Source organism: Prionailurus bengalensis, chromosome D3, assembly GCF_016509475.1.
Source record: "Prionailurus bengalensis isolate Pbe53 chromosome D3, Fcat_Pben_1.1_paternal_pri, whole genome shotgun sequence".
NCBI classification, from domain to species: Eukaryota; Metazoa; Chordata; class Mammalia; order Carnivora; family Felidae; genus Prionailurus; species Prionailurus bengalensis.
The window spans coordinates 51,587,726-51,659,814 of record NC_057356.1 but is presented as its reverse complement, the minus strand read 5'-3'; the positions used below and the strand labels follow the sequence as shown (position 1 = coordinate 51,659,814).

General features: G+C 34.0%; 1 long non-coding RNA gene across 1 annotated transcript; it reads right to left on the bottom strand.

Annotated features, from left to right (window-relative positions):
* Window positions 1-38,767: 38,767 nt before the first annotated feature.
* Window positions 38,768-41,764, bottom strand: LOC122470860. The gene is made up of 2 exons (XR_006294019.1): window positions 41,693-41,764; window positions 38,768-38,907 (listed from the first exon to the last, which is right to left on the bottom strand). It is a non-coding gene; the product is annotated as an uncharacterized LOC122470860 (long non-coding RNA).
* Window positions 41,765-72,089: the final 30,325 nt, after the last annotated feature.

Below are 72,089 nucleotides of genomic sequence, written 5' to 3'. Positions count from 1 at the left end.
CCTTTCTTCTTTCTTTCTTTCTTTCTTTCTTTCTTTCTTTCTTTCTCCCTCTCTCTCTCTTTTCTCTCTCTCTCTCTCTTTCTCTCTCTGTCTCTCTCTCTCTCTTCCTAATATGAATGGTGTTTATCTGCTTCCTTCAAAACTGAGCTTTTCCATTTGTGACCAGATTTGACTCTGGAAATCTCAAGGACTGTGTCACTGATGTGGCCTTTTTCTTTCTTTCTTTCTTTCTTTCTTTCTTTCTTTCTTTCTTTCTTTCTTTCTTTCTTTGTTTTTAATTTTTTTTAACATTTATTTATTTTTGAAAGACAGAGCACTGGTGGGGGAGGGGCAAGGAGAGAGAGGGAGACACAGAATCTGAAGCAGGTTCCAGGCTCTGAGCTGTCAGCACAGAGCCAGATGGGGGCTCGAATCAAATTGTGAGATCATGACCTGAGCCAAAGACACTTAACTGACAGCCACTCAGGCACCCCTTGTGATGTCCTTCTCTTTTATCTATTGCTCCCTTTCTGCTACATCATTCCTATTCACATAAAAATGAGCTCTAGATTCTCCTAATTTAAAAAAATAAATAAATAAATGAATCTCATCTCTCTCACCTCTACTCCTATTTCTTATGCAGAACCCAATATTACTTTAGAAATTACCTTTATTCTAGGGGCGCCTGGGTGGCGCAGTCGGTTAAGCGTCTGACTTCAGCCAGGTCACGATCTCGCGGTCCGTGAGTTCGAGCCCCGCGTCAGGCTCTGGGCTGATGGCTCGGAGCCTGTTTCCGATTCTGTGTCTCCCTCTCTCTCTGCCCCTCCCCCGTTCATGCTCTGTCTCCCTCTGTCCGAAAAATAAATAAACGTTGAAAAAAAAATTAAAAAAAAAAAGAAATTACCTTTATTCTTTACCCTACTCCTCATCCTGCCCCTTTAGAACTCTCTTCTCTGCTGTGGTACTCAGAATACTGGCCTCCCAATTACGTCTATATCCTAATTCCTGAAACCTGTGAATATGTTATGTTATGGCAAGTGGAAATTAAAATTACAGATGAAATTAAGGTAGCCAATCACCTGACCTTAAAGAGATTATCCTGTTTTTTCTAAAAAAGCCCAATGTAATCACAGGGTCATTAGAAATGGAAAAGGGTGACAGAGTCAGAGGGAAGTGTGAACTATGGAGGAAGCACCAGTGAGATGTAATATTACTGGCTTTGAAAGTGGAGAAAAGGGACCAGGAGCCAAGGAATGTGAGCAGTTTCTGAAAGGTGAAGAGGGCATTGGAATGAATTTTCTTCTAGAGCCTCCAGAAAGAATACAGCAGTGCTGACCCCTTGATTAGTTTAGTGAGACCTATATCAGACTTTTATACTAGAGAACTGTAAGAAAATGAAATTGGTTTAATTTGATCTACTAAATTTGTGATAATTCATTGAAGACAATAGAAAACAAATATAGCTTCTTACATGGGTTCACCTTCTAGCTGAGGAGTTTCTCTGATACCCCTGTGTTCTGCATAAGTGCTTTTGTTCATAATTTCATGAAAACATCCATTTATTAAATACATATTTAAGAGGCACCTGGGCAGCTCAGTTAAGCAGCTAACTCTTGATTTCTCTCAGGTCATGATCTCACAGGTTTTGAGTTCAAGCCCTGAATAGGGCTCTGTGCTGACAGCTTGGAACCTGCTTCAGATCATCTGTCTCCCTCTCTATCTGCCCCTCCCCAGCTCGTGCTCTCTCTCTCTCTCTGTCTGTCAAAAATAAATAAACATTAAGAATAATAAATAAATAACATATATACCTACATACATATTTAGTAGGAGTTACCTAGTATCATGAGTATGCCTATTTATCAGTACTATCCCTTCTAAGTCTACATACCAAATGTAGTTAGCTAGTTCAGATTTGAATGTGACCATAATTTGAATATGACATTTTTTATTTATTATTAACAGATTTGCTTCCAGAACCTGTTTCAACATCATTATCTATGACTTTTAACTGTCAAGTAATATTTTATACACTCCTAGACAATTTTTCAACATTTAGGTTCTTTTCAACTTTTTATTTTCTAATATACATTTGTTCTGCCAATTAAACTTAAATCTTCTAACTAGAATTAAATAGTCTGTGGAACTGTGCCAGTACCCTAGCATTTTGTTTAGTGCCTCATTAAGGCTTATAGAAAAAGAGAAGAAATGTTGGACAAATAACAGCACCACAACCTTGAGGAAGAACGAATACATAGTTTGACATTTCTATAAAGTTTTGACCATGAGATTGGACTTGAAATAATTTTTAATATGTTAATAAGCACTTTCATCTACCAACAGTAGTGAGGTTAAAGTGTGTGTGTGTGTGTGTGTGTGTTTGCGTGTGTGTGTGTGTGTGAGTGTGTGTGTGTGTGTGTGTGTGTGTGTGTGTGTGTGTGTAAGTTCTGGGAAATAGACTTTTATTTAGAAGTGATTTAAGAAAATGGAAACTATTCATAAGCTGAATATTTTTCTGACATCATATTTTGGAATTTTGAAACACATACAGAAATGAAAAGTCAGGCTGAGGCCAGATACAGCAATGAGGAGCTATAATGAATAGTAATGAGTGGAGTGGACCTTAAACAGAGTTCTCAAATATAGTATTTTTTTAACTTTATCTGTTTCTGACAGCTTTCCTTGAACTTTATAATTATTTTTCCTCATAATCTCTGAACTTGGTTCTTTACTAAGAAATATGTTATCTATCTACATCTATATCATCTCTATCTTACCTATAATAACTATATAAAAATAAATGTTTTTACGTTGAAATTCAGAGGAAACATAACATTTTATGAGAGAAAGGTTTTACTGTTCACAAGCTCTTTTAAACTCTGCAAAAAAACGAAACAAAACATTTAGTTACTTAGAATATTCTTAGTGGGGATGGTGTCATGCAATTGTGATTTACCTTGCTCCTTTATATTCATTTGAAACCTGCCATGTTGCAGTTCTGTCAAGTACAGGGCTCAGCAAAAAGTGACTCAAGGAAGTCCACTGTGTATTTTTGTTTTAAATAAAGTTTTATTGGAAAAAATGGTCACACTCATTTGTTTATATATTATCGCTGGCTGCTTTCATATTACAATTGCAGAGGTAAGCAGTTGTGACAGGCTCCATTACCTACATTTATTATGGGTTCAAATTCAGGAATTATTTATACACCATGCATTTATTTTAGGTGATCTTCATTTTTTAAAGTCTAACACAGTGCCTTGAATTTGATAAGTAGTCAATAAATATTTGTTGAATACATAATAATTCTAAACCTCATCAGTAAAATGTAAGAACTACTAACTGGTTATTAAGATTCATGTGGAAATAAAAATCTGTGCAAACAATGTAGAATGTATAGTAAGGAGTATAGTAAGGCATAGTGGTTTTTAATAAACATTGATTTCCCCTAATATACCATCTCTTTTGAATTTTGATGTAGGGATTGCTCTTATCCAAAAAGCAACAGTAATACTAAGAGCCTGAAATTTTTAGATGCCTTAAGATCCCTACTCAGAAGTAACATACTTTCATTTTATTCTTCTCTCAAATTCTAATTTGTGAATGATTAAGGACCTAAGAACTGAGCAATTTATGAGGAGTGTTGTTCTGTCTTTGAATGCTTAAACTTTCTCCCTTTAATATATCATGGCAAATTCTGTCACTTTGGATATTGTGAGCCAACCATTTAACAAGAGAATCAAAATCTTTGAGCTGCATCTCATCAAATGGAAACTGAGCATGATGTAATTAAAGATAAGCAGCAACAAGACAAAGAAAAACAATTATTTCTTAAAACTAAAATGTCTTTGTAGGGTAGATGGAGCCAACCATTTGTTCTGGATGGTTGTTTTTGATTTGTCTGTCTCTCCTTTCTTCTCTCTCTCTCCTCTCTCGTTCTCTCCTCTCTCTCTTTTTCTCCCCACTTCTCTCTCTCTTTGTGTGTAAAGTGAGAGTATTGGAATGCATATATGCTAACATTTCCCAGGAAGATCAAGAGGGTGCTATATAAGCAGAACATTGTGTACTCCTCTGGGGTAAACTATCTGAGGTAGACAGGAGCAGAAATTGCTGGAAAAATTATTTTAAATAAAGTTTAAGAGTATCTAGATTACCAAGACATAAAAAAGAAAATTAGTCATTCTAAAAGTAAGTACTAAAGTAAGAAATCAGAGGTAAAGTCAAGGTTTGCATGAAACCGATTCTATTTGAGTGATTACTGACAACAGAACTGATGTGTCTGCAGCTGGCTTTACCAAACTTTGAATATACATGTAATGAGCTGGTTTAATGATTGTGATTGGTCTTCTTCTTCCTGCCAAGGTTGTAACAGGGACTAGATTTATCCATCCCTACACACTTAAAATACACACATATCTGCACTCACATACACAATATTTGAAACAATGTTTTTCAAGACACTGGGCATCAGGCAATGAAGGGCAATCAATAATTCCTGAGAAATAAGGTCAGCCTTATGAGTGCTCCAGTTTACTGCCTTGAGAGTGTTTCCAGGCTATCACATTGTAATAGGGAATTCCTCTAGATCCAGGCAGATTCCTGAGTTCATAAAACAGAACTGAAAATCTGGGGCAACAAAGCCAGCTTAAGTTTGTAGGATAGAAAACTAAAAAAGAGAGCTGCATAGAGAACTACAAATCTAACAGGGTCTCCTTGAATATTCATCTGAGTATTTTCAATCCCATGCACATGAGGAAATTACCTAAAGCCGGGTAATACATATCTGTGATGTGTCTGTTCCAAGCCTGTCCTCAGTCTGGAAAGTATCAATATTAACAGGGTGTTGGGTAGAGTACTCAGAAGGGCCTTCCCTCAGTAGTGGGGAATAATAAACCCTGTACTAAATGCTCTTCTGGTCCTACCTAACAGATCTTAATCACAGAGATACAAATGGATCAAATTGTTTCTAAGTAATTTAGCTGCATCCCAGAATAAATCTCATGAATATTTATGAATATAAAAATATCCAGCACACAACAATGTGAAATTCACAATGTCTAGTACTTAGTCAAAAATCAGTAAGGATGATAAGAGGCAGAAGACTATGACCCATAAGAGAAGAAATAGCAACCAGCTAAAGCCAACCAAGAAGTGACATAGATGCTAGAATTAGCAGACAAGGCCTTTAAAAACACTTATCCAAACTGTGTTCCTGTTGTCCCGTTAGTTATACAGAAATATAGAAGCTTTAAAAATGATCCATTCAAATTTGTAGAGTTGAAAATTATAGTATCTAAAATGTAAAACACGCTCTCATGAGTTCGAGCCCTGCGTTGGGCTCTGTGCTGACATCGCAGAGCCTGGAGCATGTTTCAGATTCTGGGTCTCTCTCTCTCTCTCTCTCTCTCTCTCTCTCTCTCTCTGCCCCTCCTTTGCTTGCAATCTGTCTCTATCTCTGTCTCAAAAATAAATAAACGTTAAAAAATTTTAAATGTAAAACATGCTCAACAAGATAATTGCTAATGTTTCAGTATGAAAGAAAGATTAATGAATTTGAAGATAACAAACATGAAACACACACACAAAAAAAAGAACCAATAATTTAAAAGTCATAAATAACTTTGTGACAACTTTAAACAACCTAATGTATGTATAATTTGAGTCCCCAGAGGGAGAGAACAAAAGTATATTTAAGAAATAACGTCTGGAAACCTTTTGAATTTGGTAGAAACCAATGCAAAAAGTTCAATAAATTCCAACCACAAGGAAGATTAAGAAAAACACAAGTCCAAATGAATAATGAAGAAAAAAATCTTAAAAGTAGCAACAGGGAGAAAAATGTTAGGAAACTTCAGGATTCTAGTGTATTTCTTATCAGAAACAATACAACAAAGGAGACAGAAGTTCTGTCTGAAAGTTCTGGCAGAAAAATTCTGATGGATAAGAAGATGTGAATTTAGAATTCTATACCCGGCTAGCATATATTTTAAATATATGGGACAAACCCCCTCTTTTTTTTTCAGATACACAAGCTTTGAAAGAATTCTTCACCAGAAGTCCCAGTCCCACGCTATAAGAAATGTTAAAAGGACTTCTTTAGACAGAATAAAAATGGCATAAGATAGGACTCTACAAAATGTAGATCCCAAAACTTAACTACATTGATAAATATATCATATTTTTCTTGTTCTTTAAATCTCTTGAAAGATATTTGATTATTTAAACAAAAAACACAATGTAGTGCATGTTTAAAAGTAAAATGCATGACAAGAACAACATCACACCAAAATATGGATGAATCTCTTAATAGTTTTGCTGAGTGAAAGAAGCCTGACAAAATTATTTCATAAAGTGTGATTATATTCATATAACACTGTAGAACATGCAAATGAATAGTGACAAAAAAAATCAATGAGGAAAATGAGAGGTAGTGGGACAGGATTACAGTAGGGTATATTGAAGCTTTTGGAGGTAGTGGAAATGTTTATTATTTTTATCATGGTGATGGCTTCATAGGTGTATGCAGTTATTAAAACTTACTGAATTGAAGACTCTAAGTATATGGAATCGATTATATGTCAACTCATCAATAAAGTGATTTAAGAAAAAAGAAAAAGAAAGGTTGAAGGTGGTAGATTATTTCTATGACCCCTTTTCCCTATGGTATATTTTTATATGGAACTCTATCCTCAACAAGGAAAGTCTGTAATCAGCTTAAGTTGCTTGCTATGGAGTGTATGCTAATTATTGGTTGATATAAATTAAATGTTAGCCGTTTGCCTGCAGAACAGTCTAGGGATCTGACCTCTCCTGATCTCATTGAGACAAGTGAATTTTCCAGTGTATAAGTCAATTAAATCGAACCATTAAACATGGTTTACCCCTTATCTCTACTCCTTAGAGCAGCACTGCTACATGACAATCCAAACTGTACATATTATCTTTATAATGCACTGCTTTATTTGTATCCATGATCTCTACCTTGTTGAACATTCTCAACCTAAACAATGTAGTCAAGTTATAGTAAATTGACTCTGTTCCTGGAAACTCTTAAGACTACTGCAACTGAATCAGCCTTTAGTCATGAAATTAGAGAGACATTAATTGGCAAATCATCATTAGTCAATGAGCATCTTTTTCCACCTTGAAGTTAACATACAAATGATGACAAAACCCTTATACTGAAGAACCTAAATTCAAGGTGGAGACAGATTTATAAATGAGTATATGTGGTAAAATTTCACAGGTGTGTTGGCAGTCCTGTATTTAGGGAACAATGGGAGACATAAGGAAAGAGTGGTTACTATTTCTTGATATGTTCTTGATCTCAGAAAAAGCTTAAAGAATGGATGGGATTTGAACTTAGTCTTCAAGAATTACCTTATGTTTGCCAGGTAGAAAATAAAAAAAGTGGTCATTTTAGAAAGATAAATTAGTATATACAAGCAGAATAGCAACTGAATTATTTGCAAAGTGAATGGAGACAGCCAAAGATGAAGCTGTAAAAGTATATAAGAGGCAGATTATAGGAGGGGACATTGTAGAGGAGTTTTAAATCAGACACTTACGATTTTATTCAGCTTTTTGGTCCTAATTAATGGATTACTTGCTCTCACTAAATTGTTCTTGCCTTGTTATAATTATCCACAGTTTATTCAGAAATGTAACAGTTTTTCTATTATTCTTTGTATGGACAAATTAAGCCACTTAGAAAAGGTCTTCACATCTTAAATTCTGCTAAAACATTGTATTATTACACAGCATCAATTTTTTGCAAATTCCCTAAACTTACTTAATTACTAGTGTGGTTTAAGTCACATGAAACCAGTTGTAGTATAATCTGGGAAGACGCCTCTCTGACAGTTCCCACTTTTGTCCTGTTTTGTCACAATATCAGTAAGGTCCTTCACATTTCAGGGGATCAGGGGTTATATGGATTTTAGCATTAACATATGATAATAATACCAAATTATAATTGACAAAAATATTAATATTAATCACTATGCATTGAGTCCTAGTTCTGTGATAAACGTAAGGTGAAGTGCTTCTGTATTCTTTCCTTTAATTCTTATGACTAACCAATGAGGTTGCCGTTTCACCAATGAGCAAACTGAAGCCTCAAATAGTTAAGGTCATGTAGATAGAGACTGGAGTGCAGCTCTGTCAGATTCTAAATAATGTAATAAAACATAAGGTTAATGAAATAACTGGTACCCTACTAAGCCAAAATAACTCATGTATTTTCAGGATGTAATTTAGACCCTGCAAAGAATGTACCATACTCAATTACTATCAACATTAAAATGGGAAAAGCAGTTTTATTGTTAAATATTCTATTACTCCTTTAAAATTCAATCTACACAGACATTTTAAAAACAAAGTATACAAAGAGCATAATTTGAATTCAAATGTTAAGTGCTTCTGATTCTAGGGGAAGCATCGGAAGTTGTTTGGAATTCTTGAATGAATATCTATAAATTGGACATTTACATAAAAGAGGTTTATTTTTGAAGACATATAATTTTGAATCTGCAGAGTGTATATGTGCGTATTTGTATATAATGAGTCAAATTGGAATGCTGTTACCTGTAAGAATAGGATCTGTCATCTTCAAGGCTCAAATGTAACCCGCATACAAACTATTTAATTGAAAAAGAAAATAGTAACAGTGTGTTGCTTCTTTTTTTTATGCTTCACATGGAATAAAATGTCAGAGAGTAACAAAAGGCGTTAGCAATTCAGCTTCTAATGACTTTAATGACAGATGCAAGGCTGAAGCCCCATGCAGCATTATGAAAATTTATCCCACATGCGCTTTAATTATATGTGCTAACTTTACAGACAAACCAGATTGTTCTAGCTGTCACATAGAGGATCAAATACAAATGTGAATGCATATGGCACACTGTGTTGATTTTCCTAACAGCATTCAAACATACCACAAGTTTCCTACTTTCTTTAACATTAACGATGAACCTTAGACCAGGATAATGATGAACAGAATACAAAATTAAATTGTAATCCTTTCTCACTTAAAAAAAAAAGAAATCATAGATTTTTCTCTACATGATATGACAATTAACATATTTTAAAACACATAATTAACATGTTCATTTTCAACCAGAAAGCTACCAAGGAACTGGTGATACATGCAAAACTTTTTGATAAGAAATACTTAGTAGGTGTATTAAAAGTACCAGAACAAAGATTGACACAGTTGGATCTCCAAAGTATTCTTACTCTATGTGAAAATGCAAGTTTGGTCTAAAATATCAAACTAAATGCTTTACCTTGAAATGCATGTCCTTTATTTCTAAAAAAAAAAAAAACACTTTTAATTATCACTTCCATCTAAAATTGTTACATTACTTTAAATTTATTCTTACATTATGCCTGAAGTCCAGGCTGGAAAATTATTATTTTAGTCTTATTTCAGAGATTGACTCCCAGAATTTGAAGCGAATCAATGTAACTGACAGTAATGTTTGCAGAAATTGCAAAATCTGCACGGACCTACTGAAATATACTAATGGCTAAACCATTTATTTGTATCAAAGGGCTTACTGCCTTACCTTTTTCTGTATCCATCTTATTTGTCATATAACATTGCCTTTCCACTTGCTTTCGTGTTCCTCTGCCTTCACCTGGAGCATATTCTTATGATGCTCTGTTAAAAATAATGAAGTAAATGGGAGAGACAAATCCACCCATACAAGGCCAATCTGTAGGTGACCATCAGACATAGTAGTGACTCCAGATAAACCCAGACTAAGTTGTCGAACTTCAGATTTGTGAACTAAATGAATACTTATTGATTTGAGGCACTGGGCTTTGGGATGATTTACTGACCATAATTTTAGCAATAGATCATTGATTCATGTCACTCTTTTGAGTTGAATTTTGAACCTGTGTTTAAAACATTTTACTGAATGGAGTTGTGCTTCATTTAAATTTTTATATTTTTACTTAATATTTTTCCACATTCTTACATTGAAAGAGTGTTCATTAACTTTAAGGGATATGTTGTTTTATCACCAGATAGGTTTTCAATCACAGGATACTCAATTCATTTAACTAGAATGACATCTCAGCAGGCTGACATGGAAAACAGCCCACCAGCATCTTCTTATCTAATTAATAGAAAGACTAAATCTTTTTCTAAGTAAACTCCCATTTCTTGACCAGAACCCGTCTTCTAATCTAATCATTGTTTAATGGGTAAATTTTCAGCCACATTCAATTTAAATGTTTGGAATTTGAGAAATTGCCACTAAAATCTGTAAGAACTACTAAATCTTTCTTAAAGTAACAATTTTCTGGAGTAGCTCTTGGTCTTACTGTGTTTAATGAACATTGGCATTCAAAAAATGCATGATCTTTTTGCCTACAACACACAGAGATTTGCAAACTGGTCCACAGGCCTAATCCTGCCTGCCACCTGTTTTTGTTAGTGTTGTTACTGTTTTTTAATTAAATTTTATTAGAGTATAGCAATGCTGATTCATTTACATGTTGCCTGAGGCTGCATTCATTCTACAATGGCAGAGTTGAATAGCAGAGACAGAGAATGACTCATCAAGACTGAAATATTTATTTTTTGACCCTACATAGAAAAAGTTTGCTGTTTCCTGGCCTGTGATGTCAAGTATTGCTTTAGTCTTAATATCTGTCATGCATTTATCATATTTTGCATTGATTTTACCAAGTCATTTATTATTTCCATGAGTTTTGGTTAAAAAATACGTTAAACATTTACATATTTTTATGTAAATAAGAACAAAATCAGATGAACAAATGACAGATAATGGCATTTTCTGCCTGTCATAAAGTAGACCAAGTCCAAGTAATTCATTTGGTTATTCAAAGTTCCTCATAACTTGGCCTGTCGCTAGAGTACAATTGATTCATCATTAACCTTTACTCTACCATTCTTTAAAATCATGCCCCACAGAGAAAGGTTTTCTGTTAATTTTCCACTACCCTATCCCCTTCAGTTTTCATTTTGAAATGTATTATTTTCTTTAATAAAACTAAGGAACCAACATTTACAAGTGTAGTTTTTCTTGCTAATTGATTAATCTAAAATTTTCAAATCTTCAAGTGCCAATTGCATGTTGACCTATAATATAATTAAATAATCTATCATGTTTATTCCTGATGCCATATATCAAGCAAAAACTGATTTTATAAGCAAAATGTAAATACTTAAGCCAGTTGTAATATTTCCATATATTTTGTATTCCCTAAGAAATAAGCAAATTGCTGGCTTCAGAGTGTTTAATAAATTTTTTTGAATAAAAATGGCCAGAGTTCAAATCTAAGATTTGAGATGATCAATAAATTTACATTCAAACTGAGCACTAACATTAAGACAGTTGAAAACAATAGATACAAGGTCAATTATGACAGCTTGAATATGGAAATTATGGAAATAGAAAAACTCTTTCATTAAACTAGCTATAAAACAATATTACTATAGGAGACTAAAAAAATGAATTCCTTTAAAAAAAAGGAATTCCTGTATTTTAATGAACATATATCAAGTATTCAAAATGAATCAGATTTAATATTAATTTTATGTATATCTCAAAAATGTGGAAATATAACTCTAACATCAATTTCTAACATCATCACATCAAGCTATGGAGAGGGGATATACTTTATTTTTTTTCAGTTATTTATTTGGGAATATGTAGACATTATCAATAAATAGCCTATCTAAAAACAGTTAAAGGATTTTTCTAAAGTCTTTCAACAAATTATAAAAACAAATTAGAGATGTAATTTTGAATACAAGTTTGGATTTATGATTACTAAAAAATTTAACCACCATCCTCTAGCCATTTTATCAAAAACTGTCAGCTATCTGCCATTCGGATATTAAGATTTTCAGTTACTCTTGATTATCAGGGACAACTTTGTGACACAGTCTCATTATGTCATACCAAAATGACCTGAAACTGGGAAGAATTTAAATGGAGATTAAATTTAAAGTACTTAAAACACTTTGGGGTTTTGAGGTTGAAAAATATTGAATTTTTATTGCTAGTCAAGTCACAAGGATTAATAGAACACTCTTCCAAAAAAAAAGAAATTGAAATTCTGAATGTTTTATTTCACACTATCAGAACCTTTTGAATGTAAAAACCTGATATTTAAATACCATGAGGAGAGAACGTGGTTTTCTAATCTTTTCAAAATGAGGCTAAAATTACTCTAAGAACAGTCTCTCTTGGGACATCTGTCTTCTCAAATAACCCTTTATGCTGTTTAAGAGCAGAAGGAGTTTCATATTTTCCAGTTAGATATTAAATAAAAATTGCTAAAGCACTAAAAATTGCTTTATTTGGTTTATATTTTGCTAAAATGTTCCAATTGAAATTTATATCATACTCTCATTTATAAATCCTTTAAAGTCAGAATAACTTTGCCTCATTAATAGAAAGGAAGTATTATATCAGTTTGTATTAGAAAAGCATGTGCATGGCTTAATTACATTCCAGTACAAGAAATAATTAAGAAAAAATAATTTTGAAAAAGAAGAGAATAAAATGCGCAATACTAGACATAAAGAGGTATTCATTTCAATGTATTTGTTAGCATTTATGGCACAAAACCAAAAATTAATTTTTGACATTTCTATCACTTAGGTTAGTGACTAGCAGGTAGTAATTACTGAGGTAAAGTGTATTGAGTAACTGATTTAATTCATCAAGTCTTTGTGTGCTTCCTCAAAATGAAGGCAAAAAAAAAGTCTGAAGGTGGAAAGGAAATTATTACTGATAAATCTGCCTTTTGGGAGAGGCTTAAACATTAAAATTTCAGCATCATAAAAAGGCTGGCAGATGAAATACTGTGAAATTTGATCTTGTTGGGTATTGGAAATCCAGGCGGGGATAAACTTGGGACAAAGTTTTAGCTTAGCAGGACACAAGGCTGAGCAGTGTCTGAAAATACACGGTGGAGCTGCAAGTAGATTGCATGAGAAGAAGGAAAGGAGCAAGATAAAGATGGAGAGTAAAAAAGTAAAAGTGGAAAGACAACACTTGTCCATCTCTGAAAGTGAGCTTCATGAATTGCAGGAGAATTTGTAAATTCAATTACAAAAAGTTTAAAATCTAATGTTGTTTAAGAGAGGGAAATGGATTTCTACCTTCCCAGGTTCAACCTACAAAACAAAAACAAGCAAAAAAAAACCCACTACATTTTATTTTCTCTGATTTTGTTAATAAGACAAATATATCAGTCATTGGTGTTATTCATTGACTGCTTTAAAGTTCCTGCAAAATCAAAGAATAACCAAATAAATAAATTTATTCTATATGTTTGACTTAAAGTGCGTTTTTAGACTGATGTACTGTCCATAGTCTAGGTTGATTTGCAGAATGCCCACCACCTCCCAAGAGGAAATACCTGTGTTTTGTTCACATTAGAGGGATGATTGTAGATTTCATTTACGGAAGATTTCATTTTGGTAACAAAAGAACAAAAATAAAAATGTTATATATGTTGGGGGGAAGTCATATGATTAGGTCAAAATATGTCATATACCTGGAATCCTGTTGGGTTTATTGTTACTATCCTTGTTATGATATTTTCCTACAGACAGATATTTAGCTTTAAGGCACTTTTGTTATAATATGATAAAATAGAGGTTATTAGCATGTACTCTACCACTGCATATCACACGATACGGAATGTAAACCAAGATGAAGAAAAATAGTGGAAACAAACACACTAGAATCTAGGTATATCTTAATTTAAGTTAAATTTGCTCTGTTTTGTAGTTTGTTTTTTTGTTTGTTTGTTTGTTTTTAACGTTTATTTATTTTTGAGACAGAGAGAGACAGAGATGAACAGGGGAGGGGCAGAGAGAGAGGGAGACAGAATCGGAAGCAGGCTCCAGGCTCTTAGCCATCAGCCCAGAGCCCGACGCGGGGCTCGAACTCAAGGGCTGAGAGATCGTGACCTGAGCTTAAATCGGTCGCCCAACCTACTGAGCCACCCAGGAGCCCCTGTTGTTTGTTTATTATAACATTGTTATGGGTTGAATTTCAGATTTTTTTTTTAAGATATGTTGAAGTCCTGGGGCGCCTGGGTGGCGCAGTCGGTTAAGTGTCCGACTTCAGCCAGGTCACGATCTCGCGGTCCGGGAGTTCGAGCCCCACGTCAGGCTCTGGGCTGATGGCTTGGAGCCTGGAGCCAGTTTCCGATTCTGTGTCTCCCTCTCTCTCTGCCCCTCCCCGTTCATGCTCTGTCTCTCTCTGTCCCAAAAATAAATAAATGTTGAAAAAAAAAATTTTAAAAATAAAAAAAAAAGATATGTTGAAGTCCTAACCTGCAGTAAGTTATTTTATTTGGAAAGAGGGTCTTTGAAGATAGAATCAAGTTAAAATGAGTTCGTTAGGGTAGGCCCTAATTCAATATGACTGGTGTCTTTATAAGAGGGAAATTTGAACACAGAGACATACAGGAGTTTCCATTGATGGAAGAGGCAGTGACTGGAATGATGCATCTATAAATCAAGTAATATCAGTTATTGGTGATTTCCACCAGAAGCTAGGTAATGGCAAGGAAGGATTCTACCCTACAGATTCTAAAAGGAACATGGTCTTATTGACAGAGGTTTCAGACATCAAGCTTTCAGACTGTGAGATAATTAAATTTATGTTTTTTTTAAGCCATCCAGATTGTGGTAGTTTGTTAAGATAGATCTCTGAACCTAATGTAGAATTTGGTACCAGAAGGTGAGGTATTGCTCTAAGAAATGCCTGAATATATAGAAGTAGCTTGAAATTGAGTAAGGGTAATGGGTGGAAGAATTTTGAGGCATTTAACAGGAAAAGTCTAGATTGTCTTGAACAAACTGTTGGTAGAAGTGTGGACTATATAGGCAATTCTGGCAAAGGCTCAAAAATAGCAAAGAAGAGCAGTAGAGAAAGGTTTTATTGTCTCAGAGAATATGAAGTGGGTAATGCTATAAATAATGAATATTAAAGATACTTCTAGTGAAGTCTCAAAATATTGAGGAATCTGTTAATGACTAGAGGAAAGGTGATCCTTGTAAAGTGCAGAGAATTTGGCTGAATTGGCTTCTTGTGATAGCTGAAAGGCAGAGTTTATATGCAATGCACTTGGATATTTAGTGGAGGAAATTTCTAAGCCAAGTATGGAAGATGCAATCTTGTTTCTCCTTACTGTTTATAGTAAAATGTGAGAGGAAAAAGATAAATTAAGGAAGAAATTCTTTATTTTTTTAATGTTTATTTATTTTTGAAGGAGACAGACAGAGTGTGAGCCAGGAGGGGGCAGAGAGAGAGGGAGACACAGAATCTGAAGCAGGCTCCAGGCTCTGAGCTGTCAGCACAGAGCCTGACGCAGGCCTGAACCTATGAATCGAGAGATCATGTCTTGAGGTGAAGTCGGATGCTTAACTGACTGAGCCACCCAGGCACCCCAAGGAAGGAATTGTTAAGCAAAAGAAACCACCCTTTGTTGATTTGGAAAATTCTTAGCCTACTTAGATAGCACTGTCTGGAAACAGGGCAGGATTGTAGCTGGACAAACCTTCGCTAACGAGATCAGGTTTGTGGCTTCTGGATCCAATCACCCTCCTCAGCAGAAGCCAGAAATAGTGATGCAGTTATTCAGGAAAAGTATGCAGAGGACTCTTGTCTGAGGGCTTGGACCACCATGAGTTGCAGGGGAGACTGACAAGTTTTTTGAGAATTGTATACCTGCAAAAGCACTCCAGCCTGGACTGAAAAGGACTAAAATGAGACAAAATGAAGGCAACTTACTTGCAAAGTACAGTGATGAATGCACAGGCCTGCACTGCCTGGTGTGCAAGAGGATAGAGCTGCCACCTCAGCAGGCCCGGAGAAGGAAGAAACTGCCCAGGATTATTCTCAGGTCTGGAAATCTAAGAGAAATTTGCTTAATGGGCTGCAAACTTGCTTTAGATGAATGACTCCTTCATTGCTTTCATTTTCTCCCCTATAAAATGAGAGTGTTTATTCTATGTTGTCCTACCATGGTATTTTGGAGGCTTTTTTTTTTTTAAGGTTTCACAGGTACACAGATAGAGTGAAATTTTGCCTCAGGAATAAGCATATCTAGAGTCTCACCCGTACCTGACTTAATATGATTTATTATATGGGTTTGGGGATCTTTTAGTTTTGTGGTAACTATACTTAGGTATGTTTCTTTTTTAACTTAGTTGATAGTGGAATGAGTTAAGACTGAAGATCTCAAGATGGAATGTATTTTGCAAGTGGGAAGTACATGAATTAATTATTGTTCATTTTTCTTGAATTGTCTAAATGTACTTACTACTAATTGATCTTAAATCTTCTTCCAGTACAGAAAATTTCATCCTTAAATGTGTTTAACTACACAAGATCATATATCTAACTCTTTTATAATGGAGGTATTTCTATTATAGTTCTTTGCTCTTATATTCAAGTCTTTACTATTTGCTATCTGGATTTTCTGGAAGGCTGTTCTTTTGGGATTTCACCTTTTCCACATTATGGACTTTTTTTAAATCACTGGATCCCCATTTTAGGGAGTTCACATCTTCCTCACATTTACTGTCTCATTGTAGGACGTATCTTCCAATAGCTTACAGAGAAAGAGTGGATGGCAGGTGAATCAGAGAAACGTTGATAAGAAAAGCCAAACCACTATTAGTGTTTAATATAGAGATTTTCTATAGGCCTCAGACTTTCCACAATTGTAGGAAATGATGGAACACCTTCTGTAAGCTGGTGTTTCTGTATCTAGTATGGAACCTAAGGTCACTGGAAGTCAATTGGGTTGGCAGTTGAGAAGGAAAGTTGAATGTGCAAAGCAAAGATAACCTGGAACCCAGGGGGGCAACTGGAACATGCAAGGCATAATAGAATTTGCTTCTGTTACTTTCTACCTTGATGTTGTGGAGGGCTTGCCAAAGAAATTATTGCCCGTTACCATAGAGATACATATGCACTTGTCCTTCCAAATCTAATGCACAATATTCAGGCTAATATTAACCCGAAGCCCTACAGAAAAGGAAATGCTGAAATATTGAGTTGGATTTTGAGTATAATGGAGTCAAACACATATATTCACATCTACAATATAATCTTTAACCTTCAGGATACTCTGTGTATGGATTTATCATTTTATCAGCTGATGCCAATTTACTGAACTGTGGATAGGGCATACTTATATAGTAAGGAAGTAGTATCAAAGGAGTTAGTGGCAACGTGTAAAGCATTTTGCTTCCTTCTAAAGGTCTGCTGCTCAGATGAGGGCAAATTTGGTTTGATGTCCTTCATGGAAGCCAATTTAAATTTTCTTACATTTTTATCATTTAACTCATTTTGTGAGGGCTCTTTGGCTTTTAAAAAATAATAGTTATTAATTCTGAGTAAATGTTTTGTGGAATATGAATTCAAAGTTAATAGAGTAAGGAATACTTGAAAATTCAGAACTATAACAAACCAGGGCTTATCAGAATCTATTGCTCTATCTAGAGTTTCAGTTTAATGAGCATACTAACATTTCAGCATCCATTACACACTGAAAAAAAGTTTTCAATAATTAAGGATAATTGGCAATAGAAAATGAGCAGATGAAAATGACTCTGCATTAGACTCTGGCAGACTGCTCTTTCAGTGTGTGCTGGAAAAAGAGAAGGGAGGATGAGGATTTTAAGTAGCAATCCAAATTGGTCAACTGTGTCCTTATTATTTTGCACTTTTTTTCGTCACGCTCTGTATTTCAGCTTCCATTTTAAAATTATTTTATAAAGTGTATTCAGATTTCCCACAAAACACTATTCTTGAGGTTAAATACCAAATTATGACTATATTTAATTATTATGCAGTGTCATTTTGTGTCAATTAGCGTTAATTTGTAATGTCATTTAAGAAGCCAAGTCGTTTTGAACAACCTACTTACTCCAGAACACCATTGTTTATTGTATTTTCCAATACAAATCATTAAACCTAACATAATTTCATCAGGGAGTTTTTTTTTTTTCATTAAAAATAATCTTCAAAATGGCATATTTGAGGCTTTATTTTATATTGGTGCCTGTTGGAAGGAGGGATATCTTTCGTGTCATTTAAAAAGTGTTAAGAAGTTATATTGCAGTCTTCTTGGCTTAATTTAAAACCAGACTCGATATTTGTCTATGTTAGGTTTATTTCTGAATGCCCTATAACATTTTCAATAGAAATGCTTGGGCATTCCAATTAAAAATAGTATTTTTAATATAATTTCCCAAGTATTTATGAAAATACTTATAAATTCAAAGCACATGCAGACACTTATGCACATACAGACAGGCATGCAAAACATATGCAGGGGGTTCTGGGTGGCTCATTTGGTTAACAATTCAACTTCAGCTCAGGTCATGATCTCTTAGTTTGTGGGTTGGAGCCTGCCTTGGGGTCTGTGCTGACAGCTCAGAGCCTAGAGCCTGACTTGGATTCTGTTTCTCCCTCTCTCTCTCAACCCCTCCCCTGCTCATGCTCAGTCTCTCTCTCTCTCTCTCTCTCTCTCTCTCTCTCTCTCTCAAAAATGCATAAACATTAATAAAAGAAAATGTCATGTTCAGGTCATGCATATACGTAGGAACACAGGGACACAAATGTACTCACATATGTTCATGTTCTCACATACAAAGAACACACACAATTAAAACGAACATTCACAGCACTACCACTACCGGAGGCTCAGCCTAAAGGAAATAATTACTTGAATTAGGGAGGAATTATATCAATTCCTTTAAAATGGGGACTCTTGATTGCTTTTGTTAATACATGGTAGATGGAAAAGGAGGAAGTGGGATGGTGGGTATTAGGACAATATTATAATGATTCAGAAAGAAGAAGGTAGTAGCCAAACAAAAGAGATGTATTAGAGATGAGATGAAGAAGTTTGATTCTAGGTACTTTGGAAAAATATTGCATCTTCTCCATCCCAGTATGATTTAATGGGAAAGGCACCTCACTTCTGTGATGTTCTTCCCCAGAACCCCAGTCTAACCATAAGAAAACATCAGACAAACCCAGACTGAGGGACATTAAAAAACAAAACAAAACAAAACAACTTGACTAATGTTCCTCAAAAGTCATAGAAAACAAAGAAGGACTGAGAAACTGTCACCGACCTGAGGAAATTAAGGTCAATGGTGATTAAATTCAAGGTGAGATCCCAGATTGGATCCTAGAAGGGAATAATGGCATTATTATGAAATCTGCTATCATTCATATAGTCTGGTTTAATTAATGTTATTGTTCCAATGATGATTTTAGTTTTAATAAATGGACTATGATAATTTAAGGCATTAGCTTCTGGGAAATAGGTGAAGGGGTATACAAGAAATACATAAATTGGTAGTGAGTTTTATGTAAATCTAAAATTTCTAAATTAACAAGAAATGTTTTAAGTAATGACAGGATTCATCAAGATAATTTCCTATGTGATATAAAATAAATTAAAAAATGATGTTAAATGTAACTCTAAGAATTTTAGCCTAATTGCAGAATAAATTTCCTTTCACATTATAAAATGATTTGCCTTTTCCATATAATTTCTAATATTTTCTTAGATTGAGGTCTAAGAGAAAGTAGGGACATAAAAATTAGAACAAGGGAATAAATATATAGAATGATGTCAAGAAAAACAGAAAAAAAATTTGGAGGATTAAACATGAGAAAGATAAAATCAGAGTTGGGGAAAATAGAAAAGAAAGGGTTAATAGAAATGTTACTGAGATTTGTGGAATATATAAATTTTAATGTTTTTCAGGAAAATAAAGTATAAATTGGATTATTATTATTAGTAGTAGTAGTAGTCTGAAGTGTGGTTCCTCAATAGTACTTCACTACTGCGATTGGACTACTTGATTCCAATATCTATAAAGGTTATGCCTATTTTTTTAATCTTCACATGTGCAAGGATGATAAGAGAAAACTATATTGGTGTATTAAATGTAATACTATGAAATTGGAAAACAGGAGAATCATTCTGGAAAAAAACCAAAAAAACAGAATAAGGGCATGCTTTCTATAATTAATCATTGCAAAAGAGAAATTTAGAAAACTGGTATCACAAATCTAAAAATAAATAGGTACAGAATGTATGACAAATATTCAAATAAGGTGATGTGATAGCAAGTGATTGGCTATAAAGAATGCTTTTGTTTGGTTACTGAGAGTTTGGGCAGAAAAATATATTCTTTCTGTGATGTGTCAAAAAACAGTGAGCCTTGTAATAATCAAGAGATGAACACTTCAAATAAAGAGAAAAACTCGTATAAATCCTTAAGGCTGTAGCTAACAGGGTGTTTATGAAGAGAGAATAAAGGTCAACATGATTATAGCATGGAAGGAGATGTGTAGGGGAATATGAGATGGAGTCACATGGGTAAGGAGGTACTAGTCATGGTTGTTGACCCTTCAAAAAAGATAATTGAATTTGTAAACTGTTGTTGTAAACCTTTAGATAGTTTTAAATAGGAAAGTGGCATGATCTGATTTATAACTTTTAAATGAATACTTTGTGAAGAATGGGATTTGGGGGAGCAAATGAAGAAGGAGGCAACTTAAAACAAGGATAGCAAAGAAGCTAAAATTTCTAAGCAAAACAAACACACAAACAAAAAAACTGCATACATACACACATGTTGAAAAGAGTTAAGAGTAGGATTGGTATTGATAAAATCAAAGTCATGGACTAGCAGAAACTATTAGCGTTCATCAATGTTTAATGTGCTTCCTTACGTTTATGTTCTTATTTATGAAGTTGGCCTGTGAAAATTGTTTTGGCCAGATTCCTCTGAGCATAAGAGAAGTGTGGCATTTTTTGGTTTGAAGCAGATAAGAGATAATATGTTCTTCATTTGCTTTCATCTCCACTATGATAACCTCGAGGCTGGTTTTCCGTATGGTGCAGCCACCAAGCAAGTAAGCCACCTGAGCACCATCAGACTGTATCGAACTGACAAAGTAAATCTATATTGTGTAAAGCCACAAAGATTTAAGAGTTTATCAGTTTGAATGGCTAACATCAATTTTTGTTTTTAATACATGCACTGATTAAAATTATGTTTATAAAACTAATGACTTGAGTCAGTCAGAGCTCATGATACTATTCTTAACAGTAAAAGCTGATATGAAACCATCCATGTACCATGACCGAAAACACATTACGGTGAAGTACACATAATCGAAATAACCAACAAGTTACACCAACATGTAATCATCTATCTATCTATCTATCTATCTATCTTATCTATCTATCTCTATCTATCTAGATCTTATTCTCATGGAATCCAGAATCTGAGATGAATGCAAACACTTGATGGGACTTTGTGTAGCCACTTTTTTTGAGGAGAGGCTAAGATTATTTTTATGAAGGCAGACCCATTAATGTATTAAATGGAAATTACATATGAGGAAAAGAAAAAAATAGATGCCAAATGTGTTAATAATTTGTATTCTTTAATTCTCTCTGTCTTAAATGCTTGGATTTTTGTTTTCTGTTTGGACTGTGATTGATATAGCACCCCATATAATAGGAGCCCCTGAAATATTGAATACTTTTGAGTCTTCATATCAGAATTACATTTCTAATTCAAATATACAGTGTGTTCTAGACAGTGAGATATCTATCTTCACAAGGAAAGCAAAGTCAAGAGACATGTGAGTATCAGAAGGAATAATATTCTCATAGAGAACTCATCATGCTCTAGAAAAGCCTAAACCAAGAACAAATAATGCCTACTTCATGTCCATGCTTTCACATCAATAAGGACATTGATTTTAATGTCACAATAGAATTGTGTTCTCTCCCATATTTTAAATTTTAATCAAGTTGGGATTAATTGGTAGCTCCAAGTGATATTGATCCATATGAAGACCCCTGGAAATGCAAGGATTTGAGTGGACAAATTCCTATGTATCTCTTTAAGAGCAAGTGCTCTGTGTAACATAAATTTTTTCTGGGTGATGATTTTAGAGTTGATACTATATATCAACTTATTTGGGTAATTACCATATTAACATTATTATGTTATTTATAATTATAATATATTGTGCAAATATTTGTTGTATTTGATGTGTTCTCTAGATTATGATAAGCATCTGGAACACAGATTTACAAAAGTACAGACTCCTACAAAAAACTTAATCACAGTTTCACTTAGAAACTTTAGCAAAACATTAATTTCATCTATTCTTCTCATTATTTTCATCCTTAGAAACATTCCAAATCCCCCTTGGCCCATACTTTTCCAGGCCACTATTCCTGTAATGTTCTGTTTGTTTTCTCCCCAATTCCCATCAGATCTCCATTCCAGGCTTGCCTGTGGGGCCAGCAATAGCTCTCTGTTACAAAATGAACTCTTCTGCATGTGCAGACTTTTAATTCCACATAAGGGTGTGTTGAGTACTTACCACTTATGATTAATTTAAAACTGTAATATCCATAAGGATCATGTTAGACTCCTGTTTAAAAAGAAATTTGTAAGCTACACAATCACCGATTTTGATTCAGGAGACCCCAAAAGTTTCATTTTTAACCAGGTTATCAGGGAAATCTTTCCCAAGTGGTCTAAGCATAACAATTTAAGAAACACTGGCTTAAATGAAAGCAGTCCCTCAGCCAAAGGATTAGAAATGCCAGGTTTAAATACCCCAGCCCCTGCCTCATGAAAAATGTGGTTCTGAGGAAAGGGCAGAGGGCTCTATATGTATTGATATTACCTCCATTATGAAAATTTTTGAGCTTATGTCCTTTTTATGTGTATATTAATTTACTTATAATGTATATATAACACCTTATATAATAAGTTATGTACATTTTAGAAAAATAAATAGAAATTGAGAAACTAAAGGAAAAAGCAAAAAGCAGTAGAGGATTCTATAAATGTTCCAATCATTACTTCTGTGTTCTTAGGGGATAGACACCACACATTGGAGACCGCTGATCAGAAACAGGATCACATGAGGACATAATCATAGAATAATGTAGTGGAAACTTGGGAGTGCTTTTACCAGTGGCAGTAATGTATTCAGGGCATTACCAAGCAACTAGAAAAGGACATTTAATCAAACTAGAAAGAATATCTTAGAAAATGTTTCCATAGGTGATGACATCAGAGCTAGGTCTTAATGGAGGGAAATGGGGGGGGGTGGGGATATTCCAGGACAAACAGAAGTGAGACAGACAGGGAAGCAAGATATGTAAGCAATTCAGTCTGGTGAATCATCTACAACATGATTGGCCAAAGAGACAAAAATTAAAGCAATAGAAGGAAGCATGGTCAGAGAGCTAATTATTCAAGGAGACGTATTAGAGTATGAATGTTAATCCTGTTTATAGTGGGAATCACTGACGAATTAATAGAAGAGAAGCAGTGTAGTCAGAGTAGCAAGTAAGTCATTTGTGTAAATGATGGATTTGAGAAATTATGGATATAGAAAACTGAGGTAGAAGCTATTGCATGATTTAGAGTAAGAAATGATGAGTGCCTAAACTAGGGCAGTGGAAGGGATATGAACTTAGTAAAAGAAAGTATGGTAAGGAAATAGAAAAGGGGTAACCCCAAAGTTTCTGTCTTCCTCTACTCATTGCATAGCAGTGATAAAAAATAAAATGAGGTTTGTATAAGGTTTGATAAGGGAGGAGGAGATGTGAAAGCAAAATGAGGCATCTTTGGCTTTTCTGGGTTTGTATTTCCTATAGATCAAATGGAGATATTCAATGAATCTTTAGCAGTTGGAGCTTAGAGAAAAAGTGCTTGGCTTGAAACATGTATTTGGGAGTTCTTCATATATATAAAAAGTAATTGAAGCCATGGTGGTAGATGCAGTCACCAGAGGGGGTGTGCAAATTGGAAAAAGAACCAACACTTGTCAGAGAATATGGGCTCAGGAAAGAGAGCAGAAACCATCAAAAATGCATGCAAGGAATCAAGAATGTGTGGTGTCAGGAAAGTCACTTAAAAAAAAAACCAAAAAAACAATGTTTGTTTCTTTGTTTGTTTAAAGTGAGGAGGGGTAGAGAGAGAGAGAAAGAGAGAATCCCAAGCAGCGTTCATGCTGTCAGCACAGAGCCTGACATGGGGCTCAGACACAGGAACTGTGAGGTCATGACCTGAGCTGAAACCAAGAGTCAGAGGCTTAACTGACTGAGCCACCAAGGCACCCCAGGAGTCACTTTTTTAAAAAGCAGTTATCAAGGAAAAAAACACAACAACAAAACACTGTTTTCACCATTGCTGAGTGAGTTTTCACCATTGCTGCAGAGAGACAAAGTTCTTTTTGTACATAATAAGTTTATTCAATTTTTAAAATATTTTTTAATGTTTTTTTTTTATTTTTGAAAGAGAGAGAGTGAGAGAGAGAGCACAAGTGGGGGTGGGGCAGAGAGAGAAGGAGACACAGAGTGTGAAGTGGGTTCCAGGATCTGAGCTGTCAGCACAGAGCCTGACCCAGGGCTCGAACTCACGAACTGAGATATCATGACCTGAGCTGAAGTTGGATGCTTAACCGACTGAGCCACCCTGGAGCCCTAAATAAGTTGATTTAGATCACACATACATTTTTTAAATAGAAAACACCCAAAATTATTTTACGCAAATGAAAATAGTGTTCTCATAGATGCTACTAATTATTTCTTCCTCCCCTCCTTTCCTTTCCTTTCCTTTCCTTTCCTTTCCTTTCCTTTCCTTTCCTTTCCTTTCCTTTCTTTCCTTTCCCTTTCTTTTCTTTTCTTTCTTTCTTTCTTTCTTTCTTTCTTTCTTTCTTTCTTTCTTTCTTTCTTCTTTCTTTCTTTCTTTCCTTTATATCTAATTTATTTTACTTTTTCAAAATTATATTTAAATTCTAGTTAGTTATCATACAGGTAATATTGTTTACAGGGGTTTAGAATTTAATGAGTCATCACTTATAACACCCAGTGCTCAACAGAACAGGTACCCTTCTTAATACCCATTTATCCCATATCCCCCCACTACCTTCTGTCAACCCTCCATTTGTTCTCTATAATAAAGAGCCTGTTTATGGTTTGTTTCCCTCTCTCTTTTTTCTCACCTTCCTATGTGTTCAGCTGTTTTGTTTTTTACATTCCACATGTGAGTGAAATCATATGGTATTTGTCTTTCTCCGATTGACTTATTTCCACATGGTTGCCAACGGAAAGATTTCATTCATTTTGATGGCTGAGTAGTATATGATGGCTGGTGTATATATACACACCACATCTTTATTTATTTATTTATTTATTTATTTATTTATCTATTTATCTATTTATCAGTTAATGGACATTTAGGCTCTTTCCATAGTTTGATTATTGCTAATAATGCTGCTATAAACATTGGGGTACATGTACCCCTCTGGATCTCTATTTTTGTATCCTTTAAGGAAATACTTAGTAGGGCAATTGCTGGATCACAGGATTAGTTCTATTTGTAACTTTTTGAGGAACCTTCATATTGTTTTCCAGAGTGGCTACACCAATTTGCATTCCCGCCAACAGAGATGGTTCATCTTTCTTCCCATCCTTGCCAACACTGTTGTTTCTTGTGTTGTTAATTTTAGCCATTCTGACAGGTGTGAAGTGGTATCTCATTGTGGTTTTAATTTGTATTTCCCTGATGATGCGTGAGGTTGAGCACTTTTTATGTGTCTGTTAGCCATCTCAATGTCTTCCTTGGAAAGGTATCTATAAATGTCTTCTGCTCATTTCTTAATCAGGTTGTTTGCTTTTTGGGTTTTGAGTTTGCTATGTTCTTTATAGATTTTGGGTTCTAACCCTTTATTGGATATGCCATTTGCAAATATCTTCTCCCACTCCTTGTGCTGCTTTTTAGTGTTGTGGTTTCCTTTGCTGTGCAGAAGCTTTTTATCCTAATAAAGTCTCAGTAGTACATGCTTGCTTTTGTTTCCCTTGCCTTTGGTGACATGTCTAGTAAGGAGTTCTTCTGGCCAAGGTCAAGGCCTACGTTTGTTCTCCTCTAGGATTTTGATGGTTTCCTGTCTAACACTTAGGTCTTTCATACATTTTGAATTTATTTTTATGTATGGTGTAAAAAAGGGGTCTAGTTTCATTATTCTCCATGTAGCTGTCCCATTTTCCCAACACCACTCGTTGAAGAGACTGCCCCCCCATTGGATATTATTTCCTGCTTTGTCAAAGATTAGTTGACCATATAGTTGTGGGTCCATTTATGGGTCTTCTGTTCAGTTGATCTATGTGTCTGTTTTTTTGTAGTCTTGGTGACTACAGCTTTGTAGTATGGCTTGGAGTCTGGAATCATGATGCCTCCAGCTTTGATTTTATTTTTCAAAATTGCTTGGGCTATTTTGGGTCTTTTGCAGTTCCATACAAATTTTAGGATTGTGTGTTCTAGCTCTGTGAAAAATGCTGGTTGTATTTTTATGCAGATTGCATTAAATGGGTAGATTGCTTTGAGTAGTATAGATATTTTAACAATGTTTGTTCTTCCATCCATGAGCATGGAGTGTTTTTCCAATTCTTTGTGTCCTCTGATTTCTTTCTTAAGTGTTCTATAGTTTTCAGAATACAAATCTTTTACCTTTTTGGTTAGGTATCCCTAGGTATCTTATTGTTTTTGGTGCAATTGTAAATGGATTAGATTCCTTGATTTCTTTTTCTGATGCTGCATTACTGGTGTATAGAAATTCAACAGATTTCTGTACATTGATTTTATGATTTTATATCCTATGACTTTGCTGAGTTCATTTATTAATTCTAGCATTTTTTTTGGTGGAATCTTTTGGGTTTTCTACATAGAGTATCATGTTACAGAGAAAGAAAGTTTAACAAATGCTTGAAATGTAGGACTGGTGGGGTATGGAGAAAGAAAATGCTATTTTTGGTCTTAGGAGAACAGGTTTAGCAGACTGGTGATTCAACAATCAGAATGCAGTGAGTTGAGGAGCAAATAAACTATGTGGTGGTAAATCTGGTAAATGTAGATTAATCTCAAGAAGTGCAGGTGGAAAATCTGAAGATTTATAAAATCCTTATCAACTGCTAAGACAATCAAAATCTCTTAGTTGAATCTTACCAACATTAACCAAGGGTAATTTTTGTTTTTATTATTACTATTTATATTAAATTCACTATGAATTGGTATTAATATTTACCATTTTGTTACAAATTTTTTCGTTCTTGTTGCAAAAAAACCTTCTCATTTGTAGTAAAAGAAAAACAAATTTCAGAGTAAGGCAAGTCTGGATGCAAATGGTGTTTCTTTGACTGTGAGATGTGGGTTATATATTCACCCACAGATCGGTCTTCATAAATGTATTTTGCAGACTGAATGAAATTTTACCCATACATGAACATGCATATGCACATATGTGTGTGAATATAATTGTGCATGTATTTATTCATAGTCTTAACATTTTTCTTTTAGTGAGTATCATTCTGTTATCTTCATCCTCACCACTGCTGCCCTGATTCATGAACAAAGAACTAATTCCTAAGTGCCCTCCTGCTCTGTTGGGTGAGGCAGTCTACCACAGATCCTGACCATTCTTTCCTGTTCTTACTGCATATGCAAAAATTCAAAACTCTGACCACTCTATCCTGGATATTTCTGAGAATTGCATTGGAGAGATGGGATGGCTTGCTCCTTTTACATGGTGAATCTCTCCAGCAGTATTTCTCCTTTGTAATGCAACTCAGTGTGTGCAGGCATCTATAATAGGCCCTTTGTATCTTCTCTTTGAGGCAGTAAGGAGGAGAGAAGGGAGTGTGGGGGATCATTGCAAATGAATTTGAAGTTCTACATATTGATTTTGCCATGAGTGGCTACTTCAAGAGCAGGAGACTTAGCAGACTTTCCTAACACATAAAAGCAGACACAGAGAGTTAGAGAAAATGGGGAGACAAAAGACAATGTCCCAAATGAAAGAATAAGGACAAAAGTACAGCAAGAGGCCTAGGTGAAGAGGATATTAGTAATATGCCTGATAAAGAATTTAAAGTAATGGTTATAAAAATAATCACTGGACTTGAGAAAAGAGGAGGGTGCCAATGACCATCAACAAAGATATACAAAACATAAAAAAAAGGACTAATCAGAGATTAAGAACTTAATAACTGAAATTAAAAATATACTAGAGAGAAAAATCGAAGACTAGAGGAAACAGAAGAACAGATCAGCAACCTGGAGGACAGAGTAATGGAAAGCAAAGAAACTGAATAGAGGAGAGAAAGAGAAATAATGAAAAACAAAAATAGCCTAAGGGCAATCAAGCATAATAACATTATAGGGATACCAGTAGGAGAAGAGAGAGAAAAGGGGTAGAAAAATTATTTGAAGAAATAATAGCTGAAAACTTTCTGAACACAGGGAAGGAAACAGAAATCAACATCCAGTAGGCACTGAAGGCCCCCAACAAAATCAACCCAAGGAGGTCCATGCCAAGATCCATAGTAATTAAAATGGCAAAAAGTAGTGAGAGAATTTTAAAAGCAGCAAAAGAAAAGACATTTACATACAAGGAAAACCCCATAAAGCTATCAGTAACTTTGCAGGCCAGAAGGGAGTGGAATGATATAGTTAAAATACTGAAAGTGAGAGAGAAAAACAAAACAAAACAAAACAAAACAAAAAAAAAAAAAACTACACACACAAAAACACAAAACCAAACTACAATAATGAATATGTAGCAAGGCTGTCATTCAGAATACAAGGAGAGATAGTTTCCCAGACAAACAAAAGTTAAAGGAATTCATGGCCACTAAACCACCCCCTACAAGAAATGTTAAAGAGAATTCTTTGAGTGGAAAGGAAAGACCATAAGTAGGAGTTAAGAAAATGGGAAGCACTAAAGCTGTAAAATTACATATCTATAAAAATCAGTCAAGAGATTCGCAACAGAAATGGATGTAAAGTATGAACACCATGTACCTAAAACATGTAAGCTGGGAGAGAAGTAAAGAATGAGTTCAAACTTAAACAACCATCAACTTAATATAGGCTGCTATATACATAAAATATTATATATAAGCCTAATGGTAACCACAAATTAAAAACTGGTAATAAATATGCAAAAAATAAAGGCAAAAGTATCTAAGTATGTCATTAAAGAAAGCCAACAAACCATGAGAGAAGAGAGTAAGAGAAGAAAGGAACAGAAAAGGACTACAAAAACAAACATTAAAAAGGTAACAAAATGGCAATAAGTACATACCTATCAATAATTTATTTGAATGTAAATGGAGTAAATGCTCCAATCAAAGGACATAGAGTGACAAAATGCATGGCCCATCTATATGCTGCATACAAGAAATGCATTTCAGATTGAAAGTCAGGGGGTGGAGAAACATTTGTCATGCAAATGGAAGTGAAAAGCCAGAGTAGCAATACTTATGTCACACAAAATAAACTCTAGTTTTTTTTTTTTACATTTTTATTTATTTTCGAGAGACAGAGACAGAGCACAAGTTGGGGACAAGCAGAGAGAGAATGAGACACAGAATCTGAAGCAGGCTCCAGGCTCTGAGCCTGCAGCACAGAGCCCTACACGGGCTCGAACCCATAAACCATGAGATCATGACCTGAGCTGAAGTTGGATGCTCAACCAACTGAGCCCCCCAGGCACCCCACAAAATCTACTTTAAAACAAGAGCCAAGCACTGTAACAAGAACCAAAGAAGGGCACTACATAATCATAAAGGGAACAATCCAACAAGAAGATAAAACAATTGTAAATATTTATGCACTCAACATGAAAGCACCCAGATACATAAAGTAGCTAATACCAAACATAAAAGAAGTAATTGATAGTAATACATGATAGTAGAGGACTGTAACACCCCACTTACATCAAGGGATAGATCGTACAAACAGAAAATCAACAGGGAAACAGTGGCTGTTAATGACACATTGGACCAGATGAATGTAACAGATTTATACAGAACATTCTATCCAAAAACAGTTGACTATACATTCTTTTCAAGTGCATATGGAACATTCTTCAGAACAGATCATATGTTAGACCATAACATGGTCATTCATATATATATGAATATGTTCAATATTCATATATTATTCAACTATATATGTGTGTGTATACACACACACACACACAGAGAGAGAGAGAGAGAGAGAGAGGGAGAGAGGGAGAGGGAGAGAGAGAAATGAAAATGAAAACACAATAGTGCCAAATCATTTGTATGCAGCAAATGCTCTTCTAAGAGGGAAGTTGATAGCAATCAAGAAGGAAGAAAAATCTCAAGTAAACAACCTATACTTACACCTAAAGGAACTAGAAAAAGAACAAACAAACCCAAATCAATATAATAAAGATTATAACAGAAATAAATGAAAAATAAACTAAAAGCACAATAGAACAGATAGATGAAACGAAGAGCTGGTTTTTTGAAAAGGCATACAGAATTGGTAAAGCTTTAGTCAGATTGATCACAAAAATAAATAAAAAGAAGAAAGAAAGAAAGAAAGAAAGAAAGAAAGAAAGAAAGAAAGAAGGAAAGAAAGAAAGGGAGGGAGGAAGAAAGAAAGAAAAAGGAGAGAAAACTCAAAATCAGAAATGAAGGGGCGCCTGGGTGGCGCAGTCGGTTAAGCGTCCGACTTCAGCCAGGTCACGATCTCGCGGTCCGTGAGTTCGAGTCCCGTGTCAGGCTCTGGGCTGATGGCTCAGAGCCTGGAGCCTGTTTCCGATTCTGTGTCTCCCTCTCTCTCTGCTCCTCCCCCGTTCATGCTCTGGCTCTCTCTGTCCCAAAAATAAAAAAATAAAAAATAAATCAGAAATGAAAAAGAGGTAACAACCAATACCACAGAAATACAAAGGATCATAAAAGAATACTGTGGAAAATCATATGCCAACAAACTGGACAACCAAGAAGAAATGGATAAATTCGTAAGAATATATACCCTCCAAAAACTAAATCAAGAATAAATAGAATATTTGAACACACTGACTGCCAGCATTGAAGTTGAATCTATAATCAAAAATCTCCCAACAAACAAACAGAAGTCCTGGACCAGACGGTTACATAGGTGAATTCTACCAAACATTTAAGGAAGAGTTAGCACCTATTTTCCTAAAACTTTCCAAAAAATAGAAGAGGAAAGAAAACTTCCAAATTCATTCTATAAGACCAGCATTACCCTTATACCAAAACCAGATAAAGACACTGTAAAAAAAGAGAACTATAGGCCAGTATCTGATGAACACAGATGCAAAAATCCTCAACAATATATTAGATGCAGAATCCAACAATACATTAAAAAATCCATTTACCATGAATGAGTAGGATTTGCCCCTGGTATACAAGGGTTGTTCAATATTTGCAAATCAATCGATGTGATAAGTCACGTGAATGAGAAAAGAAAAATATGATTATTTCAAGAGACATAGAAAAGGTATTTAACAAAGTACAGCATCCATTCATGATAAAAACCCTCAACAAAGTAAGTTTAGAGGGAACTTGCCTCAACATAATAAAGGCCATAAATGAAAACTCACAACTAACATAATACTCAGTGGTGAAAAACTGACAGCTTTTCCCCTAAGGACAGGAAAAAGACAAGGATGTTCAGTCTCACCTACTCTTATTCAGCATAGTACTGGGAATCCTACCCATAGCAATCAGAAAAGAAAAAAAGAAATAAAAGACATCCAAATTGTAAAGAAGTGAAACATTCACTCTTTCCAGATGGCATAATACTATATACAGAAAACCCTAAAGACCTCACCAAAAAACTACTTGAAGCAATAAATGAATTCAGTAAGGCCAGGATGTAAAATCAATATACAAAAATCCATTGCATTTGTATACACTAATAATGAAGTAGCAGAAAGGAAAATGAAGAAAACAGTCTCATTTACCATTACAACAAAAAAAATAAGATACCTAGGAATAAACTTAACCAAGAAAGAGAAAGACTTGTACTCTGAAAATTATAAAACATTCATGAAAGTAATCAAATACAATACAAACAAATAGAAAGAAATTCTATGTTCATGGATTGGGAGAACAAATATCGTTAAAATTTCCATACTACCCAAATGCAATCCCTATCAAAACACCAAAGCATTTTTCACAGAATAGAACAAATAATCTTAAAATTTGTATAGAACCTTAAAAAAACCCAAATAGCCAAAACAATATTGAAAAAGAAAAACAAAACTGGAGAAATAACAATCCCAAATTTCAAGATAAAATACAAGGCTGCAGTTGTAGTTGCAGCTGTAGTTACCAAAACTGTATAAACCTAGCACAAAAATAGATCAAGGGAACAGAATACAGAACTCAGAAATAAACCCACAATTACATGGCCAATTAATCTTAAACAAAGGAGGCAAGAATTTTCAATGAGTGAAAAACAATCTCTTCAATAAATGATATTTGGAAAACTGGACAGCGACATACAGAAAAATGAAATTGGACGACTTTCTTATACCATACACCAAAATAAACTCAAAGACCTAAATGTGTGATACCTGAAGCCATAAAACTCCTAGAAGAGAGTACAGGCCATAATTTTTCTAAAATCGTCCAGAGTATCATTTTTCTAGATATGTCTCATAAGGCAAGGGAAACAAAAGCAAAAATCAACTATTGTGACTACATAAAAATGAAAGCTTTGCACAGCACAGGAAACAATCAGCAAAACTAAAGACAACCTGGTGACTAGAAGAAGATATTTGCAAATGACATATCCAGCAAAAGTTAGTAACCAAGGTATATAAAATCTTACATAATTCAGCACCCCCCAAAAACAAATAATCCAGTTAAATATGGGCAGAAGACATGAAAAGACGTTTCTCCAAAGAAATACAAATGGCCAACAGACACATGAAAAGATGCTCAACATCACTAATCATCAGGGAAATGCAAATAAAAACCTCACACCTGTCAGAATGTCTACATTCAAAAACACAGGAAACAAGTGTTGGCATGGGTGTGGAAAAAAAGGAACACTCTTGTGCTGTTGGTAGGATGCAAACTGGTGCAGCCACTGTGAAAAACAGTATAGAAGTTACCCAAAAAATTAAAAATAGAATTATCATATGATCCAGTAATCCACTGCAGGGTATTTACCCAAAGAATGCAAAAAAAAAATTCCAAAAGATATATGCACTCTTATGAATATTGCAGCATTATTTACCATAGCCAAAGTATGGAAGCAACCACAGTGTCCATCCATAGATGAATGGATGAAGAAAAGTGGTGCATTTATACAGTAGAATATTAGACATAAAAATGATATCTTGTCATTTGCAGCAACATAGATGGATCTAGATGGTATAATGCTGTGAAATAAATCCAGTCAGAGAAACAAAAATACCATATGATTTCACTCGTGTGGAATTTAAGAAACAAAACAAACAAGAAAAGAGATAAACAAATAAACAAAAATGGACTCTTAACTATTGAGAACAAAGTGATGGTTACCGGTGGAGAGGTGAGTTGAGGGATGGGTGAAATAGGTGAAGGGGATTAAAGTACACTTATGATGATAAGCACTGAGTAATGTATACAATTGTTTAATCAGTGTATTATACACTTGAAACTAATATAATGTTGTATGTTATTTGTTAGAAATAAATAAAATTAAATTAACAAAATAAAATAAAATAAATTGTTCTTATTAAAAAAACAAGAAAGTTTTTCTTAGATACCAGAACTTTGAGACCCAAAAAGCTGAGAATGGAAGGGGCAAGAAACAATATTTTAGTGCTTCATTAGGTGATAAGAGGTACTCACTTTGCTCTTTAACTCAACACTTACGTGATTCATGGGAGAGATAGTTCTACGTGTTGGTACTGGGCTAGAAACATATATCTCATTTTTCAAATAATAACTCAGTCTTTTACTGTGTTCTTTCTTCACTGGCATCATATATAAGTTATCTGTAACCCATTCTATCAGGGTATTCAAGCTGTGTTGAGATTGAACCAGTGAATTCCACTGATTCCTTTCTTTGTCTGGTAAATGACTTATTTGGCTGGAATTAATATAGAGTCAGATGCACTGATGGTATACATAATAGATGGGGCAGACTCATGAAGGCCAGAGAAACCAATTTCTAACTTATATTAAGTCATTATTATTATTATTACTATTACTATTATTATTATTATTATTATTTTGAAAACACTCCATTTTATTTCATAGTTCATTTCAAGCTTTTATGAAATTTCTGGTAGTTAACGTATAGTATAATATTACTTTCAGGAGTAGAATTTAGTGATTCATCACTTACATATAACATCCAGTGCTCATCAAAAGAAGTGCCCTTTTTAATGCCCATAACCCATTTAGCCCACCTTCCCTCCAGCAACCCTCAGTCTATTCTCTGTAGTTATGAATCTGTTTTATGTTTTGCCACTCTCTCTTTTTTTTCCTCTCCTACATTCAGCCTTTTTGTTTTGTAAATCCCACATTTGAGTGAAATCATATGGCATTTATCTTTCCCTGACTTAACTTAGCATAATACATCCTACCTCCATCCATGTCTTGCAAATGGCAAGATTTTATTTTTTAATGGCTTAGTAATATTCCTTTGTATGTAAATATCACTTCTTTATCCATTTATCAGTCAATGGACATTTGGACTCTTTCCATAATTTGACTATTGTTGATAAATAATTTGGCTATTATTTCTATAAACATCAGGTTCACATATACCTTCAAGTCAGTATTTTTGTATCCTTTGGATAAATACCTAGTAGTACAGTTTCTAGATTCTAACATAGTTCTATTTTTAACTTTAAAGGGACCTCCATACTGTTTTCCAGAGTGGCTGCATCAGTTTACACTCTCACCAACATTATAAGAGGTTCTCCTTTTTCCCCATCCTCGCTAACACCTGTTGTTTCCTGTGTTGTTGTTAATTTTAGACATTCTGACAGGTGTATGGTGATAGCTCATTGTAGTTTTGATTTGTATTTCCCTGACGATGAGCACTGTTGAGCATCTTTTCATATGTCTGTTAGCCATCTGGATGTCTTCTTTGGAAAAGTATCTATTCATGTCTTCTACCCATTTCTTAACTGGATTATTTGTTTTTTTGGGTGTTGAGTTTGGTAATTTCTTTTTTTTAATTTTTTATGTTTATTTATTTTTGAGAGAGAAGGAAAGTCAGAGTGTGAACAGGGGAAGGGCAGAGAGAGAGGGAGACACAGAATCTAAAGCAGGCTCCAGGCTCTGAGCTGTCAGCACAGAGCCCGATGCGGGACTCAAACTCACGAACTGTGAGATCATGTCCTGAGCCGAAGTCAGACACTCAGCTGACTGAGCCACCCAGGCACCCCTGGTAAGTTCTTTATAGATTGTGGATACTAACACTTTATTTGATGTGTTATTTGCAAATATCTTCTCCCATTCCTTTAGTTGCCTTTTAGTTTTGTTGATTGTTTCCTTCACCATGCAAAAGCTTTTTATCTTGATGAGGTCCCAATAGTTCATTTTTGCTTTTGTTTCCCTTGCCTCTGGAGACATGTCAAGTAAGAAGTTGCTATAGCCTAGGACAAAGAGGTTGCTGCCTGTTTTCTCCTGTAAAACTTCCATGTTTTTCTGTCTCACATTTAGGTCTTTCATCCAGTTTGAACTTATCTTTGTGTCTGGTGTAAGAAAGTAGTCCAGTTTCATTCTTCTGTATGTAGCTGTCTAGGTTTCACAGCACCATTTGTTGAAGAGACCTTCTTTTTTCCATTGAGTATTCTCTTCTACTTTGTCAAAGGTTAGTTGATCATATAGTTGTGGGTCCATCTATTCATTTTCTATTCTGTTCCATTGATTTATGTACCTATTTTTTCTGTAGTCTTGATGACTATAGTTCTGTAGTACAGCTTGAAGTCTGGAATCGTTATGCCTCCAGCTTTGTTTTCTTTTTCAAGATTGCTTTGACTAAACAGGATCTTTTGTGGTTCCATACAAATAATAGGATTGTGTGTTCTAGCTCTGTGAAGAATGCTGGTGGTATTTTGATAGGGATTTCATTAAATATGTATATTGGTTTGGGTAGTATAAGCATTTTAACAATATTTTTCCTTCCAATCTATGATGATGGAATGTTTTTCCATGTCTTTGTGTCATCTTCAATTTCATTAGTGTTATATACAGTTCAGGCTACAAATATTTTATGTCTTAGGTTAGGTTTATTTCTAGGTATCTTCTGATTTTTGGTGCAGTTGTAAATGAGATCAATACCTTGATTTTTCTTCCTGCGGCTTCATTTTTTGGTGTATAGAAATGCAGCAGATTTCTGTATGTTAATTGTGTATCCTGCAACTTTACTGAATTCATGTATCAGTTCTAACAATTTTTTGGTGGAGTCTTTGGGGTTTTCCATGTAGAGTATCATGTTGTCTGTGAATAGTAAATGTTTGACTTCTTCCTTGATGATTTGGATGCCTTTATTTCTTTTTATTATCTGCTGAAGCTAGGACTTCCAGTACTACGTTAAATAACAATGATGACACTGTACATCCCTGTCTTGTTGCTGACTGTAGCGGAAAATCTTTCAGTTTTTGCCCATTGAGGATGATATTAGCTGTGGGTATTTCATATATGGATTTTATGATGTTGAGGTATGTTCCCTCTATCCCTACTTTGTTGAGAGTTTTTATCAAGAAATGATGCTGTACTTTGTCAAGTGCTTTTTCTGCATGTTTTGAGAGGATCATATGGTTCTTATCCTTTCTTTTATTAATGTGGTGTAGCGCATTGATTGATTTGCGAATACTGAACCACCCTTGCAAGCCAGGAATAAATCTCACTTGATCATGTTGAATGATTCTTTTAATGTACTGTTGGACCCCATTTGTTATTATATTGTTGACAATTTTTGCATCCATTTTTATCAGGGATATTGGCCTGTAATTCCTGTGTGTGTGTGTGTGTGTGTGTGTGTGTGTGTGTAGTCTATGTCTGGTTTTGGAATGAAGGTAATGCTAGCCTCATAGAATGAGTTTGGTAGTTTTTCTTCCATTTCTATTTTTTTTTTTGGAACAGTTTGATAAGAATATGATTTAACTTTTTAAATGTTTGGTAGAATTCCCCTGTGGAACCATCTGGCCCTGGACTTTTGTTGGGACATTTTTGATTACTGATTCAATTTTTTTTTGCTGGTTATTGGCCTATTCAAGATTTGTATTTCTTCCTGTTTCAATTTTGGTAGTTTATATGTTTCTAGGAATTTGCCCATTTCTTTCTGGTTGTCTAATTTGTAGGCGTGTAATTTTTCATAATACTCTCTTATAATTGAAGGCACCTGGATAGCTCAGTTGGCTAAGCATCCAATTCTTGATTCCAGTGCAAGTCTTGATATTACAGTACATGGGATTGAGTCCCATGTCAGGCTCTGTGCTATCTATATATTGGGATTCTCTCTCTCTCTCCCCCTTTCTCTCTGTCCCTCCACCACTCACGTGCTCTTTCTCTCTCTCTCAAAAAAAATAAATAAACTTAAAAAGAGACATAAAGGATATAAATGAATAAAATCATGAATGAGAGGAGAGATCACAACCAATACCACAGAAATACAAACTATTAAAAGAGAATATTTTTAAAATATTTATTTATTTATTTAAAGAGAGGAAAAGAGAGAGAGAGAATATGAGAGAATGGGGGAGGGGCAGAGAGAGAGGACAGAGAGAATTCGAAGTAGACTCTGCACTGTCAATGAAGAGGTGGATGTGGGACTCAAACTCATGAAACGTGAGATCATGAGTCAAGAGTTGGATGCTTTGGGGCGCCTGGGTGGCTCAGTCGGTTAAGTGGCCGACTTCGGCTCAGGTCATGATCTCGCGGTCCGTGAGTTCGAGCCCCGCGTCGGGCTCTGTGCTGACAGCTCAGAGCCTGGAGCCTGTTTCAGATTCTGTGTCTCCCTCTCTCTCTTCCCCTCCCCTGTTCATGCTCTGTCTCTCTCTGTCTCAAAAATAAATAAACGTTAAAAAAAAAGATTTTAAAAAAGAGTTGGATGCTTAACCAACAGAGCCACCTAGGTGTCACTCTCTTCTTTTTCATAAGTTGGCTGGGGTTTGTTTCTGTATCATTTATTTCTGCTTTTATCTGAATTATTTCCCTTCTTTTGCTGACTTTAGGCCTCATTTGTTCTATTTCTTTCTCCTTTTAGTGTAAGTTTAAGTGGTGTGTTTGAGATTGTTTTTTCTTCTTGAGGTAGACTTGTACTGCTCTATACTTCCCTCTTAGGACTACTTTTGCTGCATCCAAAGGTTTTAGACCTTCTTGTTTTCATTTTCATTTATTTCCATGTATTTTTTTAAATTTCTTCTTTAACTTCCTGATTGACCCATTTATTTTTTAGTAAGATTTTCTTTAACTTCTATGTATTTGTGATCTTTCCAATTTTTTTCTTGTAGTTGATTTCAACTTTCATAGTATTGTGCTCAGAAAATATACATGATATGATCTCAATCTTTTTGTACTTGTTGAGGCCTTTAAGTCATTATTTTGTAAGACTGAATTGCTGGCCAAAACATGATGTGATGGTACTAAAGTTATTTGTCCCCAGAAAGCAAGAAATGGGGTTGGTTGCTGTTTTAAGAGAATTGAGGGCTCAAAATGGAGGTCTTGATTAGGGAATATCTGTGCTTCCCAGACTATGAATGACCCTCAGTCTTACCCCATTCCTTCTTTGTGTATGAGCGCAGTAAACAACACACTGTCATACTGTGTTGTAGAGAGAAGATAGACAACTGACATCTACAGAGTGGTCATTCTACCTAACTTATTATGAAGAACATATTTTTCAGTAAAATACTTTAGATGAGCATTTTTTATAGATTTGAATATTTTCATCTGTTGGGTCTATACTGAAATGTAAATCATATGCCTTCCTCTGATATACTTCTTCCAATCCACAATCTTCTCCTTTTTATCTAGCCAGCCCTTTAGCCGCTGATGAAAAAAAAGTAACAGTTAGGTGTATTGTATATTGCATCTTCTACTTCATATCCACTCTTCCTCAGTTGACTATCCTGCAGAGACATTTATAAATTGGTTTTGAATGCTTTCCTGTTTATTGAGATATAATTTACATATAGCGTTGTGTAAGTTTGATCAAATAAAAAATAGCATGCATCCTGATACCATAGGTAAAAGATAATATCAGTATGGGCCTATTTTGGAAAATTCTGTGCATGTCAGTTTTGATTGATGAAAGATTATTATTGTCTTCATATATGTTTTTTTTTGTTAGCCTCTCTCAGAAACATCCTCTTGTTTTCTCTACCTTGCTCTATTATGCTGGAGGTGACAGCTACAGGCTCCCCTTCTTGGACTATATAACACTTTGTCTTCTTGGGTTTGGTCATTGGAAGAGATAGGGAGGAAATCAGAGGAGAGTGAAAAGAGGTCAGGAATTTTATAATCCTGTTTATAATTTTGTTTACCTACCCCAATACAATTCTGGCAGTTACTGCATTCCACTAGAGTTACCTCTCCTGTTTGGAAGTCTTTTCCATAGCACCACCTTTCAACTGGGTTCTTGTAACTATTGTCTTTTCCCTTGCCATTCAAAGGCCCCACTATTGCATCTCTCTGCTCCTTGTTAGTTTCCTTGTCCCTGATCACACCTTTGCAAATATTTGCTAAGTTAAATTATCTTTGCCACCCCATTAAATCTGGTGCATCAGTTTTTTTTAGTATGCATTATGTTTTATGCTAATATATTGACTAATATATTGGCTCTGCCAACATTTGTCACTGAGTATCTAGTTTGTGAATAGAAGTCACCCCAGAAGATGTCTATCACATTGTAACCTTTGATTAGAAGAATTAGCATTGGAAAAACATGTGATATGTCAAATATTTGCAATGTACTTCAAATATTTCTTTAATAATGTTTTTAATACTATTATAATTTAGTGACTACTGTATTAACAAGAGTGACAAATCATTAATATAGTATAGTCAAGTCCATATCACTTGTCATTCTTAATTATAATGTGATGTTTTCCCTTCAGTTGTAAGAACAAGTCTCCCTTATATAAACATAGTGCACATATGGCAATGCTAATAAATGAGCAATCACAGCATACTAAAGCATTAGGAATGCATTTACTTGCTCGCAAACATGTGTTCTGTATAATGACATTGGCATATTCTATAAATTTAGTAGAAGTCCTGCCAAATTTTAAGCAATATGGAAGAGTAGCATAATTATGATAAAAAGAATGTTAAGGATGGTCACAGTAGTATCTAAGAATACTAGTATTGGTCCTAAAAAGTAGGAGAATTAGATGGGGGAGGGGACAGAGAAGTGAAAGGATAAAAAACCATAGCTAACATTTACAAAGACTAACAAAGTTCCTGACAATGTGCAAAGTGCCCTACATTTCTAATCTCATTTAATAATCACAACAAAGCTAAGATGTAGGCACAGTTGCTACACTCATAACATGAAGATACTGAGGATCAGAGGAAAATAGGAGAAAACTGAGATGAAAAACCTTAAGGACAGTGGGGATAGACTACTTGTTATCTAGCCTTTAATGTTGGAGCCACAGTCTTGTGCTTATCACAAATAGAGTTGTAATTGACCTGTCATTTCATCTGTTTCAAATTCAAATATTCTACTGTATGTCGTCTTCTATATTTTTAACTACTTTTGCTAATTTACCAACTAGATTGCAATAAGGCGTACCACCTATTGACCCTAACAAATTTTCACCGTCCAGTCACCTCATTTATGCATTATTTACTTGCTCAGCTGGGTTATATTGTACAGTTTATAGTTCATAATTACAATTACTCCCATGCATATATCTTCAATTCATTTTTATAATAGATAAACTATGCTTCTTTTTAAATAAGGATTCTGGATTTAATTTTGGATCCTAGGTATCTTGAAATTTATTTTTTTGCAATAAATTCAATGTGTAGTGAAGTGAATCCAGGTAGATGGCTCTGAACTATAGCTCAGATTGGGAAAATTTATGGAATGATATCAATTCCATTACCAAAGCATGGAAAAAAATCAGAAAAAATGGGGTAAATAGAATGCTTGGGATTCTACACTTTGGATAAGCTTCCAGGTAATGATGGTGCTGATCTGAAGACCACAGTGTGAATAGGAAGGGACTGTTGAATGTTCTGGGGCAGGAGGGTGGGGGTTGTCTTTAAAGGAAGGAAAAGATAGGTTGGTAGTTGGCGAAAGTGGCAAGCTGGAGGGAAGGTTTTTGTTGTTGTTATTAAGATGAAAAACACATCAGCACACTGGTACTTTGGTGGGAAGGAATTAATGGTGAGAGAAAAGTGGAAGATTCAAAAGGAAGAGAATAGTAAAGGAATCACAGGTGGCTTAGGGCCTAAAACCTAGAAGAAATACAGAACATAAATGTAAAGACTGGCCCTGGACTTTAAAAAGGGCCAACATCTCCTCTTCTGAGACTCTTCTGAAGGTTGGAATAAGTATCCAACTATGTTTTTGCTGACTTCATTTCTGGCAGGTTTTCAAGGAACTATCCTTTAAATTTCATTTTCCCCTCCTCGTCCTTTTTCAGTGCCTCTCCTCTGTTCAGTGCCTCCTAAATCTGTTCTAAATCTGTCCCCTGGTCCTGTGTGGGTTGGGTTGGGTTGGGTTTGCTTTGCTTTGCTTTTTTTTTTTTTTTCAAACCACCTTTGGATTTCATTCTTGCATTTTTTTCTCTGTTTCAACTCTTGCCAAAGAACTAATCCTTACCTCTTGCATTACTTGAAGCAAAGTGTGCTTCCTTCAAAAAGGCCAATCTCTCCATTGTTTATTCACCTGGAAAAAGTAAAGATAAAGTACTAAACTATGCACTAAATACAGATTATCTCTCAATGTCTCCTTACTCCGAAACTGTACCTAAGATCTCAGTGTTAATCCCATCACTTGGATCTCAACACCTTTTACCTACCCAAGATATCACTCTTAAAATTGTGTACTGCTTCTCACACATGATCCATCTTTAAATAATCTTTTGAGTTATAATTGCATGTGGTAGAATGTATTTATTGTAATTGTACAGCTTGGTAAGTTTTGGCAAAGGTATATTCTTTGGAACCATCACCACAGTGAAGAACTAGAATCATTCTATCATCCCAAAAATGTTTCCCCATAGTCCTCTAGTAAATTCCCCCAATTCTGGTCCTAGACTAATCCCTGATGTGATTTCTGTTACCATGGATTACTTTTGCTTGCTCTTGAATTTCCAAAAACAAGTGGAAACATACAGTATGCATTCTGTTTATGCATGATTTCATTCCTTTTAGTTATGTTTTTGAGTTGTATCTGTGTTTTATTTATCTATAGTTTATGTCATTTCAGTGACATAATGAATTGCATTATATGGCTATTTCACAATTTAATTACCCATTTATGCGTTGACAGACACTTGGGTTGTTTACTATTAGCTATTGAGAATGAAGTTTCTATGGGCATTCTTATACACATCTCCCTGTTGTTACATGTTTTTATGTTTCTTAGATAGATACTAAGGAAAGGGTATTTAGGGTTGTATAGTAAGTGCATTTGTGACTTTATAAGAAACTCCAAATTGTATTCTAAGTTGTATGTGACATTTTGCATTCCTACTAGCGATGTGTGAAGATTCCAGTTGCTTTACAACCATGCTAAAACTTGTCATTGTCAGGCTTTTCAAATTTTAGTCAATCTAGTTGATGTATAGTGCTTTTGCATTGTAGTTTCAACTTGCATTTTTCTGCTGTTGATATTATCTTTTTATGTGCTCATTGATCAAATGCATATCTTCTTTCATGAAGTTCTCTTCAAATATTTGGCTCACTTTTAAGAATTGTCTTCTTTCTATTGAGTTATAAGACTTCTTTATATATTTAATATGAGGACTTTTATATATATTTTTCTTCCATTGTCTTGCCTGCCCTTTCATTGTCTAAATGGTGTCATTTGAAGAGCACTTTTAGTTTTAATGAAATCCAATTTATGTTTTTTTTTCGTTTATACATTATTTTTTGTCCTAAGAAATTTTCACCTGCCCCAAAATTGCAAAGACTTTTTCTCTCTAGAATTTTCCCTTTAAGGGGTGCCTGGGTGTCTCAGTTAAGCATCCAACTTCGGCTCAGGTCATGATACATGGTTCATTTCTTCATCATGATCTCACAGTTTGTGAGCCAGAGTCCCGCGTCGGGCTCCATGCTGACAGCTCAGAGCCTGGAGCCTGTTTCAGATTCTGTGTCTCCCTCTCTCTTTGCCCTTCTCTCTCTCTCTCTCTCTCTCTCTCTCTCTCTCTCTCTCTCCCTCTCCCTCTCCAAGATAAATAACCATTAAAAAATTAAAGTTTCTCTTTAAAGTACTTATGGATTTATCCTTTATTTATTATTTGTTTTTAAGTCTATTATTCAGTTAGAGTTATTTTTAATATATGGTGTAAGATGAGTTAATGTTAACTTTTATATGAATATTCAGTTCATCCAGCATTATTTCTTGAAAAAAACAATTTCCCTCATTGCATGTTAGTGTTTTTTCAAAATTAATTAAAAACTTGTGTGACTCTTTATCTGTTCTTTGTTCTATTCTATTGATCTATATCCCTATCCTAATGCAGCTACCACATTCACTTGATTAATGTAACTTTACAGTATGTCTTCATATCAGGTAGTAGAAATATTCCAACATTATTCTTCGTCCTAAAAATTGTTTTGGAAGGGGCACCTGAGTGGCCCAGTCAGTTAAGCATCTGACTTCGGCTCAGGTCATGATCTCGCAGTAGATAACTTTGAGCCCTGCATTGGGCTCTGTGTTGACAGCTCAGAGCCTCCCTCTTTCTCTACCCTGCTCTCTCTCTCTCCCTCTCTCTCTCTCTCTCTCTCAAAAGTAAACGTTATTTTTTTTAATTTGTTTTGGAAGTTGAAGTGGTTTGCACAAGGGCACCATATTAATTTCTACAAAAATACCCCCGGGTAATTTGAATGAATCTTGTTAAATTCATAGAACAGTTTTGGTACAAATAACATCTTAATACAGAAATTTCTATTCCATAAAATTGTTATATTTGTCCATTTATTTTTCTTCCTTCCTTTCTTCTTTTTCTCTTTTCTTTCTTTCTTCCTTTCTTCCTTTCTTTCTTTTTTTAATAGCTCTTAGTGGCATTTTGTCTTCTTCCCCTCATCTCCCTACCCCTCTCCCCTCCTCCAGCAATGACCAGTTTGTTCTCTGTTATTTATGGGTCTGTTTCTACTTTTTGTTTGTTTAGTTTGTTTGTTTGTGACAGCATTTTTAGTAGTCTTGAACATGTTTTATTAAATTGAACTCCAGTATTTATTATTTGTCAAGATATTGTATATGGCACTCTAAATATTTATTTTAAATTATTTGTTGTTAGTTTAAAGAAATATAATTGAACAATGTTGGGTGTTTATCTTACATAATATGAACTAGGTGAATGTATTTACAATTTCTAGTATCTGAGGATTTCTATGCACATTTTATGTCATCTGTGAATAATGAAAGTTTTATTTTCTCCTTGCAAATATTTTAGTCCTTAATTATTTTCTTGCTTTATTTTTCTGGCTATGCCCTCCAGTATAATAGGGAAGGAAGATAGGGAGAACAGACATTCTTGACTTGTTACTGCTCTGAGGGATAACATATGTTCTTGCTTTCAGCATTGCATATAATGAAGTCTATAGATATTTCATATATGCCCTTTATCAGGTCAAGGAAGTTCCCTTTTATTTTCAGTTTGCTGCAAAAATTTTATGTTCTGTGTTTCTTTTGTTCTGTTTTTAAATGATGCATGGGTGACAGATTTCTTCAAATGCCTTATCCATGTATTTAGATGATACATATTTTCTTTTGTTTTGAATAGAAAGTGAATTATATCAGTTGGTTTTTGAATGTTAAGCCAACCTTTGTGATTTTGATAAGTACTCTTTGTTATGGTGTATTAACATTCTTGTGTATCATTCAGTTTAATTTCCTATTATTTTATTAATAACTGTAATGTCTACCTTAATTGGGGTTGTCATTGTTTTTACATTCTCCCAGAGAGCAATCTGTTAAACATATCCAGGATACTACTGATTTTAACTGTATTACAAAAATTACCAAATATGTACACACATATATATCTGTACATTGATACGTTTATACATAGAATTTTTAATTCTTATGCTTCTAACCCTGCTGTGTCCTTTCATTTAAAACATATTTCTTTTTGATAACTATAACTGAACATTTTGTTTTATACTGTCTTATGCTTTTGGACTTTTATACGGGAGTTTTGAACACATACATTAATATGATTAGTGATAAGTTTTGATTAAGTAATCCTCTTGCTCTTTTTTCTAACTGGCCCATATATTGTTTTTTTCACTTTATCTCATTTTCTGAGTTATTTAGCATTATGTACTTTTTAGTATTCCATGTTAGGCTTCCATATCTTTTGACAAATTGTACTGAATGATTCCTTAGTAAATTATTCACATATTTAAGTAGTCAAATATACTTTCTTATAATTTGGCCGATGACCCTCAAAATTGTAAAAATTTCTCTCATTTTTGTTGTTTCACATTTCATATTTCCTATTTTGTATGCTTGTGTTATCTCTTATTTTCATAAACTTTTGTTTTTTTTCCTTTCCTTTAAATAGCAGCTTAGGTGAATTTGACAAACTATATCAACTTTGCTGTTATCCTCATTATTCTTTTCTTCTGTTACTCTTCTTGTTACTGTTATTTTATTTTTCTAAGTTCTTATTTGACTTGATAATGCGAGTTAACTCATTATGTTCAAGAGAGACTCACAACCATGAACACTTCTATTACTAAAAATAACACCAGAAATGCACATGAAACTTTAGAAAATCTTTTTATTCCAGGAATAAGAAAGGAATATTTTAAATATCCCCTGGGAACCTACTAGTGCTTATTTCATTTAACAAGTAAGAGCATTACTTCTAAAGAGAAGTAACAGGCACAACAAATATATGACTACTAAAATGAGTGAGCATGTATTGTCACTAACTTCAATTTCCATTTCTACAAAATGATGATGATACCAGTCTCGATTTATTGTGATAAGGATAGAATGATAATCCTAGTAGTAGCCGTCGTCGTCATCGTTATCATTGTCACCTTCACAACAATTTTATATCGCATACAATACCCTGGACAGTCTAAGATTCTTACAGTGCATATGCTTGATTCCAGTAAATATTACTTTCTTTCTTACAGTTTAAAGATTTCACAAATTTAACAGTCATGCTATACGATTTAATTGGAAAACAGTTATTGGCAGTTTTATTTATTTTTTTGTTTGTTTTCATACTTTAGCTGAGAATTCTGTCAATTTAAGGCTTTCCCAAAACATGAATAAACATCTAATTCATCTAATTCAAAGAGGACTACTAATTTACTTAACTATCCCGGAGAAGATAAAGTTGAATGAGAACAGACATCCTCTGTTTCTCAGCAGGGTATCCTTGTTTTTCCTTGTCATTATGCTTAATTAGAGCTTTAAATATATGTTTCTTGAAAAAATTATATTTCTGTCAACTGCTGTCATTCAGTTCCCAATTCCATGTCACTCTGAAGTAATAGAGTACCTGACAATCTTCTGACAGAATCCCAGCTGTCAGACAGCTATGCTGATTGCTACTGCTTCCCTTCATCCTAATTAATGATTTATTAGTTTCATCAAACCAAAGATAATCTTTTCTGTTTCAGTCAACTTTAGCCCTGAGGTGCCCAATATAATGCTATAATTTTTCTCTGAGCTCATCCATTTTTTCTTCCACATGCGTGAGACAGAATAACTTTGTTGTTTTTCTATGAAGGCAAAGTTCATTTTAAATACCAAGAATCTTTAAAGGACTTGAAATAATTTATATCACATAGTATATACATGATGGCATTGTACACATAAAAAAGAATTGTCATTTTTTAAATAAAACAGAATACAAAAAAGTGAGCTAACTATAATTTCAGTAATGAGCCTCTACCTTAACTTTCAGATACATAATTGTTAAGATCAGAAATAGAAATAAATGTACTATTAACAAAACTGAGACACACAGAACCACTAACTCACAATTTTATGTTTCACTGTACATCGACATATGCATATGCAGACATGATATCTGTATTTACTTTTTGTTGTTGTTACTTCTGTGACAATGGTTCTTGGTTTGTTAATTTGTCTCTATCCTACATGAGATAATCAAGCCAAATTAGAAAGTATTTACTGATTTTTATTAGAATTGTTGAGGCTTTTTTGGGGGAAAAGGGGGAAAGGGATAGGTAGCTCTAACAATCTTTGTAAAAGTTAGACTTACACTTGGGATTATACCAAAAAGATAAAAATTTTTCCGTTTAACCTTATTTCTTCTTAGTATTGCCATAAAGATATAATGGCCCTAAAATTTTTAAATAGAAGAAAAATCTCATTTGTAGAGAATTGCTCATACTATCGTTATCTGTAATTCCCTTATAAGAGGTTCCAAAGCTTAATGATTTTGAAGGAAATGTGAACTATATTAAATTTAGCAATATAGCACACATTTACTTTAGAAAAGTTGGTCTATGGATGGAAAGAAAAGTTTCTATCACAACTTCTCTATCCATAACACCTAGAAACACACACTGATATACACATACAGAGGACACACACACACACACACACACACACACACAATTTGCAAACCCTAAATCCCAGAAATTGTTAGATATTCTCTCCTGAGTTATTTTTTTCCAAACAATTTCAGTGGGAGAGATTGCACTTAACTCACATTTGTGCATAGGAGGAAAAGAAGGCAGAAGAAGAGAAGGAACAAGAGAAGAAAGAGGAGGAGGAGGAAGGGAAAGCATCTAAGTACCACTTCTGGGTCAGTATTTGAAAGAATGGTATATGTCCTGGGAGACTTTTACCACATTTGTTAGTAAAAATTTTGTAAGGTACACACTTAGTCTATTCTCTTATAAACATTACAAAATAGAGGGTGCTGGAGATTTCCAATTCTGAAATAATACCTGTCTGAATTGCACTTCTTTCATAAACAAGTTAAATCTAGGCTCCAAACAGCCTTTCTGTCATCTTCAGAAGATATCTGCATTTATAAATTGTGTTTTTAACTTGAAAGAAATAGGGTAAACCTTAGTTATACTTAATTACCAATAGCATTGTGGGAATAAACACAATTTACACCTATAATACTTAACTAATGAAAGAAGTGGTTTCACCCAACGGTCAAAAATACAGTAAACCAGCAAACCAGAGCTAATCACTATTAGAAAAGTCAGCTACATGCAATCAGCATTCTATGTATTATTTAAGAAGGTGATAGCTTTATCTGTATGCTGTGATGATAGTAATTATAATTCTATAATGCCATGAAAATGAGTGAGAATCTAAACCTCTTGGGAAAATTCATGAAAATTACATGTGTGTATGTGTGTATATATATATCTATATATCTATATATATGTGTGTGTGTGTATGTATATATATGTATCTGTATATATGTATATATACACATATACATATATGAAGATTCTGAAAGGCAAAGAGAATTTTAATGTGAAAAAGATTTTGCATAACAGAGAAAGATTTGACCCTATAGTCCCTATCCTAAACTTAGTAAACTTTCTATGAATATTTTACTTTATTTAGTGTTTATTTTTTCTTTCTAGACATTAAGTAGGAGTTCAATATATGTTGAAAATTAGAATATACATTAAAAGCCTCATTTTTCATATATATGATAATGGCCTTTGCTTTCTCAATACATAATCTTGACCATAATTTGAATAGTTGTAGTTAATAGAGTGAAATCATTTTCATGGGAATTTCTGGATCAAGAAATACAGTGTTGTCTTTGGACTATAATTTGATCATAAGTTTAATACAGAATTAATGTTTATTGGTGCCAGGGTGGCTTAGTCGGTTAAGCATCTGGTTCTTGATTTTGGCTAAGGTCATGATCTCAAGGTTTATTAGTTTGAGCCCTGTGGTGGACTCTGTGCTGACAGCACAGAGTATGTTTGGGATTTTCTCTCTCCCTTTCTTTCGGCCCGTCCCCCACACGTTCATGCTCTCTCTCTCAAAATAATACACTTTTAAAAAGTCAAAACATTAAAAAAAAGGATATTTACAAATAATAAAATTTTATTTCCTGCAACTATTTGCATTTTATTTAATTATTCAGATTCTTTAAATATACACACATATATTGTTTTATGAATATGTACAATTTCTTGTTAGAATATAAATAAGCATTTCTTCATGTTTATGTATATATATTCTGTTCCTTTTTTTGTTTGGCTCCCCCATTCCTCCTATTTCCCTGCAATTAACTTCCTTGACTCATTTCACAATCTACATTAACATCTTACAACTGAATTTCAATTTATTTTCATGTGTTTTTAAGCTAATTGAATTACTTTTCTATTATATTAAAATCCCTATGAATTTTACAAATAAAATCTACTTGTTATTGAGTATTGTCCTTTTGGTATTTTGCTAGGAACTGGGGAGGGGCAGACAGAGAGCAAGAGAGAACCCAAGCAGGTTCCATTAATATGGCAGAGCCTGATACAGTGCTCAATCCCATGACCCTGGAATCATGACGTGAGCTGAAATCAAGAGTTGGCTGCTTAACCAACTGAGCCACCCAGAGATCCCACTAGATTTTAACTTTGTTATTTTTTGTTTGTGATTAGTAGTGACTATTTATACCTGTATTTATAAGTAGGATAATAGACAAAACTATTTTTTTAATACTAACAGACTTAAGTAGTAAAACTTAACTAGTTTCCTAAAGTACATTTATGAATTTAATATTTTTCCCTACATCCTTGTTTAATTAAATAACTAAATAGCAAAATTGTTTAAAAGTTAGATAAAACTCAGCAGCTGTGAACTTTTTTTTAAGTGAGGAATGAAATTGAGACAAGGTATATACTTGAAATTAATATAATATTTTGTGTCAAATATACAAAAAAAAGATCATCTAGTTTAACAATCTTCATTTGTTTGCCTTTCTAATATTGAATTTAAGTTTATATACTTTCCACTCCAACAGTAACATATTTGTTTTTTCATATACTATTTCCATTAGAATAATCTAGTCTAGTTAAACTTTGCCCTTTTTACAGTGATTACTTCTTTGTTCAGTGATTTTAGACATCTTTTTTCTAATTACCAGTCACAGAGAGTTTTCTAGTTTTTGTTAGTGGTGTTACTATTGATTTCTAACTTAATTTCATTATGATCAGAGATGTGATCCTAAGGGGAATATAATTAGAGAAATTATATTAAATTATATTGTCTACTGTGAAGAGACTTTTCATAAATGTTTAATTTGTGCTTGAAAAATGTGTTCTTCACTTCTTAAATGTTATATTCCAATACTGTCCAAAATATTCCTGATAAATTAAGCATGCAAACTGTTCAATTCATACCTTCTATGTCATGTTATTTTTATTTATTTGACCCATTAATTTCTGAGAATAGTGCTTAAACATTCTAGCATGTTCTTAGATTAGTTAATTCCTACTAAAATTGGATTCGTGAAGTGCTACCTATTTTATCTATTATGAAGCTAAGTTATTTGGCATAACAAATTTGTAATTATTATATCTTGTTACTGAGTTGAACATTATATCATTTTCTGGAGATTCTCTTGATTTGTGTTTTATCCTAAAGTCTTTTTTTGACCATTTAATATCTTTCACCAGGTTATTTTTTTTTCTTCATTCTTTAACTCTCTGGCTTCCTGCATTCTTATGTTTTAGAAATTTTCCTTGTAAATAACATATTTAAACTTTGTTTTTTTCTAAGGTAGATTTATTAATTTAATCTATATTTTTTCATTATATTGACATATGCCTTCCTATTCTTTTACCATGTGCTTTCTCTCTCTTTTTCCTTCTCTCTCTCTCTCTCTCTCTCTCTCTCTCTCTCTCTCTAAATATATATATATATATGTTTTGGGGGGGTTGTTTTTTTTTTGTTTTACTTATTTACTTTATTTGAGAGAGCATGCAAGCAGGGAAAGGTCAGAGAGAGAGAGGAGGCAGAGAATCCTGTCAGCACAGAGCCAGATGCAGAGCTTGAACCCACAAACCATGAGATCATGACCTGAGCCAAAATCAGGAGTTGGACACTTAAGAGGTACCTGGGCAGCTCAGTCAGTTAAGTGTCCAACTTTGACTCAGGTCGTGATCTCAAGGTTCATGAGTTCAGTCCCCACATCGGGCTCTGTGTTGACAGCTCAGAGCCTAGAGCCTGCTTCAGGTTCTGTCTCCCTCTCTCTCTGCCCCTCCTCCACTCATGCTCTGTTTCTCTCAAAAATGAATAAACATTAAAAAAAATTTTTAAAAAAAAGGAGTTGGACTCAACTGACTGAGCCACCCGGGTGTCCCTCTTTTTTATTTATATTTAAATTGGGTTTCTGTTTCCCACTGTTTTTTTTTAAACTTCTTTTGAAAGGATTTATTTTATTTTATTTTCCCCCATGTTTTCAAATAGATTTTCCTGCAAGTTTTATACTGTATAATTACTTTTGTCTCCTTATGAAACAATTTTAGGAAAAGCTAATTTATGTGTTACTAATCAATAACTTTATGTACTTTTGAAGCACATTACGTACTGTCTACATTATATGCTATTTTGAGTAACTAATGTCTGTCTTGTTTCTTCCTATATTTAGGCATTTTTATATTGTTGTATACAGCCAATCATTGTTTTGATATATGCATTATTTCCTAGAAATATTTACCAATAGTGTTGCTCACCATTTCTTATATTTCACATCACATCTTATATTTCACATCACCATTGTCTAAGCAACCTTTATCATTTCCTTTAGATAAGATTTGTTGATTGAACTTTTCAAAGTTTATCTAAACATGTCTTTCTTTTATTCTATAACTTGAAAAATAAATTCAATTTTGGGTATAGAATAAATGTTCTTTTCTCTCTACACAGTAAATATACTATTGTATCGTTTTCCCACTCTAATTGTTTTGGTTGAGTGTCAGGTATCAGTCTATTACTGTTTTCATGTCCCATAATCTGAGATTTCTTCTAGGTTGCTTTCAAGATCTGTCTTGCCTTATGTTTATTAATCAATCAATCAATTAATTTGCATATAGTTTCACCATTACTACTCTAAAGTTTATTTTATTTTATTTCCCAGCTTTGGGTTTCCTGGGGTTTTTTGATCTAAGAATTGGTGTTTTTAATCAAATAGAAAATCTTTGGCCTTGTCTCTTTGAAAATTACATCTTCCTTTTTATTGCACTATTCCCAGCATCATGAACCTGTGGACTAATTCTTAACATGTTTGAACTTTAGTTTTCTTAACTATAAAATAGTGATAATGGTCCTCACCTTAGAGATTCCTTAAAAGAATTAATTATGTTGTATTTAAAAAGCACAGTGCCGGGGCGCCTGGGTGGCATAGTCAGTTAAGCGTCCGACTTCAGCCAGGTCACGATCTCGCGGTCCCTGAGTTCAAGCCCCGCGTCGGGCTCTGGGCTGATGGCTCAGAGCCTGGAGCCTGTTTCCGATTCTGTGTCTCCCTCTCTCTCTGCCCCTCCCCCGTTCATGCTCTGTCTCTCTCTGTCCCAAAAATAAATAAACGTTGAAAAAAAAATTAAAAAAAAAAAGCACAGTGCCTAGTACATATTAGGGATTGACTACTGCTTATTTTCTATTTATCTGGCTTAATGAAGCTTAATTTAATTTTGTTGGATACTAAAAATATCTAACTTTTTGTTCAGAACATATAATTAACTTAGAAATGTTAAACCTCGAGGTTGGATGGCTTATTACATAAAAAAAATTCTGTATGGCCTCAATAAAAATAAAAAAGAAAAAGGAAATAAAACCCTCTGCTATTTATGTGTTTAGTAGTCTATCATCACAGAATAGTCCCTGTTTGGGGCTTTGCAGTGCTTTGTCAGAAAAGGAGTTAGTGGAAATGAAATTATTAACAATATTACCAGGTTTTTTTTACTTAAAGATGTTGGATTGTACAATTTAAGAAATAAAGTTTTTATTTTTAATGTTTATAATGACAAGTTCATTTTGTTCCAGTAATAATGCCTTGTTTACATACTCCCAACTATTTTCTCCCTACTGAATTGTTTCTTTTGTTAGCCTAAGACTTCTTCTCATCAAATATTTGGCTTAACTATTGATATTTTCTCTTAAAAATTGCAAGGTTAAGTTAGAAGGATTTGGTGTGATGGAGCTTCCAAAGGAAGTTTCCTGAGAGAATTATCATAAACAATTTTGATTGCTTTATTCTATTATAAGAGCAACACTAGTAGTTGTGGCTGTGTGGAGAGGAAGAGAGAGAGGGGAAAAGAACAGTGTCCTAGACTCTAAGTCTACAGTTCTCTTTTGGTCAGCGAAAAGCGTGGAATGCAGGATGAAAAGCGAGAGATGGCTAATGTCTGGGAAAAGACAACAGCTGAGAATAAGGGTCCTTTCCCATATTTATTGAGATCAGAAGGCTTACAAACGTGATGGGCGTGCACAGAGATAATGAATCGGTGAACTTTAACTCATGGTCATGATGGAAAAAGGGGCGTTGAATATATATGGGGTTTGGGGTTTGGGTCAATATAAAACAAAATCTGGGCACTGAGCAGATGCGCAGCCTAATCTTGTTTATTTCATATACCTGTGTTATATATTGGGGCATTTGCCCCTCCCTATGCTGGGTGCCTTTGCACCTCCCTGCTTTATACTGGGGGCCTCAGCCCCCCTTTATTCTAGGGGCCTAAGCCCCCCTTCTCTATCCTTATTTGCCTAATATTGTTTACCCAAACTCGGGTGTTAACATCCTATGGCTTTGTACTTCTTCATGCCTTGTTAACCCATTGGTGTAAGCCTGGGGCATTCCTAAGCTTATTCCCCACAACTGAGTAGTACTGGCTTCTTAAATATGACTTTTTACTTTGTTCTTGTTGCTTTCAAATGTATTTTAGATTTTCTACATGAAGAATAGAATTGCATTAAAAAGTAAACATAAGTGACTTAAATAAGTAAGAATGCATTTAAAATGTTTCAGGGGTGGGGCGCCTGGGTGGCTCACTTGGTTGTGTTGCACTCTTGATTTTGGTTCAGGTCATGATCTAGGGATTCGTGAGATCAAGCCCCGTGTCAGGCTTTGCGCTGACTGTCATGCTGGCTTGAGATTCTCTTCCTCTCTCCTTGCCCCTCCCCTGCTTGTGCTCTCTCTCAAAATAAATAAATAAACATTTAAAAATAAATAAATAAAATGTTTAGTGAATGTTATGACATTTGGAACTGTAGGATGTGTTAAGTGTCATCAACACTGGAATTTACCGTTTATTTCTCATAGGTCCAAAATGCATATGTAGCTGAGTCTAAGCGTACATATGTAACTGGCTTTGGTATAACTCACATATAGCTGAGTTACATTATAATTTACATACAACCACTGATGCATGTGTAGGAAATAACATTGTTTTATTTCCTTAAACTCATTTTATCTCTTCCTTCTACCTGTCAAACTTCTGAGCAATAAATAAAATGAAACAAAAATAGTATTCTCAAATAATTGTTGATCTCATAAATTATAAAAGATAATTTTAGATTAAGATCATTTCCTCTCCCTCTTCTCTAAGATGGCTTGCATGAGAGCCTTACATGATCTCTTGACACTGAAGGAAAAAGAGGCAGTGGAAAAGGGGCAATGTTCCTGCCTTAGGAATCCTTAGTGAGGTAAACTCTTATCCCAATAGTCTCATTCTCTGACTCCATGCCTGCCTGAGATTTCACCTTGCTCTTCATGTCTGAATATTCCCTATGTCATATCCATCTCCTTTGTGAGATAATATATTTGTCAATCCCCTTTCTGTCCAGGAGCCACAATAATGGACTATATGTGTAGAGAAGGAAACTAGTTAACAGTACAAACCAAACTGAGAGATCTTTCACAATGACCACATAAGTTATAACTATACACATATACATGGGTGTAGGGGAGAAAACACATGTGAACCAAAACTGTGCCCAAGTATGTTTTTGTAACAGAAGAAACATATTTAAAATCATTGTGGAAATCAACTAATACTCTCCTATTTGGACTTACTAAAGACAGTTTGAGAGGAAGAAAGGAATAGAGGAATTTAGAAATCTCTGCAAGTTCAGTGCAGTCACTGCACTGAAGGTAGGTAGGTAACCTGTTGGTTAGCAGGGCATGTTCAGGAGGCCCAGTTCAGGAAGATAGTTTAGAATAAGAAGGTTTTTGGAGAGCTGATCTTCTGCAAAATAATATCAAGAAATTTGTGTTTCTGACAAAATCCAAAAAGGTAGAGACTTGAAAAATCAGGAATCAGAGATTATTTACATGAAGTATGGTGCCAAACTGGATAGCAGTGTAAAATCTACATCATCCTAAAACTTCTGAAAGGGTTGGTACACACCAGTGCATTCTACAAGTGAGCTGTTTGAAGGAGAAACTAACATAGGTGGATGGGTATCTTGAGAGTTGCAAACTGCAAGGCTACATAATCCATTCCAGAAAGTGATTCAGTGCCGAGATAGACTAAAAACTGTAAGTCATTCTCAAGTTTTTGAATCCTTAAAAAAAGAAAAAAGAAGCAGAGGAACACAGAATATACTCTGTAGAGTATAGACTGAATCACAAAGGGGTGGAAACCACAGGAGACATGTGGGGAAACATGTATTTAAAAAATGTTCTTGTTTTGTTAACAACATAAAATGCATAATAAACCCATTAAATAAAACATTACTTATGGCTCTGTTTTTCAGGAATTTAGGGCTCTTGTATTTGGTTCTTGGTGTAGACTTGAAGTAGATATTCTGTATAGGATTTTGAAGATTATTGCTTACTGGTTTAAGGGTAGTAAGAGCCCCGATGCTGGTGAGAGTGATGGAAAATGGGAAGTGATTCTGGGAAGGAGAAAAACAAATATAGGGTTGAATATATTAGAGTTGCCTGAAACTTCTCAAGAAATAATTGGTTATTAATTGGACATTTGAAACATACATATAGAGACTATATGGAATCACTGTGAAAGAGAACATTTGATCAGAAAGAGTAAGGGTGGGCACATTACCTGTTGGATCCTTCTGGTCTCTAACTTCCATTGGTAAAAGTTTAACCCATGGAACATGAAACTACCAAATCACAGGTTAATTAATGCATGACTGGGGTAACCCTATTGAATGTGATTTCTAAGGAGTGTTTAGTATATTTACATTGATGATAGAGCTGTATGTTGCTATCTATTGAGTTTGCCTGCAGAATTTGATATAATGGGTCTGGTTAATGATATGGGTATCAATTACTATGTGTGCTTTGTGTCAGTCTAAGATTCTATTGTGGTTAGTTAAAATAGTCTTCACAGAGCTGATAGTTACGATGAAGCTGAGTCATAGTAAAGATCTTTGGTGATCAGAAGAGTAATGAGAAATATGAACTAAGAATATCAAAGATGACAATGAACAAAATAAGGTGGCATGAATTGAGAGCAGATTGAACAATATTTCTACACTCATGTTCATAGCAGTATTATTCACAATACCCAAAAGACTGAAGGAACCCAAGGATCCATAGATGACTGAAAAAATAAATAAAATTTAATAAGTTCTTACAATACAATGGTATTCAGCCTTAAAAAGAAAGGGAATTTTGACACATACTGCAACATGGATGGACCTTTAAGACTTTATACTAAATTAAATAAGGAAGTTACAAAAGGACAAGTAATATTTAATTCCATTTATGTGAGGTACTCAGATTAGTCAAATTCCTAGAGAGAGAATACAGAATGGTGGTTTCCAGGCTCTGGAACAAATGGAGAGTTATTATTTAATGGGTATAGAATGGATTTTCAGTTTGAGTAGATGAAAAAATCTGCTGTGATGATGGTTCACAGCAATGTTAATGACCTTAACACCACTAAATCTGCCCAAATAGAAAGTTTTCTGTTATATATGTTTTACCATAACAAAAAAATGTATCATCAAAAAATTTGAAATGGGAAGGACAGTTTGAGAAAGTAAATTTGGGGCAAAATCCACTTAAATAAAAATATTCTTTAGATATGTATACTATATCTGCCCTATATAAGGTGCTTTAGGTAAAATAGAAATTTGTCACTCGCTAGAAGTGAATTATTGGGTACATCAATTAATCTTCCTTGTCTTCTTCTCGAGCATGATAGTTTGGATTAGGTGAATTCCAGATTTCTTTTTCCCCAAATATATATTACATCTGTGATTATGTCTATACTTTGGTAAAAAAAAAATAGAATACTCACTCAAATCCATTTCAGGCATTGTATTATAGAAAACCATTGTAGCTGTAAACCAATCCTGCCCATCTCTCCTACATTATCTATCAGTGCCTTGCCTGGGGGTAGTGCTGCTTAGCACTGAACCATTCTCTGGAGACATCTTGTTGCATCAGGTGGTTTTCTTCAAGCAGTTTCCACATTTGTATCTGGCATGTTTATACTTCCAAACCTAGAAAGTTCTGGAATATGTTCCAGAACACATTCTCACAGATTCCAATATGATTTAACTCTCCTTTTTTTCCTAGTATTTATATGCTAGGCACAGTTTCTCTTGTAATAACATATGTTTTACTATAGTTAGTGCCTTGAACTAGAAAGTACTCAATAAAAATATGTTTAATTACTTTGAAAAGCAAGTTATATATATATATGTTTTGCTATTCATGTCTTCTAAGTAAATTTTAGTTTTTATTTTTCTGTTACTCACTTTATCATATAATTGCATTGAGAAAAAGAAATAGAAGAAAATAAGTTTAAAGTAAATATAAAGAGTCACTGAAATTACTTCTGACATCTTATTTTGATCTAAAATATATTAGGACTATAAACCTAATGAGACATAAAGATGAATAGAAATGAAATTGAATTATGTCAGTACTTCTTTTTCCCCTCCTTGTTGTGATTGAATTCACCTTTGGGAAAAAGAATAGTAATTGCACATAAAACTTGTCATTTCTCCAATTTGGATTAGAAGTAAAGGAAGGGTGGATATTGGTACTCAGAGTGATAATACATATGGAATGAACCAATGACAATTTTGTAGAACATTACTCCTTTTTAGATATCTATCTTTATTAATTTGAAGAGAATAGAAAAGTCGACGGGACATAATATTTACATGCTTATATTTAACTGGAATTTTAAGTAGTGTAACTATACTAATATTTCAATGTCTTAAATTTAGTTTGGTAGGATAGGTGCAGTTATGTGAGAACACTGGTACTGGTATATCCTGTTGATAATTACCAGGCTTTAGATAAATTAAATACATACATACATACATACATACATACATACATACATACATCCTAAGTGTTTTTTTTTTAACTTAAAACAACAGACTGGAATGTAGTAATTAAATGAAAATTCTTAAATCAAAGATCATACTTCTGGTTTGAGTGTGATTTACAGAAAAAGAAGAGTGAATCAACTTGGTACATCTCTTGAAAGTCACATCACTTTCAATCACCAAAAAATGTAGGAAGAAGTTACTGATAACAAGTTCCAATTATGTAATATTCTCAGGTCCTACATTAGCAGTTTTGAGTATTATTAAGTCCTGCAGATATATAGTCCTGCAGATATATAGTCCTGCATATTTCTGTAATAAAAACATATCTGAGTGAAGAAAATATTAGTCTGGAAACACTATGAAAGCTTGTATTGTTAATACGCCCTGAGGATGGTGTTAGAGTTGTTTAGTTGTGCTTATCTAAAGCTTCCTATCTGAAGGCTAATGAAGAGATCTGGACCACTTTTCTGCAATGTCAGTAAAGAGCTTTAATGACTAGAGAGTAATCAGTTTCCAAGGCAGCAATCTCTAGGGACATCTACCCAATTAAGGCAAGGAAAAGTATGGCAAAAATTTATGCCACCAAACAGAAACAAACCAACAAACAACAACAACAAACAGGCTGAGCAATTTGACTTCTTAAAGAATTTGCAAGGGAAAAGGTCTTGGATTTAGTGGTGTATTCGCCTAATTAAAATAGTCAGAATTTTTATTTTCTTCTCAATGTAAATCAGTATTGAGAAAAGTATGTCACCTCTGATATTCCCAGGGCAATAAATTTAAATGAATTAATCATTCCACTTAATTCAGAAATTTGGAAGAGTGATAGGCACTTGCCAATGGGCTGTAGAATTCCTGGCTCATTAATTTCTAGATGCCAGAGGAGATTGGAGAGGCTGTGAAATGATTTAAATAGAAATAAAAAGAAATAAATCATCTTAGACTAGATATGCCTATTTATCTTTTTTACCCTCTAATCAAACAATGACTATAATGTTACATGTACATAATAGTATAATAACATTAGTGTAGAGTGTTCAATCCTTCTGTTTAATCAAAGTTTATAAAGTCAACATGATTTTGAACTCTACCTGAATTGGAATTTAACTTTCAGGAGAAACCTTTTAAGATTCTGATATATCATTGAGCAGGCCAAGTCCCTTAAAACTAAAGTGGCTATCTAATTTATCATTTCAACCAGACCACATCTAAAGAAAAGAGAGTTCTGGTCAGGATAGGATATATGGTCACTCTAATACTGAAATATTAATAAATATGCATTATATGACTATTGGAAGGAATTGGTCCAATTCCTGAAAATTGTTATTAAAGTATTAGCTAAGCTGCTATAACAAAGCTGACAAAAAGAAAAATAATAATCATACAGAGACAGAGAACAGCACAGATAATCACTAGAAGAATAGGTGGTAGACACTGGGGGGATTTAGCTGTCTTTTTGACAAGATTGTTTCTCAAATATGATATGCTGAACAATCAGAATTACACGGAATGCTTGTTAAATTGTATGTTCTTGAGCAGCACACTGTTATTCTGTATTGAGATCTTTGAGGGTGGGAACTAGGAATGGACATTTACTACAAACTCAGGATACTTATAGATAGGTAAGATTGGAGCTATAATCTTTTAATGATTATTTACATATCATGACTTCTTTCAATGTAGCAAAAGACAATTTACTTCTTCATTTGTAAAAAAAATGCTACTTCTACATAAGTTTTATAATTTTCACTTATACATAAATAAAGTGAAAAAGTTATGTTGAACCATAATATTCTCCTTGTGAACCACTATATCTTCAACACTGTAATTCTGAAAATGTATATATATGCTAACCAGAGTGGCTTAAAGTGATATTTCCAATATGATTAGTTGGAAATATAGTGTGGTTTCCTCTTGTACTGATGTTAGGCTTCTAAAGTTGTATGAAACAAAAAATAGCATATGAAAAATTACCCTTTATACAAACTTCCCGTTATAAAATGAATAAAGTCTGAGGACCTAATGTTTAACATGGTAACTATATAAGAATTTACTGCATAATTTAAATTTTCTAAGAGAATTTCAATATTCTTATGGAAAAAAATAATAATAAAAGGAAAACGTAATGAAATAACACGTTACCTTTACTTCTGTGGTCTTTACACTTTTTCCAGTCCCTTAAAAAATAATCCTAGTCCAATCATAGAAAATTATCAGACAAATCTGAGTTGAGAAACATTTCACAAAACACCTAACTAGTACTCTTCAACTGTCAAAGTCATTAAAAACAAAGGAAGTCTGAGGAATTATCACAGCCAAGAGGACCCTAAGGAGATATGACAACTAAATATAACATGGTATCCTGGATGGGATCTTGGACCAATACAAAGACATTGAGTAAGAACTAAAAGAATCTGAATACCATATTGACTTTAGTTAATACTAATATACCAATATTGATTCTTTAATTGTGACCAAAGTACCATACTAATGTAGCATGTTAACAATAGTAGAAACTGTGTATGGGGTGTAAGGCATATATTAGAACTCTTCGGCACTACCTCCACAAGTTTTCTGTAATGCTGAAACTATTATAAAAACTTTATTAAAAGAAATGATCCTTGACAACTCTTTCTTTTTTTTAAATTTTTTAATGTTTATTTTTGAGAGATTGAGAGAGTGTGAGTGGGGAGGGCAGAGAGAGGGAGACACAGAAATGAAGCAGGTTCCAGGCTCTGAGCTGTCATCACAGAGCCCAACGTGGGGCTGGGACTCACCAAGCAAACTATGAGATCATGATCTGAACTGAAGTCGGACGCTTAACCGACTGAGCCACCCAGGTGCCCTGACAGCTCTTTCTACAGTGGGACTTCTAATAAAATGGCTGGCATGGGTTTAGAAGGTATGCTTTAGAAACACATTTATTAAAACTTTGGAATTTGGTTTCCTATTGAGATATGCTTTTGCCTGAAAAAAAAAAAAAGCACGATGGAACTGAGAACACTGAGAATTGGAAAGACAAAAGTCGCCCTCCTTGTAATCATTCTTAGGCATAAGCTCTCTGAGTAGAACAGCATGGGTTTTCCCATGGCTATTAAATTAATTTTCCCTTTGGTTTCTTCATGACACATAGTACAGTTCTATAATTTAAAGGTATGCACAAGGTGACACCACTATACTTGGAATCAGAGGAGCAAAATCCTTAAATTCTTTTTTATAAATTTTACTTTTTTATTTGAGAGAGAGAGCGAGAGAGAGAGGAAGAACATGAGCAGGGGAGACGGGTAGAGGGGCAGAGGAGGAGGAGGAGGAGGAGGAGGAGGAGGAGGAGGAGGAGGAGAGAGAGAAAGAGAGCATGCAGCCTGATTTAGGGCTCGATCCCATGGCCCTGAGATCATGACCTGAGCCCAAATCAAGAGACAGACGCTCAGCCGCCTGAGCCACCCAGGTGCCAGGAAATCCCTTAAATTTTAAATATATTGAATTTATTTGTACATATGTTATTACAATTCTTAAAGCAGTGTTTTTGGAGAAAATTTAATGTGTGCATATTGGAATATTTGGAATAGGGTCTGTCATAACATAGATCGGTTGGGAGACTGTTAAGGCAGTTTGGATATGGAATTGTGAAGATGGTGGCAGTGGGAATGGATAAGATACTGATTTGAGGAAATCATGGAATCAATGGAGATGGGGAAAGAGGAGAAAAGAACTGGGGTTAGGAACAGGTTTTGAATCTGGTCACTCAGTGAATATTTACTGGCAAACATTTGATAGAGTAAAAAAGTCAACATAAAGTCATAAAGTTAGAAGTACTGCGGCTAGTGGATTGGTCAGATTGGATATTTTCAATACTACAAAGATCTTTGTAGCCTTGTGCCCTTTGTATCCATTCAAATACTTAGTGTCCTAGCTTATCAGTTTATTTAATGAGGATAGTAATTCTTTCCATCTGCCTTATGGGAATGTGAGAATTAATAAGAAAAAAATTCCTAAAGTCATTTTGAGCTCTTCATTATTTAACATTGCTAGAGAGGGGATTCACTAGAGCATGAATTACACTTTTGCCACGGGAAAAAACAGGTTTTCAGTAAAAGCAGGAATGGAAGAATATGCTTCAAAAGATGTATGTTTCCTGTATTATCTGATGATGTTATATATTGTTTTGAAGGTCTCTAATTCATAAATATGCTTGAGAACTTAGTGTATTTCCCTATGGGTTTTTTTTATCTTTTAAGGATTTATTTGTGGATCATCTCCTCTTTAAAACTTTATGACAATAGCAAGCACTATCAACTCTGTCCTTTAAACTCCCTCAAGTATGTTCACTCCCCAAATCAGGTATATATATCATGAATGTACAATTTACTGGTTTATACTATTAGTTGTATTTGTTTATTTGCCTTTTCAATGTGATTGTGAAATTCTAACAAGGACTAAGCTTCATAACACTAAGTGGACCCTAAAAATGTTTAATAATCTATATGTGGATATTTAAACATCTAGTAAGTGCTGCACATGATTATCATTTTGAGCAACAAAACTGCAACTCATTGGGCAATAAGTAAGCTAAAATCCACTTTCAGGGAATTGTTACTACCTCAATGAAAAAAAAATGCAATGTTTTAATAATATTTATTGAAAAATCATTAAATCAGTACACTCTATATATTAACTTTAAAACATAAAGTCTTTAATTTTTTAAATATTATCAATGTTTAATTTTTTTGAAATGTCAAACCAGTTTAGATATATTTATTATGCAGAACCCTGTATTACTATACATTTTTATGAGTATCTCCTATGTCACTAACAATATTATGTCACACACAGCTGTATAGAAAAAAAATAATGCCTTATTTATTATCCATACTCAGTGGACATTTAATGGGAATAAAGCCTAGTTCTTCTGTTTCCAGGAGTGGGGGCCCAAACTAACAACTCATAGATGGTTTGCCCTTGATAGGATATATGAAAAAAATGTAAATAGAAAATGTAATTCAAACTATTTAGGAGGATGGACTAAATTTACTCTATCAATCGCAGCCTCGAGTAGGTTGTAAAACACGTTGTATATCAGTTTTCTGCATCTGAAACCTAACATCACAGACATCATAAGGAAGGGTATTTTCAAATCCTAAATGCTCCAAAGCTCAGCACAAGATGTACACCTCTATTTGCATCAATATCTTCTTTCTCTGAATGTGGCTTTTGGAAGTACTGTACTATTACAGTCATACATTTCTAGCTCCAGGAAAAACAAATTTTTGCGTCTGTCACTTGGGAATGAGAAGCAGCAAAAACCTCTGGAAGAAGTTCCAGAAAGAGTTATATGGATGCCAAAGAAATTGTAAATTAGGACAGTATACTCTGAAAATCAGTTGGAAGGCCTTGCCCCAAGTTGTTACTACAGCAATCATAAATTGTGTGTGTGTGTATCTATATTTTAGAGGCTAAAATCACTAAAATCTATGAGTTGGTCATCTTTTCCTTACAAAATATTTCCTGCAGTTTTTGTAGTATTATTGTAGTCAATTGCTTTTTATATATTGAATAATTACTTAAGTTACAGTTTTTAAATTACATTATAGAGGAAAATATCTGAGTAACAAGTAGACTTGTAGGGGGATATATAGAAAAAATGAAGGTGAAAGTTAATATAAAATTATGTTCATTATAGAAAAGAGATTTTTGAAATATTTTGAAATATTTTCTGATTTTGAATATTTATGGGAATGAGAATTTGACTAACTGAATATTTAGTTTACTGAGGAAGTATTGTTATTTCTTCAGGTGTGATAACCCTATTTGCAGTTCAGTTAATTAAAAGGAGTACTTCTTTAGAAATACATACTGAAATTTTCATGATTAAACAGACAAACTCCCTCATAATATGGGGAGAGGATGTGTGGGGATATAAGTGGGACAGAACAGGTTTTACTTAGATGCAGATAGAGATTTACTATAGCCTAATTTTATGTATTTTGAAGTTCTCCATTATATAAAAGATCCAAAAATATATAAAAATAAAGAGAAAACATAATTAGGATATAATTTTATGGATAAAAATTTTTAATATTGCTGATTTTGAATTGTCATTTTAAACTTTCTGAACATTTATAATAGTTCTTTGAGTTTTGTAGATAGATGACTAAATCATCTATAAGTGGTATTTTGGCACCTGATTCCCAAAATTAAGCTTTTAAAATGAATTACCTGTCTTGTTTTTGTAGTTCCAGAATTTCCCAAACAGCATTATAGAATAAGGAAACTACATTCCACAGAATACATTATTGTTACCTGAATGACTGGATGAATTAGTGGAGTGCTAATAGACTTCTATGTCTTATTCCTGGCTTCAGTGATGATGGTTCAATTATTTGACATTAAGGATAATGATGAGAGGGGTGCCTGAGTGGCTCAGTCGGTAAAGCATAGGACTCTCGGTTTCAGCTCAGGTCATGATCTCATGGTCTGTGGGATTGAACCCCACATAGGGTGGCTCCGCACTGACAGCATGGAGCCTGTTTAGATTTTCTCTCTCTCCCTCTATCTCTCTGCCCTTCCCCCACTCACACACACACACACACACACACACACACACACACTCTCTCTCTCTCTCTCTCTCTCTCTCTCTCTCAAAATAAATAAACTTAAAAATAAATAAAAATTAAAAAAAAATTATGAGAACCATGGCATCACAGATGGCAGAGTAAAAGTACATTTTCTGCCTTACTTGAATCCCCCAAATTCAAAAAATATATATAAGTTAGAATTCCCTTTTCAACTACCAGACAATGATTATTAGACTACACTAAAGTTATGCAGGATACCATAGTGAGAGATAATGAGAGCTATCATTAAACACTTTCCCAGGCTTTAAACAGAGAATTTCTTCAAAAGTGGGAACGTTCAGAAAAACTTGATCAATGAACTTTTACCTAGATTTCTGGGGATCCTGCTTATGGACCAAAGAGAAGAAAAGACTATTGTTTATTCTTGTTCCTTACAGCAGACCTGTAAGGGGATAAGTTTCAGGGAGAAATGTTATCAATGTGCTATCTTTATTTTTTTTCCAACAATAACCACTTGTCTAAATAGAAACTCAGAAAATTGAATATACTTCACAAAATGTAATTAATATTCCTTACCAATGGAATAAGAAAGTAATGTGATATTTAGAGAGGATCCCTATCTATGGCACTGTTCTCAGACCTAAGAAGGTGAATTCTCTTGAATATTTCATCTATGTATATATACCCCATAGTATATCTCCTATTTCAAAATATTCACTTCAAAAATATCAGTATAGGAATTATATAATTTTATAAAATGTATTATGCTGCATTAATAAACAGGATTGATGGAAAATTATTCCTTTGAAGTTTTTTTTAACCCGCAAAGCAATATGGCATGTGCTCAGTTGTTATATACAAATATTCAGTCAGTCCTCTTCAGAGACAAAGAATTAAGTCAAACTTGTCAGTAAAATGTATTAGTTGCTTTAAGAGGAATTTTTAGTTTATGAATGTTTAAATCCTTTCAATTCATGGCAATAAATAATACATTTTTCTTAGAACATTAGTAAATCCGTAAATTTCAATTGAGTATCCACTTCACCAATTAGTAAGAAGACCTACATTTTATTATTGTGAGGAAAACTTTACCTCACAATGTAACAGTGTAAAAGATGTCATTTCTGGTTTAAAAAATAACTGATTCAAGCACTAGTGCAAAAGTCAGAATTGACACACATATAGTGTGTTTAATAAAATAAATATTTTAGGAGTTCTGCAATACTTTTATTTTTGCTTGAATATGCTAAGAAGACAGAATCTAAAATTAAGAGAAAGAAATATATTTAGGTTTTTGACATTGTAGTATTTTTGGAAAAATATAGAATAGATACTTTACCTTTGGTGGAACTTGAAGTGGCTTATACTAGAAGTCTAAACTAGACTATGATTGAAATATTTATATTACATATCTAGCTAGTTACTTTACTGTTGGGCCTTCTCCTTTTGCAAATTCATGTGTTCTAAAACTCAGAAATATTGAATGATGTACTTAGGACAGCTTTAGCGATCATTTTTCTTCAGGATCCTCTGCTTACTGAGTTCTCTAAAGACCCAGAGCTAATCACTGGTACAGTCAGAATTAGAGCTAGGTTGTCTTCATTCTCAGAATAGACCTTTGTGGACAGTGTCCCTATCTCCTTCTGATGATAGTTCAAACACTTACTGTGTTTTTATTGTCTTTCTGTGATGCTGGTGGTATAGTAAGAATGCAAAGGAAACTATGTGAAGTGTATGCATGAATTTAGATTTTAAACCTGCGCTGGCATAGGGCAGTATTTTCTACATTCCCATCAAAATGAACAAAGTTAACATTATATCATTTTAATGAATCACATTAAGTATTTAGCAAATTTTAACTTTAAATGGAAACATTCCATTTTAAAGACTTGACAGTGTTCTGAAGTACATTGCATTTTCTCTAAAATTTATTCTAAGGGAAAAATATCATTGAGGTCCTTCGGAGTGTAGTCAAATATAGATAGAGAGAGAGAGAGAGAGAGAGAGAGAGAGAGATACACACACACACACACACACACACACACACACACACACAGGATAGTAAAGCCATAGCCAAATCTCTGTCTCAGAAATAACTCGCAGTGGAAAAGTTGCTTAAGAACACTAATGCAGAAGATGACCTGAACTAATCTCTAGAGGTCTAAATTTGTCCAAATGATTTTCTGAGTTAATAATCTGGAGACAAATGTGAACACTGGTAAGCCTGCAGAAAGATGCTTATTGGAATTGGGACAGTTATCTTTACAAGAAAAATCAAATACCACAATTAAAGGTAACAAAAGGAAAGGAAATAAGAGAATGGATTTGTCTAGAGAATTGTCAATCTGTGTATACATACAAAGAAAGGGCATATGACTAACAGGGTTGGTTTAATGGAAGAGTCATAGAGAAATGTTTTTAGTCTCAGATTCCATTAAAACAAACAAACAAACAAACAAACAAACAAAACAAAGGAATAACCTTGCTCTTTTGGAAAATTGATTCCCTGGACACACTGGAAAAATACAGGCAGACTATTAAAATAAATGTTTTCACATGGATGCAATAGAGAAGAATTTTTTTTCCCAAAATTAACTGGTTCAGTTAAACTACTACCAAGTATTTGAAAGCAATTATGTTACGTAAATGTTTAAACAAATATATTACCATCTTGCATTGTGTATGACAGTTGATCTGTGATTATCTTGACTAATGAAAAATCAAGTCATTTTCAGTGGGTTTTAGCATATATCATGTATATACTTTGATTAAAGATTCATATTTCTGACTTTACTTATGGTAATATGTAAATCAACTGTAGATATTAGACTTTTTTGATTCTGAGTGTCAGAATATAGCCATTGATATCTATCTGTCTATCTATCTATCTATCTATCTAATCACTAGCTTATAGTGTGTATGTGTTTATATGTATGTAGATAGCCATAAGCGTTCAAACATATATTTGAATCATAAATTCTTAATTATATAGAGACAGAAGGAACTGAAGACATGTCTGTCTGATGAATTTGGCATTGAGAAGGAAAAGCACATTATTTTCTTATATTTAATGCTGTAATTGTTTTAAGAAGTTGAAGATAGGGTTAATTGTTGAAATGCTTATATCCAATTTATTTAGGTTTTCTGCCTCTAACTATGTTATGATGAGTTATTTACAAATCTCTAACATAGGCACCAGAAGAGAACCTAAAACCTGTTTGAATGAGATATTGAAATTAACAACATTATATGATTTTTGCCATGGATTATTCTCTCTCTCTTTTTAAACTTACTAAGTGATTACGTAGAAGTCTTCCTCTGAACATATCAAAACCACTTAAACAATGTAATCAACTTATTATTATATAAGAATTTTAACATTAAGACAAAACACTGCTCTAACAGCTCTCTATAAGACCATCTGGAAAGAATATCACTAAATGATTTTGAAAACATTTGGAATAAGATGGTAATGATACTTATATTGTTAACAAATCTATAAACACACATTAAAATAGAAATCTTTGGTGGTCTTAATAAAAATGATAACATTTTATAAGTTATGTGTCAGTGCTGCAGTTTATATTTGCTAACATTAAAAATAGGTTTTATTAGGTATAAAATATGATTAAGACATATATTTAAGTATGTGCTCAAAGAGATAAAGTCTTAAAATGAGACAAATTTAGGGAATGGATAAAAGAAAATGAAATAATCAGAGTGCAAATGATACGGATGAAACTTTAGAAGAAATATTGGCTAATGACATACATAATGGCTAGTTACATGTCCTAGGAGAGACTTTTAACTTAAGTTCAGTTTGACAATGTTCACCTAATAAAATGCTCTAAATTATCATAATATGTTAAAAGTTGATATACTCTACCTAAGTTAGTATAATTTTATGTAGATTTTATGATAGTTTATGTGGGGAATAAGTTTAGGAATTCCCTGGGTTTATACCAATGAGGTATAATACCTTTAATACCTTTAATACCTTTAATACCAACAAGGCATAAAGAAGCACAAAGCCATAAGATGCTCACATCCGAGTTTGGGTAAACAAGATTAGGACCCCAGAACAGGGAGGTGCAAAGGCACCCCAGAATAGAGAGGGGGTTCAAAGGAACCCAGCATAGAGGGGGGGTGCAGAGCCCCCAGATTAGAGATGGAGGGGCAAAGGGCCTCAGAATAGAGAAGGGTGCAAAGGCACCCAATACAAAGGTACATGAAGTAAGCAAGATTAGGCGTTCAGGGCAGAAGCACCCCTCCCCCCCAATTTAGTACTATAACAGAAAGCTGAATTTAAGGAGGAAAGGACCAAGTTAGGTAAACAGATAAATAGAGCTATAGACCGCTGCTCTGGGGGTGATGCTGCCCAGAGTGGAGCTGATTAACAAAAGAAAAGGTGCCTTGTTAACCCTGAGGTTATTTGTTCTATCTGTCTTATACCCTAGACTAGCTAAAATAAACAGACTCGATGCCTCCTGTCTGCCATTAACAACCACCTGCCCATCTGCCAGGCGCCAGGATTTTGTTTTATATTGGCCCAAACCCCAAACACTGTATATCTTCAAAACCCCCTTTTCCCTTATGCCCATGGGTTAATGTTTACAGTTTCTCTGTCTCTTTGTGCACGCCTATCATATTTGTAAGCCTTCTGATCTTAATAAATACCAGCAAGGATGGTTATTCAGGGCTCTTGTATTTTGCAGACATTAGCCATCTCTTGCTTTTCATCCTGTGTCCTGCTCTTTTCCTGGGCAAAAGAGAACTTTAGAGTTAGAGTCTACAAAAAGTTTATATATAAAGATTTATTTCAGATCTATTTCTACATAATTATTAAATCGTATAACTTCTATTTTCAGAAATACACTGTAACTACACTAATTCTAAAAAATATTAACTTGTGAAAATGAAATAAATATTTAATTAAAACATGGTAACGTGCATTTTCTCTCCTGTATGATTTTGAATATTTGTTTTATGGTTCCAAGTAAAGGGTTATTGGTGTAAAGGGAATGTTAAAAGTAACAAGGATGTCTACACATAGAATAATCTGGGAATACATTGTTCCAAGAAACTAGAAGTTACTTTCTTATACTGTCTCTCTCACTTCAATAAAAAGAATATTAAAGATATATATCAAAATGCACTTTCTTTATGCTGCCTTAAAGGCAATATAGGTACGCTATGACTTAGAAGGCCTCCATCCAATGTTCAATTTCTATATTCAGAGACCTTTTTTTCAGACACATTTTAGCTTATATTTTGTTACATTAAAACATAATGTCTTGCATAAACAAGTAGAATACAGCCCTTATTTTTAAAGTGAATATTCAAAACAGAAAAAAAGCATACACATTTATATCAAAGTTAACTTTTTAATAAATGAGAAAATCTAAAGATGTACACTTTTATTTCTTGTTTTTATTAAGATGAGCTTTCTGATTACTCTGCTTTGTAATATATTTAGGACATTTTTTGTTCTAATGCAAAATATTTTTTAATTTTCAGATCAAAATGAAATTAATATCAATGACTATTGATTGGGTGAAATAATGTCTTCAAATAGCACATTGCATTAAGTATAGTATTCCTCAACATCACTCTTCCAAGTGACTATGTACTTTTGAAAAAATATGAGCCTAATAAATGGTGATAAAGTTTCTTTCTAAACTTGTAGCTGAATATGCTGCATTTATTTTTTCCCACTAGAAGTTATAGCTTTAGGAATTTGTCACTTTCAGAATGATGGTCAAAATAGGCCACATTTTATCATAAAAAATAATTTAAGGCCTTATATTTTCAATACTTTGAGTTGTTCTGTATTTACATTTTTATTTGAAAGAAAAGATACAATGACTCTACATTTGTATAAAGGCATAGGGAAGAGTGAATATAACATAAAAATAAATACATTGATATGGTGAAAACAACAAGAAAACATTGGATAGGATGGTAACTTGGGGTAAAGCAGAGGGCAAATGGTTAGCTTAGTTGACAGAAATATGTTTGTTTACATTGTATAGGAAGTGGTTGAAGCAGAGAACTCTTGTGGTATGGTTTGGGAATTTTAGGTTTTATGTTAGGTAATATGCACATTCACTTCAGTGTCCTTAGCAATATGAAAATCGTGCTTAAGGGAGTATTAATTACAACTTCACAAAAATTAATGGGAGAAGTTATGAGAATGGAATCTTGGTGGAGGTTCTGAGGCAACCTGCTAATAATCGCCTGTAAACTATTCAGACTCTTGAGTGAAAGTTAAAGGTGGAGCTTAAATGAAACTTTGTTAAGGTTGGCATAATATAGTAGCAATTAAAAATAGCAAGTCACATGAGAAAGGTCTTTTTGTGTCTACGTCGAGTGAATCTGTGAATCTGCCACCTTCTCAGTATGGCTTTCTACTATAGGAATAAGGACTTAAGGATTTCTGGTAGTAGGGTATTCTCTTTGACCTATTAATTATTTAGTAGTGTATTACTTAGTTGCCTAAATTCTCAATACATTTATTTAGACTACACCTTGTTTTAACCAGGTTAGTGGCAAAAAAATAATAATAAATAAAAACTTTTGCAAGACTTGAGAGACACGACATCTCTGTGACTTCACTGTTATTTGCTTTTCCTTGTGTCATTAGTATCATCGACCCGTTTTCTCTGCAAGTATCTTTGTTAGTCATCTTTCCAATTTATAAGTGTTAGTTTAACTAAAATTATATCATTTAATCTAAAAATTCATCCAACAGGGAGCATAGAAGGGAAAATAGGTCCTAGTTTGCTAACGGTATACCAGTGAATGAGGACCTCAATAAAATCCCACTGTATTTGGAACCCTTACTCTTCTCAGGTTATGTCTCATATTATGTATGATGCATGGTTACAAGTATGAGTGTGAGAACCAGTGACAGTCTGCATATTAGCCACTAGTGAGATGTAATGTCCTCCAACATTTCCAGCGAAAAGAAATTGAAATATCTGTGCTAATAACTTACTTTTGCTGCTCAAAGGATGACACATCTATCTTCCGAAAACAGATTCTGAGAAGGAGAAAAACATGAGAGAAATATAATAGTTATTTTCTTGAGACGAACACCTATGTAAAGAAAGGGAAAGAGTCAGGATCAGTCATAGGGAGAATGGGTGTAATGTTACCTTATACAAGGTTTCTGCTGACCTGAAAGT